General features: G+C 45.1%; 2 protein-coding genes across 2 annotated transcripts in view; both read left to right on the top strand.

The window, feature by feature from the left end:
- The window catches only part of LOC134395707 (zinc finger protein 239-like), a 3,445-nt gene extending 2,846 nt beyond the window's left edge, over window positions 1-599 (top strand). Inside the window, exon 3 of the mRNA XM_063121871.1 lies at window positions 540-599. Within this exon, the coding sequence (XP_062977941.1) occupies window positions 540-599 (60 nt within the window). The remainder of the gene's footprint in view (window positions 1-539) is intronic.
- A 3,634-nt stretch (window positions 600-4,233) lies between these two features.
- On the top strand, window positions 4,234-38,668 carry LOC134395706 (zinc finger protein 345-like). The gene is made up of 4 exons (XM_063121870.1): window positions 4,234-4,405; window positions 16,500-16,799; window positions 22,603-23,910; window positions 37,962-38,668. Exons 1-4 carry the CDS (start codon window positions 4,234-4,236, stop codon window positions 38,666-38,668), a joined length of 2,487 nt encoding a protein of 828 aa, XP_062977940.1.
- Window positions 38,669-54,652: the final 15,984 nt, after the last annotated feature.

Below are 54,652 nucleotides of genomic sequence, written 5' to 3'. Positions count from 1 at the left end.
AGCATCCATGGTCAGGTGGTGGTTTCTACAACAAAGGCGTGGAGAATGCGGATAGGGAGACATTTTTCTCCCCCTCTCATAATCCCATAACCCAAAGGGGTCATCTGATGAAGCTGATTGGTGGGAGATTCAGGACAGATCAAAGGAAGGACTTCTTTACACAGCGCAGAGTTAAGCGATGGAATTCACTACCAAGATGAGGTGATAGCTGGCTGATGATATTTTGGAAACCAAAAAGGAGGACAATACGGCCACCCTCAAGGAGACGTGCCCAGCCCCTGAGCTGGAACCATCTTGACATGATCGGCCCCCAAGGGGGTTTGGCCTTGGTCACATGTCTAATTCTACACTTCACAACAAAGATAAACCTGTTCAACCTAATTTGTTACTGTTAAAATCACTGAAATGAAGAACAAGTGAGACATTCAATGTGTCAGGAATTCACATTTATTTTTAGTTGCTGTACAAGTTTTAAGACTCTTCCTTCTGATGTGCCCAGGAATATTTTTCAGTGGATCTTATTGCTTTTGCCCTTTCAGTACGATGAACCAAACCAGGCTTTATTGAAAGCAAAAGAGGAATGTCTGCCATTGATCTGAATTCTTCGCAGCTGCAGTTAGCTCAACCACAGCTGCACTTTGCATTGTCCCAAGTCTCAGAAGAAAGGGCCTTTTTTTTTTTTTTCAGAATTCCCCCCCCTCCCATGTGCACAGGCTGTGCAAGATGGAGGTTGAGAGGTAATTAATAGAAAGCTGAGCAAGGGATGATTGGGCAAAGCCAGAATAGTTTCAAAGAGATGGCCATCACGTCAAAGTTTTCAAACTGATATATTTATATGTATACATCATTATGACGATGATGATGATGAGGATATCAAAATGTACAATTTAGAGTTGCCTTTCAGTTCAGATTATGGAAATATATGTAGGGGTTCTTTTAGCTTTTCCTAATCGCAGCTGCCAGAGTGTAAAGGAAAAAAGGTGTGAAGGAGAAGGCAAAACACACCCACACCCTTCTCTAACTCCCTAGGTGCTGGGTGGGTGTACTGGGTGAAACCCAGGTGGGCGCAAGACTGAGCAGCTGACTAAGGTAACATTCACGTTCGATGAAACAAGGGGAGACCACCTGGGAGCATGGGTGGAGTGCAGCCACTTGAAATAAAAAAGGGGGGCAGATACAGCCACGCACGTGCGGCACTCAAAATTAGGACTGCACTCACTCTTGGCCCAGACAGGAGCAGCCAGGGCAGCCGAATAAAACAAGCCGCCTGCACGGTGCAGCTGTCAGCTGGATAAGGGGGGTAGTATTTACTGTATGTTTTCATCTGTATGCTGCCCTGAGATCTTAATGATATAGGGCGGGATATAAAAGTTTTAAATAAATAAATAAATAAATAAATAAATAAATAAATAAATAAATAGTGTGGGCTGCGCTGGCTGAAGGCCTTGGTAGGAGCAAGCCCGGGCAAGCGGCATGTGCCACGTGCTGCATCTAAACAAAGAGATGGACTGGGCAGTCATCCCCATGTGCTTGCCACAGCTCAGAAAAAAGGGGGGCACCTTGGCAGGGGCAAGGCAACCTTTGTGCACTGCCTCCGGCTTCTTCTTCCTTCCCGTCTCCCTCTCCTTCGCCCATGGACTGTGGTGCTTGTCTCCTCCTCCTTCTCCTCTGCTGCTCCTCCGCCACTTCTCCTCCTCTGTCGCTTCTCTGCTGCTGCTACCAGTTCTCCTTCGGTCTCCTCCTCCTTCTCCTTTGCTGCTGCCAACAGTTCTCCTTTGGTCTCCTCCTTCTCCTTCGCTGCTGCTTCTCCTTCGCCACCGCTTCTCTTCCGCGTTCCACCGCCAGTGCTGCCACTGCCACTCCTCTGTCACCACCGGGAGCTGCTGCTGCTGCTTCCTCTTCTTCTTCTTCTTCTTCTTCTTCTTCTTCTTCTTCTTCTTCTTCTTCTTCTTCTTCTTCTTCTTCTTCTTCTTCTTCTTTTTCCTCCTCCACTCCATCACAGACTCACCCTCGGTGTTCATGAGCTCCTGTCCCTTGGCCTGGCTACAGCTGCTTCTGATGCCGATAGCCGGGTCTTTTCTGTTAGAGAGAGACCCGACTTTAAGAGAAAGACCCAGCTCTCTGGGTCTGACTGTTAGAGCAGTACGACAATGAAATCAGTTACCTACGGAGGTTGTGGGCTCTCCCACACTAGAGGCCTTCAAGAGGCAGATGGACAGCCATCTGTCAGGGATGCTTGAAGGTGGACTCCTTCATTGAGCAAGGGGTTGGGCTCGATGGCCTTATAGGTCTCTTCCAACTCTGCTATTCTATGATTCTTTGATTCTGTGGTGCATACGCGCCCCCACCCCACCGATCCCAGGAGTCTCAAATCTTGTGAGACATCCAGGATAAGATGGGTCTTGACGGAAATCTTGTGAGAGTTGAGGCTTCTCTTCTGGGGGTTTTGTTACTGTGTCCCAGGCTGTTGTGACATGGGTTGTCATGGTAATGGAAGGAGGGGAATAGAAGGGTGTGGCAGTTAGGAGAGGAGCAGGGGAGAGTGAAGAAGAAGAGGAGGCAGAAGAAAAAGGAAAGGAGGAAGGTTTTCAAGGCATTTGGAGAAGAGAAGGAAGAGAAGGAGATGCTGGACAGAATGGCTGTAAGGAGCAGGGAGTTGGGCAGACTGCCACGGTGAACAGCATTTCAGGAGCGGCCTAAGAAGTTTACCCTGGCAATGCGCAGGGCCCTGCAGGAACAGCTGGACAGTTGTTTAGGAGTTGAGATAGCGTTGTAATGGTTAAGTTGTTACACATAAATTCTTTAAGTATTGTAAAAAGAAGGGCTTCCGTGTTAGACTAAGTCCTGGTGCCTCACCCAGATTCCATACTTACGGTTACATTGTCAACGAGCGATGGCAGTCAGCCTGATTTCTCTGGAGATTTACTCAATAGAGTAAATCTCTGACCGGAGCACAAGCTCTGGGCTCCAGAACTTGACCAAAGTGGGCTTTCCCAGGGCTAACAATTTAGATGGCTTTATAAATCCTGAAGGAGAAGGCTATCAATGGCTACTAGTCCTAATGGCTATGTGCACCCTACAGTACCAGTAAGCCTGTGTGCCCCCTGCTTGTGGGTTTTGAAACCCATTTTTCAGGCTTCCCTCAACACCCCTGCAGGCTTCCTGCTGCCCACTGTGGCTCCGCTCACCTACTCTGCCTGGCTCCCTGTCATTCATGGAACATGAAAATGGCAGCAACAGATGGCCTTAACCTCGGCCAGTATCCAATCTGAGTCCTACACAGAGTAGCCCCATTAACAGTTATTTAAGCACAACTCACTTAAGTCTCATCCATGTCAATGGGTCAACTATGTGTCGGACTGACATTGGACACCCCCTTTGTTCTGAAGCAAGTCAAATGGCTGGCACGAAATTGTGTTCATGAAAAAACTAAAAACAGAGGAGCGTTCCCGGACCCACGCTCAGGCTTCCTTTCTAGTTCACTCTCCTGGGCTTCCTGTCACTCATGAAGATGGTGGCAGCACATAGTTAAATGATGGATCTCACTACCACAAGATGTAGTGATGGCCACCAATCTGGATGGCTTCGAAAGGCTATATACATCTGGCTTCGATAAATTACTGCAGGCAAAGGCTATCCATGGCTACTAGCCCTGATGGTTGTGTGCTGTCTCCAGTACTGGAGGCAATAAGCCTGTGTGCACCAGTTGCTGGGGAACATGGGAGGGAGGGTGCTGTTGCACCATATCCTGCTTGTTTAACCCTGGTCTACAGCTGGTTGGGCACTGTGTGAACAGAGTGTTGGACTAGATGGACCCTTGGCCTGATCCAGAAGGGCACTTCTTATGTTTTTATGAATAGCAGCCAAAGTTAGTCCCAGGTAGAGTAGACTCTTTCATTTCATTGTAGAAATGAAATCACACCTGCTGAAATTCTGTTTTATATACATCTGTAAAAGATACAGAAGCCCTGTCCTCCTTTTCATGTAATCACCCTACGAACGGACATGAAATCCATATTGATTCAACCAATAAAGTAGAAAATTCACTTAGGTTGAAAACTGCATAATTGTACAGAATGTGGAAAGAGGTTCACTCAAAGATTAGACCTTATTGTACATAAAGTGTACCATAGAATCGAGAAACGCTTTAAATGCAAAGAATGTGGGAAAAGCTTCAGTCAGAGAGTATACCTTACCAGACATCAGCAAATTCACACAGCAGAGAAACCCTATATGTGTAAGGAATGTGGGAAAAGCTTCAGTCAAAATGCAAGCCTAAGCAGACATAAACGAATTCACACCAGTGAGAAACCCTATAAATGTGAAGAATGTGGAAAGCGTTTCAGTCAAAGAGCAACCCTTAAGCAACATTACATGTGCCATACAGGGGAGAAACCTTATAAATGTGAAGATTGTGGAGAAGGCTACAATCGGAGCTCATCCCTTAAGACTTTGAAGTTCTGGGAAGGAAACTGAAGAACTTTGGGGCCCAGGTAGTTTTCTCATCCATCCTCCCGGTTCTTGGAAGAGGATTAGAAAGGGAAAGAAAAATACTCCGGATGAACGACTGTCTTCGAAGGTGGTGCCATCGTGAGAGTTTTGGATTCTGGGACCACGGGCTACGCTACTTGGAACATGGACTGCTGGCAAGGGATGGGTTGCACCTCACAAGGGCTGGAAAGAATGAGTTTGGCCACAGCATGAAGAACTTCATCAGGAGGGCTTTAAACTGAATCTTGCGGGGGTGGGAGATGTAAATTTTGAGGCAACAATGGATGAAGGCCAATGCACCACAGTACAGAGAACAGCTCCAACAGAGTCCCAAAATAGTGTCTGCAACAAGGTAGGAACAAAGCCAGACTATAAAACACATGGTCTTCGATGTCTATATACTAATGCCCAGAGCATGGGAAACAAACAGAATAACTTGAACTCTTATTACATTAAGGCAAATACGACTTGATAGGTATAACTGAAACTTGGTGGGATGACTCCCATGACTGGAATATAGCAATTGAAGGATATAACTTGTTCAAAAAGAACAGAAGAAATAGAAAGGGAGGTGGAGTTGCACTATATGTTAAAAATACCTATTCCTGCACAGAAATACAGGCGGATGAGATTGGGAGTCCTGTCGAGAGCGTCTGGATTAAAATAAATGGGGCTAGGAATAAAAAGAATATGATAATCGGAGTCTACTATCGACCACCCAATCAAGGAGAAGACGAGGATTAAACTTTTGAGAAACAAATTGCCAGTGTTTCAAGGAAGTGTGATGTAGTAGTGATGGGGGACTTCAATTACCCTGATATCTGTTGGGAGACCATTACTGCCAAAAGCGGCCCTTCCAAGAAATTCCTGACATGTATGGGTGATAACTTTCTCCTACAGAAAGTGGTGGAAGGAACTAGAGGATCAGCAATCCTTGACTTGTTATTGACCAATAGGGATGACTTAGTGGATAAAGTGGCAGTTACGGGAACTCTGGGGGAAAGTGACCACGTCATACTTGAATTCTTGATTATGAAGGCGACAAAAGTCGAGCGCAGCCATACACATACTCTGGATTTTAGGAAAGCTGATTTTAATAAACTCAGAACTATAATAAGTAAGGTCCCGTGGCAGGGGAGCCTAAAAAGAAAAGGAGTGCAGGATGGGTGGGAGTATTTAAAAAATGAAATTTTAAAGGCACAGTTACAAACAATTCCAACAAGGAGAAAAGATAGAAGACAACAGAGGAAACCAATGTGGCTCCACAAAAAGCTTATTGATGAACTGAAAACAAAAAGGGATACATATAGGAAGTGGAAGGAAGGCCAGGCTACAAAAGAAGAGTACAGACAAGTGGCGCAGAAGTGCCGAAATGGCGTCAGGAAGGCTAAAGCTGTGAATGAGCTGAGATTAGCGAGGGATGCTAAAAGCAATAAAAAGGCTTTCTTCAGATACGTGAGTAGTAAAAGACAGAGGAAAGAAATGATGGTTCAACTGCTTAATGAGGATGGCAAATTGATAACAGACGACAAAGAAAAGGCTGAAGTGCTCAATTCCTACTTTGCCTCGGTCTTCTCCCAAAAGCGGGTCTATGACCCCCCTGGAAAAAGTGAAGCAGAAGTTGAGGGGGCAGGATTGCAGTTTGAGATTGATAAAGAAATGGTCAAAGAACACCTAATTTCCTTGAATGAGTTCAAATCCCCAGGGCCCGATGAACTGCATCCAAGAGTAATGAAGGAGCTAGCGGAAGAACTCTCAGAACCTTTGTCTATTATCTTTGCAAAATCATGGAAGACGGGTGAGGTGCCGGACGACTGGAGGAGGGCTAACGTTGTCCATATCTTCAAAAAGGGCAAAAAGGAGGAACCTGGGAACTACAGACCAGTCAGTCTGACATCCATCCCTGGGAAAATTCTGGAGCAGATTATAAAGAAGTCAATCTGTAAACACCTTGAAATCAATGCAGTGATTACTAGAAGCCAACATGGATTTGTCAGGAACAAATCCTGTCAGACTAATTTGATCTCATTTTTTGATAGGATAACCTCCCTTGTGGACTGTGGGAATGCTGTGGATGTCATATATCTTGACTTCAGCAAAGCTTTTGACAAAGTACCACATGACATTCTGATTAACAAACTAGCTAAAAGTGGGCTAGATGGAACAACTATTAGGTGGATCCACAGCTGGCTACAGAATTGGACTCAAAGAGTACTTATCAATGGAACCTTCTCAAAATGGGGAGAGGCAACGAGTGGGGTGCCGCAGGGCTCAGTCCTGGGCCCAGTGCTCTTCAACATTTTTATTAATGATTTGGATGAGGAGGTGCAGGGAACGCTGATCAAATTTGCAGATGACACCAAATTGGGAGGGATAGCTAATACCCTGGAAGACAGAAACAAACTTCAAAGTGATCTTGATAGGGTGGAGTGCTGGGCTGAAAACAACAGAATGAAATTTAATAGGGATAAATGCCAAGTTCTACATTTAGGGAATAGAAACAAAATGCACAGTTACAAGATGGGGGACACTTGGCTCAGCAATACTACAAACGAGAAGGATCTTGGAATTGTTGTAGATCACAAGCTGAATATGAGCCAACAGTGCGATATGGCTGCAAGAAAGGCAAATGCTATTTTGGGCTGCATTAATAGAAGTATAGCTTCCAAATCAGGTGAGGTACTGGTTCCTCTCTATTCGGCCCTGGTTAGGCCTCATCTAGAGTATTGCGTCCAGTTCTGGGCTCCACAATTCAAGAAGGACGCAGACAAGCTGGAGCGTGTTCAGAAGAGGGCAACCGGGATGATCAGAGGTCTAGAAACAAAGCCCTATGAAGAGAGACTGAAAGAACTGGGCATGTTTAGCCTGGAGAAGAGAAGATTGAGGGGAGACATGATAGCACTCTTCAAATACTTCAAAGGTTGTCACACAGAGGAGGGCCGGGATCTCTTCTCGATCCTCCCAGAGTGCAGGACACGGAATAACGGGGTCAAGTTAAAGGAAGCCAGATTCCGGCTGGACATCAGGAAAAACTTCCTGACTGTTAGAGCAGTGCGACGGTGGAATCAGCTACCTAGGGAGGTTGTGGGCTCTCCCACACTAGAGGCATTCAAGAGGCAGCTGGACAACCATCTGTCAGGGATGCTTTAGGGTGGATTCCTGCATTGAGCAGGGGGTTGGACTCGATGGCCTTGTAGGCCCCTTCCAACTCTGCTATTCTATGATTCTATGGTTCTATGACTCATCAACGAATTCACACAGGCGAGAAACCCTTTCAATGCATAGAATGTGGAAAGGGCTTCAGAGAAAGCAACAACCTTAATGTGCACAAAAGAATCCATACTGGAAAGGAACCTTTTCAATGCACTTTGTGCACAAAAACATTCCGTTACAAGTCCCAACTTATTAAACATCAAAGCATTCATAAATAAGAGACTCTCTCGAATTGCTCAGGGTTTGAGAAAAGGTTGACTTGCATAGCAAACCTTACCATACATAACAAAGATATTCATAAACAGGAGGCCATAAATTGTACCCACTGTACTTCTGTTTTTGATATTGAGTCCTGCCTTCATGCACATGAGAACGGAAACACACTATCTCCTTGGAACATGGTAGATTGTTCAGATCTTCCACACACTTTACATGAAAGAATCCAAATACTTTCTCATCTGATCTACACAATATTAATTCGTTATCAGTTAGGACCATGTTTATGATGGTCTTTTGTATCTCGGAAGGAATTCCATGAGACAGGGTCTTTTGAGTGGATGTGATACATGAATCACCCAACCTCCATTTCATTGGCTATATTAATAGTACATTTTAGTGAGATTAAGCTGTTAATACCTTAATTGTACTTCCATTGTCTAAAGAAAATTTTATGGAAGTATATGCCTTATGAATGTGTAGAGATGCGTTTAGAGTTCGGAACTTACTGCAGTTTAGAGAATGCACAGAGGGAAGTCTCCATAGAAACACTTAATATATATATATATATATATATATATATATATATATATTCACTTGTACAGAAAACTTTATGGAACATCTTGGTGTCTGTTCAGGGGAATGTCACATAAATGCTCACACTGTACGGGTTGTTCGGATGATGAATCAAGCCCCCGTGAACTTGAGATTGTGCACAGGAGAGACATCCCATATGTGAAATGTGTTAAATTTCAGTCTCTGCAAACCCATTCTTTCTCATCAAAGAGGACACATCCCTGTTAAAAGCTTCAAATATAAAGAGTTGATCAGCTGGGATTTTGATTTGGGTGTTGTTGCTTTAACTCTTGGAAGGTATTTGCATGAAGCAGGGCCTTTTTAGTGGTAGCGGCATGTAGGATTCCCTCCCTCAGGCTAAATGGCTCATTGGCTGTTTTAGGCATTTTATGGGGGATGATTTTTACAGCTTAATATTCTATGTATGTGGTTCATTGATGGTATTAATTGCATGTTTTATCTGAATGTTTTTAGTATATTAATAGTACTGTATCATTTTATGAAATTTGGCTTTGGGAGAAATTTGAGAAAGTAACTCCCCACCCCCAGTGGAAGAAATGCCAGCCATCTTATTTTGACATGGCAGCGTTCCCATGGTAGCAGCCACACCCAGGAATGCTGAGATGGTGGTGAGAATTCTGAGAATTGGGCCAAGCGATAGAGATTTAAAAGGAAATGTTGGGGGATTTTGAACTTGCCCAGAGGAGAGAGGAAGAAGTGAAATGTTGGAATGGCTACTATTTTTTCTCCATTATAGAGTTGAACTGGAAACCTGCTAGAGTACCTGTTGCTGTTTTTTAGACTGCTTATGTAACTTTGAATTTGTTTCATTAGTAATAAAAGTGTGTTTGTATTTTATCTGTTATAATCTGTATTGCTCCTTTTAAACAAAAATGGTCACAGGTTGAACATTTGGACTACTGTTTTCCTCTGAGTGAGTTGGCCACATCAAACATTGTGAGATACTTGGCCTGGATAGTCCGTGGGTTAATGCTAAGCCTCTATAAGAAGCGCCTTCCCAACCTGGAACGAGTGATGTCATGGGCTGGCAATCCCCTGGTCACCGCATGAAAGGGGAAATGGGCAAAAGAATGTCCCCGCTCACCTTTTGGATCTTTCCACGCACACCTTTAACGAGCAATGGGCTAATGGAACAACCAGGGATAAAAGCATCTTGATAACCTTGCTGAAAAGCAACATCAGCTGGTGGACTGTCTTGTTAGCGCCTCTTTTCTCCTTAATAAAACTGGGTTAATTCCTGCAACTTGGCTAAAAGCCACTGTTATTCCAATATATAAAAAAGGATCCAAAGATGACCCATCCAACTATCGGCCTATTAGCCTCTTATCTGTAGTTGGTAAGGTCTCTGCCAGTTTCTTGGCCTTGAAACTAAAAACATGGATCCTTGATAACAATATCTTGGGAGAAGAACAGATTGGCTTTAAAGCAGGCTGCTCTACTCTTGACCATTGCCTGGTACTGGCTCACCTGGTTCATAAATATTCTACACCCAGTGGAGGCAAATTATTCACTGCTTTTATTGATCTCAAATCTGCCTTCGATTCAATATGCCGAGCCCATCTTTGGAGCAAACTGGAACAGCTTTCTATCGAAAGCAGGCTTCTGTTCCTGATTCAATCTCTGTATCATAAAACATCTGCCCAGGTTCGTTGCAGTAGACAATGACATCTCACAAATGAGATTGTCACTTCACTTGGTGTCAGACAAGGATGTGTTCTCGCCCCCATTTTGTTCAACCTTTATCTGGCAGACCTCCCTGCCTGCTTGGCGTCATTACCATCGCATGCTCCCAAGATAGGTTCAACAAAAGTTTTCGTTCTTCTCTATGCTGACGATGCCGTTTTGATCTCCCAGACTCGTCTGGGCCTCAAGAGACTACTAAATGGTTTTGCCAAATACTGCAAAGCTGAACAAACTATTGGTGCGTTATCCCGATTCTTCTTTGCGAAAGGTGGGAAATATCTACCAGCAGCCATCCGGGTTTACAAAGCTAAAATAGTGTCTCAGACTCTGTTTGGAGCTCCAATATGGTTTCCACACTTCAAAAGTTCTCTTGAAGGAGTGCAACATCTCTACCTCAGGCTTATATTCGGAGTCCCTAGATGTGTTTCCGGTGCTGCCCTCAACTTGGAGGCTGGACTAAGTACACTAAAATGCCAAGCTTGGATATTCACCATACATTACTGGCTCCGCTGCCACCTAACGCTCACTTCCAACTCCTTGGTTACCAAAGTCCTGTTAGAACCCTCCGAATCTCACTGGTCTAGGGCAGTGGTGAAAAAAGTAACCTCAATAGGGCTATCCCCTTTTTTCCTGCTATCTCTGGACTTGGACAGTGCTAAACAGATCACCAAACAGAGACTACTGGATATAGACCACCAAGAGCTCCGGGGAACTGCCTGGGGACCATGTTCCCCCCAATCATTGGGTCTCCCAGTCCCTTCTTGCAAAGACGGAATGCCTTACCTGGGTTGGTTAACCATTCCCAAATACAGGAAGGCATTCACCCTAGCAAGATTTAACGTCCTCCCCTCCAAGTTGCTGGAGGGCAGATATAAGAAAATTCCATCCAAAAACAGATACTGCCCATGTAATAACATCGAGGTGGAATCCATTCTGCATGTGCTCTTCCATTGCAATGTTTACCAACAGGCAAGGAAAGACCTATTATGTCCTACTATGCAACGTCTCCCTGGACGCTCCCCTGAGTCACTCCTGATTAGTCTACTTCAGGGTTCCAGTAAATCTACCACTGAGCAGGTAGCCAAATTCCTGAATTTGGCCATCCGCACCAGATCTCTTATGGATGTTGATTGTGCTTAAATCCACAGATTAGCAATTTTATTATCTATATATCCCTCCCTTTTTCACTATGCTAGGCCCCAATAACCAATTCTGTTCCCTTTTCAGAAACCAACAAATAACAATCTAGTATCTTTAGTGGTTTTGTAACACTCCCTTTTTTTATCCCTACTTTGTACTGTTTTATATAATGGTGTATCTTCTTGTTTTATATTGGTCTGTTGACTGTAAATAAAGAAATACAATACAAATACAGGCACTCTTGAATGAAATGGATTATCTTGATCCACTTCAATCGGGTTTCAGGCCTGGTTTTGGAACGAAAACTGCCTTGGTAGCCCTGTGGGATGACCTCTGTCGGGAGACAGACAGGGGGAGTGCAACTCTGTTGGTTCTCCTGGACCTCTCATCGGCCTTCGATATCATCGACCATGGTATCCTTCTGGATAGGTTGTCTGAGCTGGGAGTTGGAGGTACTGCATTGCAGTGGTTCCGCTCCTACTTGGATGGCCGATTCCAGAAGGTGGTGCTGGGGGATTATTGCTCTGTGCCGTGGCTCCTAAGCTATGGGGTTCCACAGGGCTCTATCTTATCCCCTATGCTGTTTAACCTATACATGAAGCCGCTGGGGGAGGTTAGCCGGAGATGTGGACTGAGGTGTCATCAATATGCGGATGATACCCAGCTCTACCTTTCCTTTTCATCAAACCGAGGTGAGGCAGTGACTGTTCTGAACCAGTGCCTGAGCACGGTAATGGACTGGATGAGGGCTAACAAACTGAGACTCAATCCAAACAAGACGGAGGTACTGTTAGCGGGTGGTTCATCTGTCCAGCGAGGGGATGTTTGCCCTGTCCTGGACGGTGTTGCACTCTCCCTAAAGGATCGGGTCCGTAGTTTGGGGGATGCTCTTGGATCCAGAACTGTCACTTGAGGCACAGTTGAACTCAGTAGCAAAGAGCACCTTTTATCAGCTTAGGTTGATATACCAACTACGCCCTTGTCTGGACAGATATAGCCTAGCTACAGTTATCCATGCTCTGATAACCTCTCGTTTGGATTACTGCAATGCGTTATATGTTGGGCTGCCTGCTTCAGCTGGTACAAAGCAGGGCAGCCCGTTTACTAACAGGGACTGGCCGGCGAGATCACATTACACCAGTCCTTTTACAACTTCATTGGCTGCCAGTCCAGGTCTGGGCCCGATTCAAAGTGCTGGTATTGACATTTAAATCCCTAAACGGCTTCGGGCCAGGTTATTTGAAGGAACGCCTCCTCCCATATGTACCTACCCGGACCTTAAGATCATCTACAGGGGCCCTTCTCCGTGAGCCCCTGCCAAAGGAAGTGAGGCAGGTGGCTACTAGGAGCAGGGCTTTCTCCGCTGTGGCACCCCGGTTGTGGAATGAGCTCCACAAAGAGGTCCACCTGGCGCCTACACTGTACTCCTTTCGTTGCCAGCTGAAGACCTTTTTATTCTCTCAGTATTTTAACACTTAATTTTAACATAAATTTAAATTTTACAGTTTTAACTCTGTATTTTAATTTTATATCAATTTTGCTTCGTGGTTTTTATCCTGGTTGTGTTTTTTATACTGTATTTTGTATTTGTGCTTTTAATCTGTTGGTTGTTTTATTATGGTTTTAATGTTTGTGAACCGCCCAGAGAGCTTCAGCTATTGGGCGGTATAAAAATGTAATAAATAAATAAATAAATAAATAAACATTTATTTAACCACGACTCACTTAAGTCTCATCCATGTCAATGGGTCTACTCTGTGCAGGATTGACATTGGACACCCCCTTTGTTTTGAAGCATGTCAAATGGCCAGCAAGAAATTATGTTATTAAAAAAAAACCCTAAAAATGGAGGAAAGTTCCCGGAACCACCCGCAGGCTTCCTTTCTAGTTCACTCTCCTGGGCTTCCTTTTGCTCACAAAGATGGTGGCAGCGCATAGTTAAATTATGGAATTCACTACCACAAGATGTCGTGAGGGCCACCAATCTGGATGTCTTCAAAAGAGGGTTGGATAAATTCCTGGAGGCAATAGCTATCCATGGCTACTAGCCCTGATGGTTGTGTGCTATCTCCAGTATTGGAGGCAATAAGGCTGTGTGCACCAGTTGCTGGGGAACATGGGTGGGAGGGTGCTGTTGCACCATGTTCTGCTTGTTCATCCCTGGCCAATGGCTGCTTGGACACTGTGTGAACAGAGTGCTGGATTAGATGGACCCTTGGTCTGATCCAGCAGGGCACTTCTGATGTTCTTATGGATAGCAGCCAAATTTAGTCCCAGGTAGAGTAGACCCTTCCATTTCACTGTAGAAATGACCAACACCTGGCCCCATTTAAATGAGCAAAGACATTGAGGTGAGAAGTGAGGATTGGAAGGAAGGAGGAAAACTATAAATCCCTCTTTGTATCCAGCAAGAACTCAGCCAACAACACAGTCTGAATATCCAGAAGAGAACTTCAGGGTTGGGCCTTTCCACCCAGGTTTGTTTATGTGGAATTTAACTCACTGGCTGCTCTGTTGCAGATGTTCTTCCTCACCTGGAGTGGTTGCTGCTTTGTTCCTGGTTGTGGCTCCGTCCTTGGCTGTAGACCTTCCTTGGCTTTTGGGGAGATATTGGTGAGTTCGAGGAAGATTGTGCCTCTCTTAAGTAAAACAAAGCAGTTAGGGAACTCCCTGGTTAGAAGGGAGGAAGATGACCAGCAAGGCAAGGAACTACAGGAGGAGTCACCGCTCCCATGGCAGCATGAGAGGTGAAAGGAACTTATCTTTTTCCCATGGCAGGATCTACACTACTGCTTTAAAACAGTTTATAACAGTAGTGGCAAGTGTTGGGGCCCAGGAAACACCCAATATAAAGTTTTCGAATAGTTTTCAAGGTGTCGTGTCCTGCTTGGAATAGGTCTGAGCCATGTTTGCAGACGTGTTAGGGGTGTTCCTTTCACCAGGTTCTTTAACAACAAAATGTAACAATTTCCTAAGTATTTTACTTACCTCTGTGTAAGTCCACGCAGCCCTAAGTTGGGTTAGAAACATGTCTGTTCAGGTGGGGGTGGGATTTAAGCTTTCCGCTCACTTATTATTTTACCAAAATTTCATCCCCCCCCCACATTGGGAGGACGGTTATTTATTTATTTATTTATTACATTTATATCCTGCCCTTTATTATTAAGATCTCAAAGTGGCGTACAGATAAACACATATAGTATAAAACAATAAATATGCACAGTTAAAAAAAATTAAATTAGGATAAAAATAAAGAACACATCTCTGATTGAATTGGGGCTGGGAGTGCTTACAGGGAGGACAGGTAGTCATCTTAGGGAACATCTGGCTTGGCCCTAAAGTGGAGCTTCATCCTGTTTCTTGAGAAGAGAAAGGAAAAGACTTGCTGGATTTTATACTAGGGAATGCAACCTTTAATTGATTAATCGTTAAGGGTTCAATCCTGTGCATGGCTGGCTGAGGAATGCTGGGAGGACACAGGGTTGCTATCTGACCTACAGCTTATGTCAAATCATTACGAATTTAGAATAAAAATCTGTAAATAACACTATGGAAGTGGTATATGGAATGTGTATTGCGCTCCAACAGTTATCATGAACCTACCCGTACACTGCGCTCAACATCTATGGTCCTCCTGCGAGTGCCTACTCTGAGGGAAGCTCGGAGGATGGCAGCAAGGGAGAGGGCCTTTTCAGTGGTGGCCCCCCAATTATGGATTGATCTCCCACATGAGGCTCACGTGGCGCCAATACAGTTTATCGTTTCGGCACCAGGTCAAGACCTTTCTCTTCTCCCAGGCATTTAACAACATATGCTAAGTTTGTTTGCTTTTTAATGGACTCCAGAACTGTTGTTGCCTAAAATGGATACTGTTTTATACTGTTGGTTTATATTTTTGATGTTTTTAAATTTAATACACTTTTTAATGTTCACTGTTTTTAACTTTTGTAAACTTCCCAGAAAGCTTTGGCTATGGGGTGGTATATAAAATAAATAAATAAATACAGTAAATATCAGTGCACTTCAATACCTGCTCTAGCCTTCAGACTATTTAAAAAGCTTTTGACCAGGGGTTCATCTGGGGATGAAATCCAGGGCTCTGCAACCCCAGCGTCCCTGAATCACATCAGGAGGAGCAGACGGTCAGGACAGAGGGAAGTAGGCCTGGTGCCAGCATCTAGGCCGGCACATGCAAGCTTAGGGTGCCCCATCAGGGTAGACTCTGGAATTCTTGCTTTTTTAAAAGGTTGTTCACATTAAGTGAGATTTTTCTGTTTTGTGTTTGTCTAAGGATTTTCAGTAATCTCACAAAGATACTTGGCCTCTCTTAGTGCCCCCAGGTCAAAGGCAGGAGCACTTTTCTCCACAGAACTCCATTCTCATAAGGTCTCTGAGGAGAAAATATCCTTCTTTGAGTTAATTTAGGGTGACCATATCTTTAACAGTTGTATAGAAAAGGGAAATTCAGCAGGTGTCATTTGTATCCCTGCAGCACCTGCTGAAATTCCCTCTTCATCACAATAGTGAAAGCTGCAGGAGCCCTGCTCTCTTTTGTATATGGTCATACTAGGCAGGGCTCCTGCAGCTTTAACAGTTGTGATGAAGAGGGAATTTCACCAGGACATCCATGCATACAAATGATACTTGCTGAAATTCCCTTTTATATATATCTGTTAAAGATACAGGAGCCCTGTCCTCCTTTTCATGTAATTACCCTACAAATGGAAATGAAATCCACATGGGTTAAACCAATAATGTAGAAAACGTTAAGAGAGAAATTAGAGATTTGGATTTGATAGTGATTGAGTAAGAAAAAACACAATATTGTCACATCTTTTTGCTGAGGAGAATACTGGAAGAACATTTTGTTTTTGTTTTTTTGCATTGCTTTGTTTGGTTTCTCTCTCTCTCTCTCTCTCTCTCTCTCTCTCTCTCTCTCTCTCTGTGTGTGTGTGTGTGTCTATATGTATTATGTGTTGCTCTGTAGTGTCTTACATTTATTGTTGTTTGGAAACAATCAAAAAGATTTTTTTTTAAAAAGGAGCCCTGTCGTCTTTTCCATAAGATCACCCTACTTTATTGAATCCCTTCCTGTTTTTCATCCCCCAGATTTCTCTAGTCTGGGGTATCAGTTCCTTGGGATTCTCTTGTTTCTCCAGCTGACGAAGAGTCGATGAACAGAGACAATGGGGAGGAAAATAAGGCAGAAGATCAAGGACAGGAGGGGCCACGAGAGTCATCGGACTTGGCAGTACGAGAGAACCTTTCTCCATGTGGGGGACTGGAAGCTGCCTCAGCAAGTTTGGAAAGAGCAGAAGATCGGCAGGAAACCCACCCAACGGAGGAAGTGGAAGGCCACAGTCAACCCGGAGTCAAAGCTATTCGCAGGAGGAAGAAGATGTCATCCCGTGTGGAGCTGCAACATCATTCTCAGAGGATTAATCCCCAAGAGCTGTTAGGTAAAGTTGCCTAATTTGACTTGTACTGACTTTTTCAAGTACATAGTACAGCACCCAAAATTGTCTCCAGCTATAATATAATATAATATAATATAATATAATATAATATAATACTACCAGCTTTATCTCTGCTGCTGGGGTTCTCTTACTTCTCCAGTAAATGGTCAATGATCAGAGAAGATGGGGAGAAATATAGGGTAGCACATCTAGAATTCTGTTGGAAGCACAACTGCCTCAGTTGAGTGTGAACGGCGGTGTGAAATAACTATGATGAGGTCTCCTAGAGTAGGCCATCTTTCAGCATTCCCGGATGAACCATCACAGAGATTCAGAGTATGCTGCTCATTCCCCAGGACTTCAACTGGTGGGTCGTGGCCCAAAAGTGGGTTATGAGGTCAGTCCAGATGGGTCATAGCAAAGCTGTTGCCGCCATGTTGGGCATGGAGGAAATTGTGAAAGTGGGTTCCATGTTGCAGGTTGGCAGTCCAAAGTGGGTCTTGGAGCTGGACCAGTTCAGGACCACTGGTTTAGATGAAAGAATTAGTGATGAGAACTAGGGGTGTGCACGGACCCCCCGCTCCGCTTCACTTGCAGATCCGCCATTTTTCGGATCGGGCCGCTCCGCCCCGCCCCCGCTCCGCCCACTTCTGCTCCGCTCCGCTCGGAGCTCCGGATCCGGATCCGGAGCTCCGTTTCCCCCCCCATAGGCTTGCATTGAAAGCTAAAAAATTATACAACTTTTTTTCTGTTCAAGTTAGAAACCTCATGTTTGGCACCATGACACCTCATGGGGGTATACACACGCACGCCAAGTTTCAAAGCAATCCCATCATCCCCTGATTTTTGGGGAATTTTTGAAAATCGGGCACCCCATTCACACCCCTTTCCATAGCTCCGTCAATTTGCACGTTAGAAACCTCAAACCCGCCACCATGAAAGCTTATCCAGGGATACATACGCACGCCGAGACTCAAGGCAGTCCCATCATCCCCTGATTTTTGGGGAATTTATGAAAATCCAACACCCCTTTCCATAGCTCCGTCAATTTTGCACGTTAAAAAAACCCCTCAAACTCACCACCATGAAAGCTTATCCAGGGATACATACGCACGCCGAGACTCAAGGCAGTCCCATCTTCCCCTGTTTTTTGGCGGGGCTTAAACCTGCAAAATTTGGAACTTCCAAAACTCCAAGTGAGCGCAGGAAGAACTTCTCCCCTGAGTCAAAGCCACACACACACAACATCCCTGCGAGGTGGGCAGGGGAGGAGGGAGGGAAGGCAGGCAGGCATGCAGCTGGCATTTCTGGGGGCATAAGGAAGTGAGCCAAGGATAAGCCAGTAATGCATATAAAATGGAATAAATCAATAAATAAACAAAGGAGGGGTGGAATTAAAAGCAGCAGTGTTGCTCAATAAACAGCAAGAAGAATTTTTTTAAAAAGGCTATATCTGTCTTTTACCAGCAATAGGGGGACGTGCCTGGGGGAGGGGGAAGCACCTGCCAGTTCAACTCAAGACAGCCATTGCTTCACCAACAGCTCTGAGATTAAGAAGTAAACGCTCACTTCAACTCATAACAGGCATCGCTCCACCACTAAAAAGTGAACATTCACTTCAACTCATGATAGGCATTGCTCCACCGTTTTACTCTCTTTGGAAGGCTCTAATGGCCTTCCAGTGCAGGAGAGAGTGGGGGCACGTCCACAATGAGATGCCCTAGGGGAGCTCATCCCCTTGCACCACATCTTATCAGTTGTTCCCCAAAGTTAGGGTGGGGAGCAGTGCTGTGTTTCTATCTCTTATTCTTGGCTTAGTATATGATTTCAGGTTGTGTTTGTGCATTTGGTGGGGCTACTGTGTTAAAAAACACGGGGAAAAGCCCGTTCAGATGAAGAAAGAGAAGTTTCCCAGAATCCCAAGTTACCTGTTTTGCCTATGCCCTCCTCTAACTTTGGGATCATCATGACCGGGAGCTGACTCTGCCCCTCAGCCCTTTGAAAAAGGTATTTTTCCCGCCGATTTTTTAAAAACTTCTAGCGCGCAACCTGTACGACGCAGAAAGTTGAGAGTAGTCTCAAAATGACCCCCATCCACGACTCTCTGTGCACAAGAATTTTCAGAACGATAGCTTAAACCCCCCCCCAGTTATCCCCGATTCTTTCCCTCAATGCAATCCTATGGGCGAAAAGCCGAAAACGCCGTTTGAGCCGCACGGTTGACCCGATTTTCAAAAAAATATAGCACGCGACCCACACAACGCAGAGAGGTGAGAGTGGTCTCAAAATGACCCCCATCCACGACTCTCTGAGCACAAGAATTTCCAGAACGATAGCTTCAAAAACAACCTAGTTATGCGTGATTATTTGCCGCAATGCAATCCTATGGCGAAATGTTTTCAAGATGGCGACCGGAGCGCTCCGCCTGAACTAGGAGCTCCGAAAAATGGTCGCTTCTCTTCGCCTTGCTTCTAGGGGTCCGCAGTCCGCTCCTACTCCGCCTCTGGGTAAGGCGGAGCAGGCCAATCCGCTACTGCTTCTACGCTCCTAATCGGAGCGGATCACACCCCTAATGAGAACACACAACGTTGAGGAGTTCTTTATGGACTATTTTGCCACAAAGTGGTGGGCAAGAGTCATAAAAACAAACAAAATCCCCAGCCACACTACATGCCAGGACTACAGTCTTGCAGGAGCATTTGGGACACAGGGACGAAGTGGGCAAAGGAAGAGGGAAACAAACAAGCCAGGATTGAGAGCACAAACCAGGATTTGTTCAGTTGCCTACCAGACACCCCTTTGACAGGGCTACAAACCATGGGACTTCATGGGCCTAGGCAGATGCATCCGGTGCTGGGACTGACCCCTGCCTGAGTGCTCTGGAGCCTTCCGAGAGCAGTCGGGCGCTAGTCTGCACTCACCTTGACCTTTCCCCTTCCCTCCTCCCAGCTGCATTAATGGCAGCAACCATTCCCACAGTGGTGGGAAATATGTTGTTGTGATGATGATGATGATGATGATGATGATGATGATGATGATGATTAGCATTATATACTGCCCCATAGTCCAATCTCTCTGGTCCAGAGTGGAGGGAGAAAATATGCAATTAATCCAGCCCTTGTGAAATTGCCTTTTTCTTTCCCACCCCCTGCACCAATGGAGTCCTTAAAGGCTTTTTTAAATGGCCCTTGAAGCTCCCCATTTGTGGTGGGGGAGGGGGAGAAATGCAATTTCCCCACGAATGAGGAAATTTCATATTATTTTTGCATTTATATTGCGCCTTTTTCCCTCCAAGGAGCCCAAGGCGGCATACTTAATCCTCCTCCATTTTATTCTCACAACAACAACCCTGCGAGGTGGGTTGGGCTGAGCGTCAGCGACTTGTCCAAACCATCCAGTAGGATCTCCGTACTCCCAGTCCAACACTTTAGCCACTACACCACACTGTCTGAAGTGTAGTGGTGGTGGCCACCACTAGAGTGGAGGGAAAAATCCACTATGTCCCCAACCAGTTGCTGGGGAACATGGGTGGGAGGGTGCTGTTGTACCATGTCCTGTCTTGTAGTCCCTGGCCAATGGCTGGTTGGTCACTGTGTAAACAGAGTGCTGAACTAGATGGAGCCTTGGTCTGATCCAGCAAGGCTTTTCTGATGTTCTTAACCTTAAGCACATTTATGCTCCCCTGCTCTAATAAGGGCCTCAAAGACCCTTATGTGGGAAAGGCAATTTCCCCACGAATGAGGAAATTTCATATTATTTTTGCATTTATATTGCGCCTTTTTCCCTCCAAGGAGCCCAAGGCGGCATACTTAATTTGCTGGGGAACATGGGTGGGAGGGTGCTGTTGTACCATGTCCTGTCTTGTTGGTCCCTGGCCAATGGCTGGTTGACCACTGTGTAAACAGAGTGCTGAACTAGATGGACCCTCGGTCTGATCCAGGAGGGCTTTTCGGATCTTCTTAACCTTAAGCACATTTATGCTCCCCTGCTCTAATAAGGGAAAGGCAATGCCTGTTTTCTAGGTCCTCCAGAAAGTGCGAAATTCTACAGGCGCAGCTGGAAATCATGTTTTGCTTCCTTGAAGGCTGTCTTCAGCAAGATTAGGAGGAATTTTAAGGCCCTGATCAGCATAGTGTGGGGAGGAGGCAAAGCATACTTTCCGGGACCCCCAGAAAGTGTGCAATTCCCCATCTGCACTAATGGCCCCAGAACAATGTTGTATCTAAACTAGGGTTGTGCACGGACCCCCCGCTCCGCTTCACTTCCAGATCCACGATTTGCAGATCGGGCTGCTCCGCCCTGCCCTCGCTCCGCCTATATCCACTGCGCTCCGCTTGGAGCTCCGTTTCCGGATTGGAGCTCCGTTTCCCCCCCCCCCCATAGGCTTGCATTAAGCTAAAAAAGTATACAACTTTTTTTCTGTTAAAGTTACAAACCTCACATTTGGCACCATGACACCTCATGGAGGTATACACATGCACGCCAAGACTCAAGGCAATCCCATCATCCCCTGATTTTTGGGGAATTTATGAAAACTGGGCACCCCATTCACACCCCTTTCTATAGCTCCGTCAATTTGCATGTTAAAAATCTCAAACTCACCACCATGAAAGCTTATCCAGGGATACATATGCACGCCAAGACTCAAGGCAGTCCCATCATCCCCTGATTTTTGGGGAATTTATGAAAACCGGGCACCCCATTCACACCCCTTTTGATAGCTCAGTCAATTTGCACGTTAAAAATCTCAAACTCGCCACCATGATAGCTTGTCCAGGGATACATACGCACGCTGAGACTTAAGGCAGTCCCATCATCCCCTGATTTTTGGGGAATTCATGAAAACCGGGCACCCCATTAACACCCCTTTCCATAGCTCCGTCAATTTTCACGTTAAAAATCTCAAATTCGCCACCATGAAAGCTTATCCAAGGGTGCACATGCATGCCAAGACTCAAGGCAGTCCCAGCGGCAGAGCCCGGTAAAGGACCAAGGGAGAGGGGGACCTTACCTGCCTCCGTCCGTGGTCCGTTACTGTCTTCAATTGAGCCCGCGGTTCCACCAGGAAGCCTGGGCCGCTTGCGGACGGAGGCAGGTAAGGGAGAGGAGGGTGGGGAGGGGGGTTACTGGGCCCTGCCGCCGTCGCCGCATGGGCGACAGCGGCAGGGCCCGGTAAACCCCACTTGCCTTTTCGGCAGAGCTCCGGATCAAGGCGAAGGATCTGCCTTCACCTCGATCCTCTTTGCCATGCTCCGCCAGCCCCCCAATCCTCTTCGCCTCCGCCTTAAGGGCAGGCAAAGACCCCTGCTCTGCTCCTGCTTCTCCGGTCTGATTAGAAGCAGAGCACATCCCTAATCTAAACCGTAAGTCTTCAGAATTTACTTTAATGTGTGGATTCTCGTTCTGTGTTGTAAAAGATTGATTGAATCAGGAAACAAAGATGTTGCTTTACCCGTCTGGCAGATGAGCAGACACCTGCTCCAGAGACCCTGTTTGGCCAGCTTCAAATGGAAACAGATTGGGAGGCAGGATTGAAAGAAAAGCTAACGGTGAATGGGGTGGGCCATTGTGGGGAAATTTGGCCATCGCACATCCGCTGGGCTTCCATTTGCCATCAGAGTTGGGGGCTTTCCCCAGAAATTCAGGATATTGGTCAGGTTTTTTTGTTTGTGTTTGCTTTTGTAAATTTACCTAAACAAGCAAAAACCTCATTCCTGCCAACAGATAACTTAAAACATGAGGTGTATTTACCCTATAATTTATCCCCCAGCTTCTAAACTCTGTTTTCTCTTATTGATTCCATCAGAGGATGTACAGGTGAGTGAGGATGAGGGAAAACAACATAGAGGACCACCACCAAGAAGAACTAGAAATGAAGAGGTCTGCAATCAGCCTCGAAAAAGGAAGCAGGCAGGAAACGGTGTGCAGGGAAGGAAGGATAAATCTGTTCCCTCTGTGAGTGGGGTCTCCCTTGAACCAGGGAAACAGAAAACAAAGAAACGCAGAAAGTGCCTTGATGCTCATTTGAGAATCCACACAAGGAAGGAACCCAGTCAAAGCTCAGAGCCTGTGAAAAGTGAACCTCTGAGGAAAAAATCGATGAAACATCCTAGGCTTGATGCCAGGGGAAAGACACATAAATGTTTGGTGTGCGGAAAGAGTTTCAGATCGGATTCAGTCCTCAAAATACATCAGCGAAGTCACTTAGGGGGAAAACTCCATAATTGTACAGAATGTGGAAAGAGGTTCACTCAAAGATTAGACCTTATCGTACATAAAGTGTACCATAGAATCGAGAAACGCTTTAAATGCAAAGAATGTGGGAAATGCTTCAGTCAGAAAGGAAACCTTACCAGACATCAACGAATTCACACAGGAGAGAAACCCTACATGTGTAAGGAATGTGGAAAAAGCTTCAATCAAAATACAAGCCTTAGAAGACATAAACAAATTCACACAGGGGAGAAACCGTATAAATGTGAACAATGTGGGAAAAGTTTCAACAACAAATCAAACTTTAGACGACATTGCATGTGCCATACAGAGGAGAAACCCTATAAATGTGAACAATGCAAAAAATGCTTCAACCGTAAATCACACCTTAAAAAACATCAGAAGTGTCATACAGGGGAGAAACCCTATAAATGTGAACAATGTGGAAAGAGTTTCAGTGAAAGATCAACCCTGAAGCAACATCGCAGGTGCCATACAGGGGAGAAACCCTATAAATGTGAACAATGTGGAAAGAGTTTCAGTGAAAGATCAACCCTGAAGCAACATCGCAGGTGCCATACAGGGGAGAAACCCTATAAATGTGAACAATGTGGAAAGAGTTTCAGTGAAAGATCAACCCTGAAGCAACATCGCAGGTGCCATACAGGGGAGAAACCATATAAATGTGAACAATGTGGAAAGTGTTTCAGTCAAAGATCAACTCTTAAGCAACATCGCATGTGCCATACAGGAGAGAAACCCTACAAATGTGAACAATGCGAAAAAAGCTTCAACCGTAAATCAGACCTTAAAAAACATCACAGGTGCCATACAGGGGAGAAACCCTATAAATGTGAAGAGTGTGGAAAAGACTTCAGTCAGAGCTCATCCCTTAAGAGACATCAAAAAACTCACTCAGGGAAGAAACATTTTTAGTGTAAAGAATGTGGAAAGACCTTCACTCTGATCTCATCCCTTAAGAGACATTGACGAATTCACACAGGTGAGAAACTCTTTCAATGCAAAGACTGTGGAAAGGGTATCAGTCACAGCAACAACCTTAATGTGCACAAAAAAATCCATACTGGAGAGAAACCTTTTCAATGCTCTTCATGCACAAAAGCATTCCCTCACAAGTCCCAACTTATTAACCATCAGAGAGTTCATAAATAGGAGAGTCTCTAGAATTGCTCAATGTGTGAGAAAAGGTTGACTTGTATAGCAAACCTTACCTTACATAACAAAGGTTTTCATAAACAGGTGGTCTTTTGCATCTCGGAAGGAATTCCATGTAACAGGGTCTTTTGAGTGGATGTGAAACATGGATCACTAACCTCCGTTTCATGTGCTTTATTGATAGTACATTTTAGTGAGATCACGCTTTTAATACCTTAATTGTACTTCCATATTCATAAGAAAATTTCATGGAAGGATATGCCTTATGAATGTGTAGAGATGCATTCAGAGTTCGGAACTTACTGCAATTTAGAGAATGCACACAGGGAAGTCTCCATATAAACACGTAAAAATATGTATTCAGTTGTACAGAAAACTTTATGGAACATCTTGGTATCCGTACAGAGGAAAACTCACATAAATGATCACACTGTAGGGGTTGTTTGGATGATGAATCAAGCCCCCGTGAACTTGAGATTGTGCACAGGAGAGACATCCCATATGTGGAATGTGGAAAGTTTCAGTCTCTGCAAACACATTCTTTCTCATCAAAGAGGACACATTCCTGTTAGAACCTTCAAATATAAAGCGTTGATGACCTGGGATTTTGATTTGGGTGTTGTTCCTTTACATCTTGGAAGGTATCTGCATGAAGCAGGGCCTTTTTAGTGGTGGCGGCATGTAGGATTCCCTCCCTCAGGATAAATGGCCCATTGGCTGTTTTAGGCATTTTATGGGGGATGATTTTTACAGCTTAATATTCTATGTATGTGGTTCATTGATGGTAATAATTGCATGTTTTATCTGAATGTTTTTAGTATATTAATAGTACTATATCATTTAATGAAATTTGGCTTTGGGAGAAATGCCAGCCATCTTGTTTTGACATGGCAGCGTTCCCATGGCAGCAGCCACACAAAGGAACGCTGAGATGGTGGTGAGAATTCTGAGAATTGGGCCAAGCTATAGTGGTTTAAATGGAAATGTTGGGGGATTTTGAACTTGCCCAGAGGAGAGAGGAAGAAGTGAAATGTCGGAACGGCTTCTGTTTTTTCTCTATTATGGAGTTGAACTGAAAATCTGATAGAGTACCTGCTGCTGTTTTTTAGACTGCTTATGTAACTTTTAATTTGTTTCATTAGGAATAAAACTGTTTGTATTTTATCTTTTATAGTCTTTGTTGCTCCTTTTAAACAAAAATGGTCACAGGTTGAAAATTTAGACTACAGTTTTCCTCTGAATGTGAGTTGGCCACATCAAACATTGGGAGACACTTGGACTGGATAGTCCGTGTGTTAAAGCTTAGCCTCTATAAGAAGCGCCTTCCCAACTTGGAACAAGTGATGCCATGGGCTGGTAATCCCCTGGTCACCGCATGGAAGGGGAAATGAGCGAAATAATGTCCCCGCTCACCTTTTGGCTCTTTCCACACACACCCTTAATGAACAATGAACTAATGGAACAACCAGGGATAAAAGCATCTTGCTAACCTAACTAGACTTTGACTCTGTTCAGATGACACATTAAGCCACGGTGGTTAAGTGTTTTGAGCTAAAAAAAACATAATGTATTCTATTAAAAAGTACACAAGAGCTTATTATTTTAAGAGCGCTGCTATTTCTTTTAAGCAATTGAGTTGCAGCCTCATGAGAGGGGCATGTGGGCTATGTACAAGTGCAGGATGTGCCCGGTTACAATGGAGAATGAGACAAGTTAATGGAGGAGGTCTATCAGGGCTCATTAGCTGTGATGGGGGAAAAGAGTATCCGTGGTCAAGTGGTGTTTTATACAACAAAGGGGTGGAGAATGCGGATAGGGAGACATGTTCCTCCCCCTCTCATAATCCCAGAACCCAAAGGGATCATCTGATGAAGCCGATTCATGGGGGATTCAGCACAGATGAAAGGAAAAACTTCTTTACACAGCACATAGTTAAACAATGGAATTCACTACCAAGATGAGGTGATGGCTAGGCTGACCATATTTTGGAAACCGAAAAAGGCGGGACAATATGGCCACCCTCAAGGAGACGTGCCCAGCCCCCAAGCTGGAACCATCGTGAGATGACCGGCCCCCAAAGGGGTGTGGCCTTAGTCACATGTCTAATTCTACACTTCACCAACAAGTGATTTATTATGGTTTTAGTTTTTGTGAACCACCCAGAGAGCTTCAGCTATTGGGCGTTATGAAAATGTATTAAAAAATAAATAAATAAGACAAACGTACTGAACATAATATGTTAATGTTAAAATAACTGAAATGAAGAACAAGTGAGACATTCAATATATCAGAAATTCACATTTATTTTTAGTTGCTGTACAAGTTTTGAGACTCTTCCTCCCACTGTGCCCAGGAATATTTTTCAGTGGATCTTATTGCTTTTGCCCTCTCAGGACGATGAACCAAAACAGGCTTCATTGAAAGCGAAAGAGGAATGTTTGCCATGAACCTGAATTCTTGGCAGCCGCAGTTAGCTCAACCACAGCTGCACTTTGCATCATCCCAAAAGTCTCAGAAGAAAGGGCCTTTTTTTGGTTTGTGTTTTAGAATTTATCCCCCATGTCTACAGGCTGTGCAAGATGGAGGCGAGAAGTAGTTAACAGAACAGTGAGCAAAGGATGAATGGGCACAGCCAGAATAGTTGCAAAGAGATGGCAATCCCTTCAAACTGATATATCTGTATTTTATATACACAGCATCATCATCAGTAACATCACATAATATACCTTTTAGAGTTGTCTTTCAGTTCAGATTATGAAAATGCATGTGGGGTTCTTTTAGCCTTTCCTAATCACAGCTGACAAAGCGGAAAGCAAAAAACAGGAGATTAGAAGAAGGAGAAAGCAAAAACCCCAAATAAAGTCCATCTCTTCCCCCCTCCACCAGGGCCCCTTGTGCTGCGTGGGTGCAAGACTGAACATCCGATTAAGGCCACACCCACATTGGATGAAAACAAGGGGAGACCACCTGGGAGCATGGGTGGAGTGCAGCCACTTGAAAAAATGGGGGTCCAGATACAGCCATGCACGTGTGGAGATGGAATACAGGGCTGCACTCACTGTTGGTCCAGACGGGAGCAGCCAGGGCAGCAGAATCAATCAAGCCGTGTGTGCAGTGTGGCTGCTGGCTGGACAAGGAGGGTAGTGTGGGCTGCGCTGGCTGAAGACCTGGGTGGCAGCAAGCTGAGGCAAGCCGTGTGTGGCATGCACCATAGTCTGAAAAGCAGATGCTGGAAGCCTGAGCAGGGAGCAAGTCCAGGCAAGCGGCATGTGCCGCGTGCTGCATCTAAACAAAGAGATGGACTGGGCAGTGAAATCCCCATGTTCGTGCCACAGCTCAGAAAAAAGGGGGGCACCCGGGCAGGGGCAAGGCAACCTTTGTGCACGGCCTCCGGCTTCTTCCCCCTCCCCCTCCCCATCTCCTTCGCCCATGGACTGTGGTGCTTGTCTCCTCCTCCTTCTCCTCTGCTGCTCCTCCGCCACTTCTTCTCCACCACTTCTCCTCCTCTGTCGCTTCTCTGCTGCTGCCACCAGTTCTCCTTGGGTCTCCTCCTCCTCCTTCGCTGCTGCTTCTCCTTCGCCACTGCTTCTCTTCCGCGTTCCACCGCTGCTTCTCTGTCACCGCTGGGAGCGCCTTCTTCTTCTTCTTCTTCTTCTTCTTCTTCTTCTTCTTCTTCTTCTTCTTCTTCTTCTTCTTCTTCTACTTCTACTTCTACTTCCTCCTCCTCCTCCTCCTCCACTCCATCACAGACTCACCATCCCTGTGCAAGAGCTCCTGTCCCTTGGCCCGGCTACAGCTGCTGCTGCTACTGATAGCTGGGTCCTTTCTGTTTGGTTCGTCCACAACCCCCACCCCAACTTTCCCAGGAGTCTCAAATCTTGTGAGACATCCAGGGAAAGTTGGGCCACAACGGAAGTCTCGTGAGAGTTGAGGCTTCTCTTCCGGGGGTTTTGATGCTGTGTCCCAGGCTGTTGTGACATGGGTTGTTATGGTAATGGAAGGAGGGGAATAGAAGGGTGTGGCAGTTAGGAGAGGAGCAGGGGAGAGAGAAGGAGAAGACGAGGAGGGAGAAAAAGGAAAAGAAGATTTTAGAGGGATTTGGGGGAGATAAGGAAGAGAAGGCGATGCTGGACAGAATGGCTGTAAGGAGCAGGGAGTTGGGCAGACTGCCATGGTGAACAGCATTTCAGGAGTGGCCTAAGAAGTTTACCTGGGCAATGCGCAGGGCCCTGCAGGAATGGCTGGACAGTTATTTAGGAGTTGAGATAGCTCAGGGACTCACAGTGTGTTATTGGTTATTAGGGCTGTGCTCCACTTCGCTTCGGTTTGTAGAAGTGATAGCAGAGTAGCCTGATTCACTTCTGACAGAGGCGGAGACAGATAGGGTCTGGGAGGCTGCAGATCGAAGCAAAGCAGTTCGCCTCTATCCGGAGCTCCAGACGCAGGTAAGTGGGTGGGGAGGGGAACTCAAACTGTCCGTGTGGCGCTGGTGATGGAGCCAGGTAAGTGGGCAGGGGGGAAGGGGGGCTTACCTTTGTCTGTTGTGGGCTTCAATTGAGGCCCTGGCTTCAAGCCAGAAGAGGCTGCGGCCTCCTCTTCCGGCCTGAAATCAGGGCCTCAATTGAAGCCCGCAATGGACCGCGACGGACACAAGTAAGGGGGCAGGTGGAATTTGGCTTATTGGCCCCCATTTTGTCCCCCCTTCCCCATTTACCTACCTCCACCATCCACCACAGAGGCAAGTAAGTAGGGAATGGGGGAGCAAAATCTCGATCCCCCCACTCCAGATCTCACGCCGCAGAGAGGAGCAGGGGAAGGGTGGATTGACCCAAAGCAGTTCGGGCCCGGTCCAGAAATTCCAGATTAGGCCAAGAAGTGGTTCAGGGGGTCCATGCACAGTTACTACTAATTAATTCTTAAGTTTTGTGAAAAGAAGGGCTTCCATGCTTGACTAAGTCCTGGTGCCTTGCCCGGATTCTTTACTTACTGTTACATTTTCTTCTGAACTGGCTGAGGAGACAGGGAGTAATGGCAGTCAGCCTGATTTCTCCGAAGATTTACTCAATAGAGTGAATCTGTTACCGGAGCCAAAGTTCTGGGCTCCAGAACTTGATCAAACTGGGTTTTTAATTTCCTCCTCTAATTTTTGTTTGTTTTTCCTCTTGTTGTCTTCTTAAATTACATGTTTCACGGATAAATATACCTCTTACCACTGCTTTCATTGTATCCCATAAAATTGCTTGAGAACTTTCCCCGTTATCATTAATCTCCCATGTCTCCCATAATTCCTTTTTTATCTTTTCCACTATCTTATCATATTTTAATATTTTGGTGTTCATCCTCCAACTTTTTGCTTCTTTATAATCTTTTCTAACTCTGAACTCCATATTTACTAATGCATGGTCTGTTACCCTAATAACTCCCACCTCTGTATTTTTAAGTCTGGAGATTAAACCCTTTGATACAAAAATATAATCTATCCTGGAGAAGGTCTTAAAAACTGACGAATAAAAGGTATATTTTCTGTCTTCTCCTTTCAGCCAACGCCACACATCCTTCAATTCATTTTCATCTATCCATTTTTTTAAACCTGTAATGTTATTTCTTCTTTCCCTGATAGTGGGATTTGATTTATCTTGCCTTTTATCCAAAACCATATTAAAATTTCCAGCTATTATTAAATGTCCTCTGTGGATATCCTTCATCTCTCTAGAAATGTCTTTATAAAACTCGATTTGCTTCTCATTTGGGGCATAAATGTTGACCAATGTGTAATATTCCCCCACCATTTGCCCCTGAATTATAAGGAATCTACCTTTTACATCCCTTTTAATCTGTAATACATTAAATCCACATTTATCTGATATTAAAATAGCATCTCATATGTCACTGCCTATCTTAACTTAAGTTCATTCTTTCCATCTTTTATTTGATGTGTTTCCTGTAAGAAAATAATGTCCGCTTTATCCTTATTTAGCATCATTTCTATCCTCTTCCTTTTCACTACTGCCCCCAATCCTTTAACATTCAGTGTTGATAACTTGATGTTCTTATCCATATTCTGTCTGTGTTTGTCTTCTTTGTTGATCCCTTTTGTGCCCACCCACATAAACACATTACTTAAACTTAATAAAACAAAAATTCCCTCCAACCATAACCCCACCCTCCTCTTCCTCCCTTCCCCCTCTTTTTTTCTACCCCCTCTCTTCCCCCAGGGCTTATTCACCCCAGCCACGGTTGATCCCAACCATAAGGGGGGGGAATGGATCCCTCAGTCCCGATGCAGTGACCCCTTCCTCCCTCGGTTATGCTTATATCATCACCTCCTCTCCCTCTGGTTTAAAACCCATCCTTATTTACTTCTGACTTAGTCCTGGCTGATCTTCCTCCAGTTGACTTGGTCTTGGCCTTTCTTCATCCTTCTCCAGCCCCAATTCTCATAGTTTGGACATCCCTTGTTCCAGCAATGTTATTTTTTCCTGCTTCCCCTTCCAAAAAAATCTCAGGAACACAGAATATCCCCACGAATATGTAATTCCCTCGCACTTAAGCACTGCTATACATTATCTGACACTCCTCCTCCACGCGATGGTCTCAGGACATAGATCATTGAAGACTTGTATTGGAGCATCTTGGTAGGTCAGCGTTGACTGGGTTTTCCCAGGGCTACCAATTGAGATGGTTTTAAAAGGGAGGTGGATTAAATCCTGAAGGAGAAGGCTATCAATGGCTATGAGTTCTAATGGCTATGTGCACCCTACATTACCAGTAAGCCTGTGTGCCCCAGTTGCTGGGGAATATGGGTGGGAGGGTGCTATTGCACCGTGTCCTGCTTGTGGGTTTTGAACCCCATTTTTCAGGCTTTACTCTACACCCCTGCAAGCACCCTGCTGCCCACTGTGGCTCCCCTCATCCACTCTGCCTGGCTCCCTGTCGTTCACGGTACATAAAGATGGCAGCAATAGAAGGCCTTCACCTTGGCCAGTATCCAATCTGAATCATACATAGAGAAGCCGCATTAACGTTTATTTAACCACGACTCACTTAAGTCTAATCCATGTCAATGGGTCTACTCTGTGCAGGATTGACATTGTATACCCTCTTTGTTTTGAAGCATCTCAAATGGCCGGCAAGAAATTGTGTTCATAAAAAAAACCCTAAAAATGGAGGAGTGTTCCCTGACCCACCCACAGGCTTCGTTTCAAGTTCACTCTCCTGGGCTTCCTTTTGCTCACAAAGATGGTGGCAGTGCATAGTTAAATTATGGAATTCACTACCACAAGATGTTGTGATGGCCACCAATCTGGATGGCTTCAAAAGAGGGTTGGATAAATTCCTGAAGGCAAAGGTTATCAATAGCTACTAGCCCTGAAGGTTGTGTGCTATCTCCAGTATTGGAGGCAATAAGCCTGTGTGCCCCATTTGCTGGGGAACATGGGTGAGAGAGTGCTGTTGCATCATGTCCTGCTTGTATATCCCTTGCAATGGCTGCTTGGCCACTGTGTGAACAGAGTGCTGGACTAGACGGACACTTGGTCTGACCCAGCAGGGCACTTCTTGCATTCTTATGGAGAGCTGCCAAAGTTAGTCCCAGGTAGAGTAGACCCTTCCATTTCACTGCAGAAATGACCAACACCTGGGCCCATTTAAATGAGCAAAGACATTGAGGTGAGAAGTGAGGATTGGAAGGAAGGAGGAAAACTATAAATCCCTCTTTGTTTCCAGCAAGAACTCAGCCAACAACACAGTCTGAATATCCAGAAGAGAACTTCAGGGTTGGGCCTTTCCACCCAGGTTTGTTTATTTGGAATTTAACTCACTGGCTGCTCTGTTGCAGATGTTCTTCCTCACCTGTGGTGGTTGCTGCTTTGTTCCTGGTTGTGGCTCCGTCCTTGGCTGTAGACCTTCCTTGGCTTTTGGGGAGATATTGGTGAGTTCAAGGAAGATTGTGCCTCTCTTAAGTAAAACAAAGCAGAGTTAGGGAACTCCCTGGTTAGAAGGGAGGAAGATGACCAGCAAGGCAAGGAACTACAGGAGGAGTCACCACTTCCATGGCAGGATGAGAGGTGAAAGGAACTTATTTTTCCCATGGCAGGATCTACACTACTGCTTTAAAACAGTAGTGGCAACTGTTGGGGCCCAGGAAACACTCCATATACAGTTTTCTAACAGTTTTCAAAGTGTTGTATCCTGCTTGGTATAGATCTGGCCCATGTTTGCAGATGTGTTAGGGGTGTTCCTTTCACCAGGTTCTTTAAGAGAAAATGAAACCATTTCCTAAGTATTTTACATACCTCTGTGTACGTCCACACAGCCCTAGGTTGGGTTAGAAACATGGGCATTTGAAACGGGGTGGGATTTAAGCTTTCCCCTCACTTATTATTTTACCAAAAATTAATCCCCCCAACATTGGGAGGACAATTATTTATTTATTTAAAACATTTATATCCCCCCTTTATCATTAAGGTTGTACAGTACAAAACAATAAATATGCATTGTTAACAACAAATTAAATTATGATAAAAATAAGGAACACATCTCTAATTGAATTGGGGCTGTGAGTGCTTACAGGGAGGTCAGGTACTGTAGTTATCTTAGGGAACATCTGGCTTGGCCCTAAAGTGGAGGTTCATCCTGTTTCCTGAGAAGAGAAAGGAAAAGACTTGCTGGATTTTATACTAGGGAATGCAACCTTTAATTGATTAATCGTTAAGGGTTCAATCCTGTGCATGGCTGGCTGCGGAATGCTGGGAGGACTTTTTTTCTGTCTAAAAGTGAAAAGGATTGCTATCTGACGTACAGCTTATGTCGAATCATTACGAAGGTAGAATATAAAGGCGGAAATAACACTATGAAAGTGGTATATGGAATGTGTATTGCAGCCCAACAGTTATCATGAATCCACCCGTACACTGCGCTCAACATCTAAGGTCCTCCTGTGAGTGCCTACTCTGAGGGAAGCTTGGAGGATGGCAGCAAGGGAGAGGGCCTTTTCAGTGGTGGCCCCCCAATTGTAGAATGATCTCCCAGATGAGGCTCACCTGATGCCAACTTTGTTTATCTTTTTGGCACCAGGTCAAGACATTTCTTTTCTCCCAGGCACTTAACAGCACTTAACTACATATGCTAAGTTTGTTTGTTTTTTAATGGACCACAGAATTGTTGTTGTCTAAAATGGATACTGTTTCATACTGTTGGTTTTATATTCTTGATGTTTTAAAATTTTATATACTTTTTAATGTTCACTGTTTTTAACTTTTGTAAACTGCCCAGAGAGCTTTGGCTATTTGGCAGTATATAAATTTAATAAATAAATAAATAAATAAATACAGTAAATATCAGTGCGCTTCAATACGTTCTCTAGCCTTCAGACTATTTAAAAAGCTTTTGACCAGTGGTTCATCTAGGGATGAAATCCAGGGCTCTGCAACCCCAGCGTCCCTGAATCACACCAGGAGGAGCAGAGGGTCAGGACAGAGGGAAGTAGGCCTGGTGCCAGCATCTAGGCCGGCACATGCAGGCTTAGGGTGACCCATCAGGGTAGTCTCTGGAATTCTTGCTTTTTTAAAAGGTTGTTCGCATTAAGTGAGATTTTTCTGTTCTGTGTTTGTCTAAGGATTTTCAGTAATCTCACATAGATACTTGGCCTCTCTTAGTGCCCCCTGTTTGATGGCAGGAGCACTTTTCTCCACAGAACTCCATTCTCATAAGGTCTCTGAGGAGACAATATCCTTCTTGAGTTAATTTAGGGTGACCATATCTTTAACAGTCGTATAGAAAAGGGAAATTCAGCAGTTGTCATTTGTATACCTGCAGCACCTGCTGAAATTCCCTCGTCATCACAATACTGAAAGCTGCAGTAGCCCTTCCCTCTTTTGTATCTAGTCATACTCGGCAGAGCTCCTGCAGCTTTAACTGTTGTGATGAAGAGGGAATTTTACCAAGAGCTGCATGCAAACAAATAACACCTGCTGAAATTCCCTTTTATATACATCTATTAAAGATACAGGAGCCCTGTCCCCCTTTTCATGTAATCACCCTACAAATGGAAATGAAATCCACATTGATTTAACCAATAATGTAGAAAATGTAAAGAGAGAAATTAGAGATTTGGATTTGATAGTGATAGAGTAAGAAAAAAACATAATATTGTCACATACTTTTGATGGGGAGAATACTAGAAGAACCTTTTTTTGTGTGTGTTTTTCTGTGTGTGTTTTTCTGTGTGTGTTTTTCTGTGTGTGTTTTTTTGCATTGCTTTGTTTGGTTTGTGTGTGTGTGTGTGTGTGTGCGCGCGTGCGCCTATATGTATTATATTTTGCTCCGTAGTGTCTTTCATTCATTGGTGTTTGGAAAAATAAAATAATTTTTTTTTTAAAAAAGGAGCCCTGTCCTCTTTTCCATATGGTCACCCTAGTTAATTGACTCCCTCCCCTTTTTTTCATCTCCCACATTTCTCTAGTCCAGGGTGTCAGTTCCTTGGGATTCTCTTGTTTCTCCAGCTAACGAAGAGTAGATGAACAGAGACGATGGGGAGGAAAAGAAGGCAGAAGAACAAGGACTGGAGGGGCCACGAGAGTCATCGGTGTCGGGAGTACGAGAGAACCTTTCCCCATGTGGGGGACTGGAAGCTGCCTCAGCAAGTTTGGAAAGAGCAGAAGGTCGGCAGGAAATCCACCCAATGGAGGAAGTGGAAGGTCAGAGTCAACCCAGAGTCAGAGCTACTCGCAGGAGGAAGAAGATGTTATCCCGTGTGGAGCTGCAACATCATTCTCAGAGGATTAATCCCCAAGAGTTGTTAGGTAAAGTTGCCTAATTTGACTTCCACTGACTTTTTCAAATACATAGCAGAGCACCCCAAATTGTCTCCAGATATAATATAATATGACCTATTATACTACTACCAGCTTTATCTCTGCTGCTGGGGTTCTCTTACTTCTCCAGTAAATAGTCGATGATAAGAGAAGATGGGGAGAAATACAGGGTAGCAGATCTAGAATTCTGTTGGAAGCACAACTGCCTCAGTTGAGTGTGAACGGCGGTGTGAAATAGCTGAAATGAGGTCTCCCAGAGTAGGTCATCCTTCAGCGTTCCCGGATGAACCATCACAGGGAGTCAGAGTATGCTGCTCATTCCCTAGGAGTTGGTTTCCAGGAAGGAGTAGCCGCCAGGAACTCCATGTGAAGAGAAAAGTACTTTAGATGAGTGGTCTTCAACTGGTGGGTCGTGACCCATATGTGGGTTATGAGGTCAGTCCAGATGGGTCAAAGCAAAGGTGTTGCCGCCATGTTGGGCATGGAGGAAATTGTGAAAGTTGGTTCCATGTTGCAGGTTGGGAGTCCAAGGTGGGTCTTGGAGCTGGACCAGTTCAGGACCACTGGTTTAGATGAAATAATTAGTGATGAGAACACACAACGTTGAGGAGATCTTCATGGACTATTTTGCGAGGCTACAAAGTGGTGGGCAAGAGTCATAAAAACAAACAAAATCCCCAGCCACTCTACATGCCAGGATTACAGTCTTGCAGGAGCATTTGGGACACAGGGACGAAGTGGGCAAAGGAAGAGGGAAACAAGCCAGGATTGAGAGCACAAACCAGGATTTGTTCAGTTGTCTACCAGACAACTCTTGGATAGGGCTACAAACCATGGGACTTCTTGGGCCCAGGCAGATGCATCCGGTGCTGGGACTGACCCCTGCCTGAGTGCTCTGGAGCTTTCCGAGAGCAGTCGGGCGCCAGTCTGCCCTGACCTTGGCCTTTCCCCTTCCCCCCTCCCAGCGGCATTAATGGCAGCCACCATTCACACAGTGGGGGGAAATATGCTTCTGCTGCTGCTGCTATTGTTGTTGTTGTTGTTGTTGTTGTTGTTGTTGTTATTATTATTATTATTATTATCTACATTTATATACTGCCCCATAGTCCAAGCTCTCTGGTCCAGAGTGGAGGGAGAAAATATGCGATTAATCCAGACTTTGTTAAATTGCCTTTTTCTTTCCCACCCCCTGCACCAATGGAGCCCTTAAAGGAGTTATTAAATGGTCCTTGAAACTCCCCATTGGTGGGGGAAGCTAAGAAATGCAATTCCCCAAGACTGGGGAAATCTCATTTTATTTTTGCATTTATATTGTGCCTTTTTCACTACAAGGAACCCAAGGCAGCATACTTAATCCTCCTCCATTTTATCCTCACAACAACAACCCTGTGAGGTGGGTTGGGCTGAGTGAATGTGACTTGCCCAAAATCACCCAGTAGGATCTCCGGACTCCCAGTCCAACACTTTAGCCACTACACCACACTGGCTGTAGTGTAGTGGTTGTGGCCACCACTAGAGTGGAGGGAAAAATCCGCTACGTCCCCAACCAGTTGATGGGGAACATGGGTGGGATGGTGCTGTTGTACCATGTCCTGTCTTGTTGGTAAATGGCCAATGGCTGGTTGGCCACTGTGTAAACAGAGTGCTTAACTAGATGGACCCTTGGTCTGATCCAGCATGGCTCTTCTTATGTTCTTAACCTTGGGGAAATCGCGTTTATGCCCGCATGCTAACTGTTGGTCGCTGCCCTTGTATTTTGTACATAGCCCCTAAAATATTAAATTAGTTTTAATTACCTCAAAGACCTGGTTAAAGTGTCAGGAAAAGGCAGTGCCTGCTTTCCAGGGCCTCCAGAAACTGTGCAATTATCCTGGCACACCCGGAAATCACGTTTTGCTGCCTTAAAGGCCATCTTCATGCACAATGAAGAGGACCTTTAAGGCTCTGATCAGCATAGTCGGGGAAGGAGGCAAAGCATACGTTCGGGACCTACAGAAAGAGTGCAATTCCCCATCTGCACTAATGGCCCCAGAACAATGTTGTATCTAAACCCTGAGGCTTTGGAATTTACTTTAATGTGTGGATTCTGATTCTGTGCTGTAAAAGATTGATTGAATCAGATACAAAGATGTTGCTTTACCTGTCTGGCAGATGAGCAGACACTGGCTCCAGAGACCCTGTGTGGCCAACTTCAAATGGAAACAGATTGGGAGGCAGCATTGAAAGAAAAGCTAACAGTGAATGGGGTGGGCCATTGTGGGGAAATCTGGCCTTCGCACATCCGCTGGGCTTCAATTTGCAATCTGAGTTGGGGGCTTTCCCCAGAAATTCAGGATATCGGTCAGGTATTTTTTGTTCTTTTTGCTTGGGTAAATTTACCTAAACAAACAAAAACCTCATTCCTGCCAACAGATCACTTAAAAAATGAAGTGCATTTACCCTATAAGTTATCCCCCAGCTTCTCAACTCTGTTTTCTCTTATTGATTCCATCAGAGTATGTACAGGAGATCGAGGATGAGGGAAAACCACATAGAGGACCTCCACCAAGAAGAACTAGAAATTGCGAGGTCTGCAATCAGCCTCAAAAAAGGAAGCAGTCAGGAAACGGTACGCAGGGAAGGAAGGATAAATCTGTTCCCTCTGTGAGTGGGGTCTCCCTTGAACCAGGAAAGCAGAAAACAAAGAGACCCAGAAAGTGCCTTGATGCTCATTTGGGAATCCACATTGGGAAGGAATCCAGCCAAAGCTCAGAGCCCGTGAAAAGTGACCTTCTGTGCAAAAAAATAATGAAACACCCAAGGCTTGATGCCAGGGGAAAGACGCATAAATGTTTGGTGTGTGGAAAGAGTTTCAGATGGCATTCAGGCCTTAAAATACATCAGCGAATTCACTTAGGGGGAAAACTGCATAATTGTACAGAATGTGGAAAGAGATTCACTCAAAGATTAGACCTTATCATACATAAAGTGTACCATAGAATCGAGAAACCCTTTAAATGCAAAGAATGTGGGAAAAGCTTCAGTCAGAAAGGATACCTTACCAGACATCAACGAATTCACACAGGAGAGAAACCCTACATGTGTAAGGAATGTGGGAAAAGCTTCAGTCAAAATGCAAGCCTTAGAAGACATAAACGAATTCACACAGGGGAGAAACCCTATAAATGTGAAGAATGTGGAAGGAGTTTCAGTGAAAGATCAACCCTTAAGCAACATCGCATGTGCCATACAGGTGAGAAACCCTATAAATGTGAACAATGTGGAAAGTGTTTCAGTCAAAGATCAAGCCTTAATCGACATCGCATGTGCCATGCAGGGGAGAAACCCTATAAATGTAAACAATGCGAAAAAAGCTTCAATCGTAAATCAGACCTTAAAAATCATCACAGGTGCCATACAGGGGAGAAACCCTATAAATGTGAAGAATGCGAAAAAAGCTTCAACCGTAAATCACACCTTAAACAACATCGCATGTGCCATACAGGGGAGAAACCCTATAAATGTGAACAATGCGAAAAAAGCTTCAATCGTAAATCAGACCTTAAAATTCATTGCATGTGCCATACAGGGGAGAAACCCTATAAATGTGAAGAGTGTGGAAAAGACTTCAATCGGAGCTCATCCCTTAACAGACATCAAAAAACTCATTCAGGGAAGAAACATTTTTAGTGTAAAGAATGTGGAAATACCTTCAGCCTGATCTCATCCCTTAAGAGACATTGATGAATTCACACAGGCGAGAAACCCTTTCAATGCAAAGACTGTGGAAAGGGCATCAGTCAAAGCAGCAACCTTAATGTGCACAAAAGAATCCATACTGGAGAAAAACCTTTTCAATGCTCTTCATGCACAAAAACATTCCGTCACAAGTCCCAACTTATTAACCATCAGAGCATTCATAAACAGGAGACTCTCTAGAATTGCTCAGGGTGTGAGAAAAGGTTGACTTGTATAGTAAACCTTACCGTACATAAGAAAGGTTTTCATAAACTGGAGTTCTTTTGCATCTTGGAAGGAATTCCATGAAACAGGGTCTTTTGAGTGATTGTGATACATGGAACACCCAACCTCCGTTTCATGTGCTTTATTAATAGTACATTTTAGTGAGATTAAGCTTTTAATACCTTAATTGTACTTCCATATTCTTAAGAAAATTTCATGGAAGGATATGCCTTATGAATGTGTAGAGATGCGTTTAGAGTTTGGAACTTACTGCAGTTCAGAGAATGCACACAGGGAAGTCTCCATATAAACACGTAAAAATATTTATTCACTCGTACAGAAAACTTTACGGAATATATTGGTATCCGTACAGAGGAAAAGTCACATAAATGCTCACACTATAGGGGTTGTTTGGATGATGAATCAAGCCCCTGTGAACTTAAGATTGTGCACATGAGAGACATCCCATATGTGGAATTTGGTAAGTTTCAGTCTCTGCAAATACATTCTTTCTCATCAAAAAGGACACATTCCTGTTAGAACCTTCAAATATACAGAGTGGGGTGTTGTTTCTTTAAATCTTGGAAGGTATCTGCATGAATCAGGGCCTTTTTAGTGTTGGTGGCATGTAGGATTCCCTCCCTCAGGCTAAATGGCTCATTGGCTGTTTTAGGCATTTTATGGAGGATGATTTTTACAGCTTAATATTCTATGTATGTGGTTCATTGATGGTATTAATTGCATGTTTTATCTGAATGTTTTTAGTATATTAATAGTACTGTATCATTTTATGAAACTTGGCTTTGGGATAAACTTGAGAAAATAACTCCCCGCCCCCAAGCTGGAGAAATGCCAGCCATCTTGTTTTGACATGGCAGCGTTCCCGTGGCAGCAGCCACACCAAGGAATGCTGAGATGGTGGTGAGAATTCTGAGAACTGGGCCAAGCTATAGAGGTTTAAATGGAAATGTTCGGGATTTTGAACTCACCCAGAGGAGAGAGGAAGAAGCGAAATGTTGGAACGGCTTCTGTTTTTTCTCCATTATGGAGTTGAACTGGAAACCTGGTAGAGTACCTGTTGCTGTTTTTTAGACAGCTTATGAAACTTCTAATTTGTTTGATTAGTAATAAAAGTTTGTTTGTATTTTATCTGTTATAGTCTTTATTGCTCCTTTTAAACAAAAATGGTCACAGGTTGAAAATTTAGACTACAGTTTCCCACAGTGTAAGTTGGCCACGTCAAATGTTGTGAGACACTTGGCCTGGATAGTCCATGTGTTAAAGCTTAGCCTCTACAAGAAGCCACTTCCCAACCTGGAACGAGGGATGCCATGGGCTGGGAACTCCCTGGAACTCCCACATGGAAGGGGAAACGGGCAAAATAAAGTCCCCACTCACCTTTTGGCTCTTTCCACACACACCCTGAATGAGCAGTGGGCTAATGGAACAACCAAGGATAAAAGCATCTTGCTAACATAACTAGACTTTACTCTGTTCAGATGACACATTAAGCCACAGTAGTTAAGCGTTTTGAGCTAATAAAAACGTGATGTATTCTATTAAAAGGTCCACACAAGAGCTTATTATTTTAAGAGTGCTGCTATTTCTTTTAAGCAATGGAATTGCAGCCACATCAGGGCTTCCACTAGGGTAAGTCAGTCATAACAACGTCAGAACTGTCATACTGGATCAGACCAAAGTTCTATCTAGTCCAGCACTCAGTTCACACAGTAGCTGAACAGCTGTTGACCATGGACCCACAAAGCAGGACATGCTGCAAATGTACCCACACACCCATGTTCCCCAGCAACTGGGGTATCTAGGCATGCTGACTCCGACACTGGAGGTAGCATATAGCCATCAGGACTAGGGACCATTGATAGCCTTTTCCACCTGGACCCACCTGCAGGCTTACTGCTGCCCGTTGTAGCTCCCCACACCTGCTCTGTCCGACTCCCCATTGAAGATGGCAGCAGCAGGAGGCCCTCTCTCGAGCAGACCCATTGAAATGAATGAGACTCATGATTTCCATGGGTCTGGTTATGCAGTTAGCAAGAAATTGTGTTCATGAAAAACAAAAACTTTGAGGGGCTGGGCACCAGGGGCACATGTGTGGTGTACAAGTGCAGGATGTGCTCGCTTACAATGGAGAATGAGGCAAATTAATGGAGGAGGTGGAGGAGGAAGAGGAGGAGGAGGAGAGGTCTATTAGCTGTGACTGGGGGAGAAGAGTATCCATGGTCAAGTGGTGGTTTATACAACAAAGGAGTGGAGAATGCGGATAGGGAAACATTTTTCTCCCCTTCTCTTAATCCCAGAACCCAAAGGGATCATCTGATGAAGCTGATTCATGGGAGATTCAGGACAGATCGAAGGAAGGACTTCTTTACACAGTACAGAGTTAAACAATGGAATTCACTACGAAGATGAGGTGATGGCTAGGCTGATGATACTTTGGGAACCAAAAAGGAGGACAATATGGCCACCCTCAAGGAGACGTGCCCAGCCCCCAAGATGGAACCATCTTGACATGATCGGCCCCCAAGGGGATGTGGCCTTGTTCACATGTCTAATTCTACACTTCACAACAAGATAAACCTGCTGTTCATAATACGCTAATGTTAAAATCGCTGAAATGAAGAACAATGAGACATTCAGTGTATCAGGAATTCACATTTACTTTTAGTTGCTGTACTAGTTTTAAGACTCTTCCTCCTAATGTGCCCAGGAATATTTTTCAGTGGATCTTATTGCTTTTGCCCTTTCAGTACGATGAACCAAACCAGGCTTTATTGAAAGCAGAAGAGGAATGTTTGCCATGAACCTGAATTCTTGGCAGCCGCAGTTAGCTCAACCACAGCTGCACTTTGCATCGTCCCAAAAGTCTCAGAAGAAAGAGCCTTTTTTTGGTTTGGTTTTTTAGAATTTATCTATGTCCACAGGCTGTGAAAGATGGAGGTGAGAAGTAGTTAAGAGAACGGTGAGCAAAGGATGAATGGGCACAGCCAGAACAGTTGCAAAGAGATGGCAATCCCTTCAAGCTGATATATCTTTATTTTATATACACATCATCATCATGAACAGCATCACAAAATAAACCTTTTAGAACTGTCTTTCAGTTCAGATTATGAAAATATATGTAGGGGTTCTTTTAGCCTTTCCTAATCACAGCTGACAAAGTGTAAAGGAAAAAAAGGAGATTAGAAGAAGGAGAAGGCAAAACCCCCAAATAAAATCCGTCTCTTTCCCCGTCCTCCAGGGCCTCTTGTGCTGGGAGGGCACAAGACTGAGCATCCAACTAAGGCCACACCCATGTTGGATGAAAACAAGGGGAGACCACCTGGGAGCATGGGTGGAGTGCAGCCACTTGAAAAAATGGGGGGCACATACAGCCACGCACGTGTGGAGCTGGAATACAGGGCTGCACTCACTGTTGGCCCAGACAGGAGCAGCCAGGGCAGCTGAATCAATCAAGCCACGTGCGGAGTGTGGCTTCCGGCTGGACAGGGAGGGTAGTGTGGGCTGCGCTGGCTGAAGGCCTGAGCAGGGAGCAAGCCCAGGCAAGCGGCATGTGCCACATGCTGCATCTAAGCAAAGAGATGAACTGGGCAGTCAAATCCCCATGTGCGTTCCACAGCTCAAAAAAAGGAGGGCACACTGACTCGCCCAGCCTCCTCCTCCTCCTCCTCCTCCTCCTCCCCACAACCTCCTTTGCCCATGGACTGTGGTGCTTGTCTCCTCCTCCTTCTCCACTGCTGGTTCCCTGCCTCTGCAGCTGCTTCTGCGTCCTCCTCCTCTACTGCTGCTCCACCAGTTCTCCCCCTCTGTCGCTTCTCTGCTGCTGCCAGGAGCGTTCACGGACCCACCCGGAGACTTCCTTTGTAGTTCACTCCCCCAAGCTTCTTGTTGCTCGCAAAGATGGTGGCAGCGTATTGTTCAATTATGGAATTCACTACCAGAAGATGTAGTGATGGCCACCAATGTGAATGGCTTCAAAAGGAGGTTGGATAAATTCCTGGAGGAAAAGGCTATCCATGGCTACTAGCCCTGATGGTTGTGTGCTCTCTCCAGTATTGGAGGCAATAACCCTGTGTGCACCAGTTGCTGGGGAACATGGGCGGGAGGGTGCTGTTGCACCATGTCCGGCTTGTTCATCCCTGGCCGATGGCTGGTTGGCCACTGTGTGAACAGAGTGCTGGACTAGATGGACCCTTGGTCTGATCCAGCAGGGCACTTCTTATGGAGAGCTGCCAAAGTTAGTCCCAGGTACAGTAGACTCTTCCATTTCACTGCAGAAATGACCAACACCTGGCCCCATATAAATGAGCAAAGACATTGAGGTGAGAAGTGAGAATTGGCAGGAAGCAGGAAAACTATAAATCCCTCTTTGTATCCAGCAAGAACTCAGCCAACAACCCAGTCTGAATATTAAGAAGACAACTTCAGGGTTGGGCCTCTCCACCCAGATTTGTTTATTTGGAATTTCACTCACTGGCTGCTCTGTTGCGGATGTTCTTCCTCACCTGGGGTGGTTGCTGCTTTGTTCCTGGTTGTGGCTCCGTCCTTGGCTGTAGACCTTCCTTGGCTTTTGGGGAGATATTGGTGAGTTCAAGGAAGATTGTGTCTCTCTTATGTAAAACAAAGCAGGGAATTCCCTGGTTAGAAGGGAGGAAGATGACCAGCAAGGCAAGGAACTACAGGAGGAGTCACCACTCCCATGGCAGCATGAGAGGTGAAAGGAGCTTATTTTTTCCATGGCAGGATCTACACTACTGCTTTAAAACAGTAGTGGCAACTGTTGGGGCTCAGGAAACACACCATATATAGTTTTCAAACCATTTTCAAAGTTTTGTATCCTGCTTGGTATAGGTCTGGCCCACATCTGCAGATGTGTTAGGGGTGTTCCTTTCACCAGGTTCTTTAAAAACAAACTGAAACTATCTCCTAAGTATTTTACTTACCCCTGTGTAAGCCCATGCAGCCCTCAGTTGGGTTAGAAACATGGCTGTTTAGGAAGGGGTTGGATTTAAGCTTTCCCTTCACTTATTATTTTACCCTACAAATGGAAATGAAATCCACATGGGTTCAACCAGTAATGTAGAAAATGTTAAAAGAGTAATTAACAATTTGGATTTGATAGTGATAGAGTAAGAAAAAAAACCAGTATTGTCACATACCTTTGTTGGGGATAATATTGGAAAACATTTTATTTTTGTGTGTTTTTTCCATTTTTTCTGTTTTGTTTCTCTTTGCTTTGTTTGGTTTCTGCACGTTTGTGTGTGTGTCTGTGTCTGTCTGCCTATATGTATTATATTTTGCTCTGTAGTGTCTTTCATTTATTGGTGTTTGGAACAATAAAAAAATATTTTTTAAAAAGGAGCCCTCTCCTCTTTTCCGTAACGTCATCCTAGCTAATTGACTCCCTCCCCTGGTTTTCATCTCCCACATTTCTCTAGTCCAGGGTATCAGTTCCTTGGGATTCTCTTGTTTCTCCAGCTGATGAAGAGTAGATGAACAGAGACGATGGGGAGGAAAATAAGGCAGAAGAACAAGGACAGGAGGGGCCACGAGAGTCATCGGTGTCGGGAGAACCAGAGAATCTTTCCCCATGTGGGGGACTGGAAGCTGCCTCAGCAACTTTGGAAAGAGCAGAAGGTCGGCAGGAAATCCACCCATTGGAGGAACCGGAAGGCCACAGTCATCCCGGAGTCAAAGCTATTCGCAGGAGGAAGATGTTATCCCGTGTGGAGCTGGAACATCATTCTCAGAGGGTTAATCCCCGAGAGCTGTCAGGTAAAGTTGCCTAACTTGACTTCTACTGACTTCTTCAAATACATAGTACAGCACCCTAAATTGTCTCCAACTATAATAATATAATATAATATAATATAATATAATATAATATAATATAAAATAATATAATACTTCCAGCTTTATCTCTGCTGCTGGGGTTCTCTTCCTTCTCCAGAAAATTGTCTATGGTAAGAGACGATGGGGATAAATATAGGGTATCACATCTAGAATTCTGTTGGAAGCACAACTGCCTCAGTTGAGTGTGAGCGGTGCTGAGAAATAGCTGCGATGAGGTCTCCTAGAGTAGGTCATCCTTCAGCGATCCCGGATGAACCATCACAGGGAGTCAGAGTATGCTGCTCATTCCCTAGGGTCATAGAATCATAGAATAGCAGAGTTGGAACCTACAAGGCCATCGAGTCCAACCCCCTGCTCAATGCAGGAATCCACCCTAAAGCATCCCTGACAGATGGTTTTCCAGCTGCCTCTTGAAGGCCTCGAGTGTGGGAGAGCCCACAACCTCCCTGGGTAACTAATTCCATTGTCGTACTGCTCTAACTGTCAGCAAGTTTTTCCAGATGTCCAACTGTAATCTGGCTTCCTGTAACTTGAGCCTGTTATTCTGTGTCCTGCACTTTGAGAGGATCGAAAAGAGCTTCTTCTTCCTGGTGTTGGTTTCCAGGAACGAGCAGTGGCCAGGAACGCAATGTGAGGAAAAAATTAGTTTAGATGAGTGGTCTTCAACTCCTGGGTCGTGACCCAAAAGCGGGTTATGAGATCAGTCCAGATGGGTCATAGCAAAGCTGTTGCCGCCATGTTGGGCATGGAGGAAATTGTGAAAGTTGGTTCCATGTAGCATGTTGGGAGTCCAAGGTGGGTCTTGGAGCTGGACCAGTTCAGGACCTCTGGTTTAGGTGAAAGAATTAGTGATGAGAACACAGACCATTGAAGAGATCTTCATGGACTATTTTGCCAGGCTACAAAGTGGTGGGCAAGAGTCATAAAAACAAACAAAATCCCCAGCCACTCTACATGCCAGGACTACAGTCTTGCAGGCGCATTTGGGACACAGGGACGAAGTGGGCAAATGAAGAGGGAAACAAACAAGACAGGATTGAGAACACAAACCAGGGTTTGTTCAGTTGTCTACCAGACAACCCTTGGATAGGGCTACAAACCAGGGGCCTTCATGGGCCCAGGAAGAAACATCCGGTGCTGGGACTGACCCCTGCCTGAGTGTTCTGGAGCCTTCTGAGAGCAGTCGGGCGCCAGTCTGCCCTGACCTTGACCTTTCCCCTTCCCTCCTCCCAGCTGCATTAATGGCAGCCACCATTCCCACAGTGGGAGAAAATATGCTATTATTATTATTTATTACATTTATATACTGCCCCATAGATGAAGCTCTGTGGTCCAGAGTCAAGGGAGAAAATATGCAATTAATCCAGCCTTGGTGAAATGGCTTTTTTCTTCCCTACCCCCTGCACCAATGGAGCCCTTGAAGACTTTATTAAAAGGTCCTTGAAGCTCCCCATTGGTGGGGGAAGGGGAGAAATGCAATTTCCCCAAGACTGGGGAAATCTCATATTATTTTTGCATTTATATTGCGCATTTTTCCCTCCCAGGAACCCAAGGTGGCATAGTTAATCCTCCTCTCCATTTCGTCCTCACAACAACAACCCTGCGAGGTGGGTTGGGCTAAGTGTCTGTGACTTGCCCAAAAACACCCAGTAGGATCTCTGGACTCCCAGTCCAACACTTTAGCCGCTACACCACACTGGCTGGAGTGTAGTGGTGGTGGCCACCACTAGAGTAGAGGGGAAAATCAGCTATGTCCCCATCCAGTTGTTGGGGAACATGGGTTGGGGGCTTCTGTTGTACCATGTCCTGTCTTGTTGGTAACTGGCCGATGGCTGCTTGGCCACTGTGTAAACAGAGTGCTGGACTAGATGGTCCCTCGGTCTGATCCAGCATGGCTCTTCTTATGTTCTTAACCTTGGGGAAATCTTTTTTATGCTCTCATGCTCCAATCAGGGCCTCAAAGACCCGGTTAATGTGTCAGGGAAGGGCAATGTCTGCTTTCCAGGGCCTCCACAAAGTGCACAATTCTCCTGGCACAACTGGAAATCACGTTTTGCTGCCTTAAAGGCTGTCTTCATGCACAATGAGGAGGACCTTTAAGGCCCTGATCAGCATAGTGTGGGGAGGAGGCAAAGCATAGTTTCAGGAACCTCCAGAAAGTGCGCAATTCCCCATCTGCACTAATGGCCCCAGAACAATGTTGTATCTAAACCCGAAGGCTTCGGAATTTACTTTAATGTGTGGATTCTGACTCTGTGCTGTAAAAGATTGATTGAATCAGGAAACAAAGATGTTGCTTTACCCGTCTGGCAGATGAGCAGACACCGGCTCCAGAGACCCTGTGTGGCCAGCTTCAAATGCAAACAGATTGGGAGGCAGCATTGAAAGAAAAGCTAACGGTGAATGGGGTGGGCCGTTGTGGGGAAATCTGGCCATCGCACATCCGCTGGGCTTCCATTTGCCATCAGAGTTAATTCAGGATATTGGTCAGGTTTTTTTGTTCATGTTTGCTTGGGTAAATTTACCTAAACAAACAAAAACCTCATTCCTGCCAACAGATAACTTAAAACATGAGGTGTATTTACCCTATAATTTATCCCCCACCTTCTCAACTCTGTTTTCTCTTATTGATTCCATCAGAGGATGCACAGGTGAGTGAGGATGAGGGAAAACAACAGAGAGGACCACCACCAAGAAGAATTAGAAGTGAGGAGGTCTGCAATCAGCCTCGAAAAAGGAAGCAGTCAGGAAACAGAACGCAGGGAAGGAAGGATGAATCTGTTCCCTCTGTGAGTGGTGTCTCCCTTGAACCAGGAACACAGAAAAAGAGACCCAGAAAGTGCCTTGATGCTCATTTGAGAATCCACACAGGGGAGGAACCCAGCCAAACCTCAGAGCCTGTGAAAAGTGACCCTCTGAGGAAAAAATCGATGAAACATCCAAGGCTTGATGTCCAGGGAAAGACGCATAAATGTTTGGTGTGTGGAAAGAGTTTCAGACGGGATTCAGGCCTTAAAATACATCAGCGAATTCACTTAGGGGGGAAACTGCATAATTGTACAGAATGTGGAAAGAGGTTCACTCGAAGATTAGACCTTATTGTACATAAAGTGTACCATAGAATCGAGAAATGCTTTAAATGCAAAGAATGTGGGAAAAGCTTCAGTCAAAATGAAAGCCTTAGAAGACATCAACAAATTCACACAGGGGAGAAACCCTATAAATGTGAACAATGTGGAAAAAGTTTCAACAACAAATCAAACTTTAGCCGACATCGCAGGTGGCATACAGGGGAGAAATCCTATAATTGTGAACAATGCGAAAAAAGCTTCAACCGTAAATCAAACCTTAAACAACATCGCATGTGCCATACAGGGGAGAAACCCTATAAATGTGAAGAGTGTGGAAAGTGTTTCAGTCGAAGATCAACCCTTAGGAGACATCAAAAAACTCACTCAGGGAAGAAAGATTTTTAGTGTAAAGTATGTGGAAAGACCTTCACTCTGATCTCATCACTTAAGAGACATTAACGAATTCACAAAGGCGACAAACCTTTTCAATGCAAAGAATGTGGAAAGGACATCAGTCATAGCAACAACCTTAATGTGCACAAAATAATCCATACTGGAGCGAAACCATTTCAATGCTCCTCATGCACAAAAGCATTCCCTCACAAGACCAACTTATTAAACAAAGCAATTATAAACAGGAGACTTCCTAGAATTGCTCAGGGTGTGAGAAAAGGTTGACTTGTATAGCAAACCTTACCGTACATATCAAAAGTTTTCATAAACAGGAGGCCGTAAAAATGCACCCACTGTACTTCTAATTTTGTTGTTGAGTCCAGTCTTCATGAACATGAAAACGCACACACTCTATCTCCTTGGAACGTGGTAGAATGTTCAGATGTTCCACACACATTACATGAAAGAATCAAATGCTTTCTCATCTGATCTTTGCAATACTAGTTTGTTATCAGTTAGAACCATGTTTATGGTGGTGTTTTGCATCTCGGAAGGAATTCCATGAAACGGTCTTTTGAGAGGATGTGATACACGGCTATATTAATAGTACTTTTTACTGAGATTAAAGCTTTTAATACCTTAATTGTACTTCCATTGTCTTAAGAAAATTTCATGGAAGGATATGCCTTATGAATGTGTAGAGATGCGTTCAGTGTTCGGAACTTACTGCAGTTTAGAGAATGCACACAGGGAAGTCTCCATATAAACACGTAAAAATATATATTCACTTTTATAGAAAACCTTACAGAACATTTTGGAGTCCGTACAGGGTAACTGTGACATAAGTGCTCTCACTGTAGGGGTAGTTTGGGTGATGAATCAAGCCCCCGTGAACTTGAGATCGTGCACAGGAGAGACATCCCATATGTGGAATGTGTTAAATTTCAGTCTCTGCAAACACATTCTTTCTCATCAAAGAGGACACATCCCTATTAGAACCTCCAACTATAAAGAGTTTATCAGCTGTGATTTTGATTTGGGTATTGTTTCTTTAAATCTTGGAAGGTATCTGCATGAAGCAGGGCCTTTTTAGTGTTGGTGGCATTTAGGATTCCCTCCCTCAGGCTAAATGGCTCATTGGCTGTTTAAGGCATTTTATGGGGGATGATTTTTACAGCTTAATATTCTATGTATGTGGTTCATTCTTGGTATTATTGCATGTTTTATCTGAATGTTTTTAGTATATTAATAGTACTGTATCATTTTATGAAATTTGGCTTTGGGAGAAATTTCAGAAAATAACTCCCCCCCCCCAAGCTGGAGAAATGCCAGCCATCTTGTTTTGACATGGCAGCGTTCCCGTGGCAGCAGCCACACCAAGGAATGCTGAGATGGTGGTGAAAATTCTGAGAATTGGGCCAAGCTATAGAGGTTTAAATGGAAACGTTCGGGATTTTGAACTCACCCAGAGGAGAGAGGAAGGAGCAAAATGTTGGAACGGCTTCTGTTTTTTCCCCATTATGGAGTTGAACTGGAAACCTGGTAGAGTACCTGTTGCTGTTTTTTTAGACAGGCTATGAAAGTTTTAATTCATTTCATTAGTAATAAAACTGTGTATTTTATCTGTTATAGTCTTTATTGCTCCTTTTAAACAAAAATGGTCACAGGTTGAACATTTAGAGTACAGTTTCCCGCAGTGTGAGTTGGCCACATCAAACATTGTGAGACACTTGGCCTGGATAGTCCATGTGTTAAAGCTAAGCCTCTATAAGAAGCGCCTCCCCAACCTGGAACAAGTGATGCCATGGGCTGGCAACCCCCTGGTCACCACATGGAAGGGGAAACGGGCAAAATAAAGTCCCCACTCACCTTTTGGCTCTTTCCACACCCCCTGAATGAGGAATGGGCTAATGGAACAACCAGGGGTAAAAGCATCTTGCTAACCTAACTAGACTTTGACTCTGTTCAGATGACACATTAAGCCACAGTGGTTAAGCGTTTTGAGCTAACAAAAACGTGATGTATTCTATTAAAAGGTCCACACGAGAGGTTATTATTTTAAGAGTGCTGCTATTTCTTTTAAGCAACTGAATTGCAGCCTCATGAAAGGGGGAAGTGGGCTGTGTACAAGTGCAGGATGTGCTCGGTTACAATAGAGAATGAGACAAATTAATGGAGGAGGTCTATCAGGGCTTATTAGCTGTGAGAGGGGAAAAGAGTATCCATGGCCAGGTGGTGGTTTATACAACAAAGCAGTGGAGAATCCTGATAGGGAGACATTTTTCTCCCCCTCTCATAATCCCAGAACCCAAAGGGATCATCTGATGAAGCCGATTCATGGGGGATTCAGCACAGATGAAAGGAGCGACTTCTTTACACAGCACAAAGTTAAACAATGGAATTCACTATCAAGATGTGGTGATGGCTAGGCTGAACAAATTTTGGAAACCGAAAAGTGGGACAATATGGCCACCCTCAAGGAGACGTGCCCAGCCCCCAAGCTGGAACCATCTTGAGATGACCGGTCTCCAAGGGTGTGTGGCCTTAGTCACATGTCTAATTCTACACTTCACCAACCAGTGATTTATTATGGTTTTAATTTTTGTCAACCGCTCAGAGAGCTTCGGCTATTGGGCGGATTTTTTTTTAGTAAATAACTAAATAAATAAATAAGACAAATGTACTGAACATAATATGTTAACGATAAAATAACTGAAATGAAGAACAAGTGAGACATTCGATGTATCAAGAATTCACATTTATTTTAGTTGTTGTACAAGTTTTAAGACTCTTCCTCTCACTGTGCCCAGGAATATTTTTCAGTGGATCTTATTGCTTTTGCCCTCTCAGTACGATGAACTTAACCAGGCTTTATTGAAAGCAAAAGAGGAATGTTTGCCATGAACCTGAATTCTCGGCAGCCGCAGTTAGCTCAACCCCAGCTGCACTTTGCATTGTCCCAAAAGTCTCAGAAGAAAGGGCCTTTTTTTGGTTTGTGTTTTAGAATTTATCCCCAATGTCCACAGGCTGTGCAAGATGGAGGCGAGAAGTAGTTAACAGAACGGTGAGCAAAGGATGAATGGGCACAGCCAGAATAGTTGCAAATAGTTAGCCTTTCCTAATCACAGCTGACAAAGTGTAAAGTGTAAAGGAAAAAAAGGAGATTCGAAGAAGGAGAAGGCAAAACCCCCAAATAAAATCCATCTCTCCCCCCCCCCCCCACAAGGGCCTCTTTGCTGCGTGGGCGCAAGACTGAGCATCCGAATAAGGCCACACCCACGTTGGATGAAAACAAGGGGAGACCACCTGGGAGCATAGGTGGAGTGCAGCCAATTGAAAAAAAGGGGGGCAGATACAGCCACGCATGTGTGGCGCTGGAAACAAGGCCTGCACTCACTGCTGGCCAAGATGGGAGCAGCCAGGGCAGACAAATAAATTGAGCTGTGTGTGCAGTGCGTCTGCTGGCTGGACAAGGAGGGTAGTGTGGGCTGCGCTAGCTGAAGGCCTGGGTAGGAGCAAGCTGAGGCAAGCCATGTGTGGCATTCACCATGGTTGGAAGAGCGGGTGCTGCAGGCCTGAGCAGGGAGCAAGCCCGGACAAGCAGCATGTGCCACGTGCTGCATCTAAACAAAGCGATGGACTGGGCTGCGTTCCACAACTCAGAAAAAATGGGGGCACCCAGGCAGGGGCAAGGCAACCTTTGTGCACTGCCCCCGGCTCCTCCTTCTCCTCCTCCTCCTCCTCCTCCTCCTCCTCCTCCTCCTCCTCCTCCTCCTCCTCCTCCTTTGCCCATGGACTGTGGTGCTTGTCTCCTCCTCCTCCTCCTCTACTACTACTCCGCCACTTCTCCTCCCCTGTCGCTTCTCTGCTGCTGCCACCAGTTCTCCTTGGGTCTCCTCCTTTGCTGCTGCTTCTCCTTTGCCACCGCTTCTCTTCCGCGTTCCACCACCAGTGCTGCCACAACCGCTCCTCTATCACCACCGGGAGCAGCAGCTTCTTCCTCTTCTTCTTTCTCCTCCTCCTCCACTCCATCGCAGACTCGCCATCCCTGTGCAAGAGCTCCTGTCCCTTGGCCTGGCCACAGCTGCTGCTGCTGCCGATAGCCGTGTCTTTTCTGTTTGGTGCGTACGTAGCCCCCACCCCCCCTTTCCCAGGACTCTCAAATCTTGTGAGACATCCAGGATAAGATGGGTCTTGAGAGTTGAGACGTCACTTCTTGGGTTTTCGATGCTGTGTCCCAGGCTGTTGTGACATGGGTTGTCATGGTAATGGAAGGAGGGGAATAGAAGGGTGTGGCAGTTAGAAGAGGAGCAGAGGAGAGTGAAAGAGAAGAGGAGGAGGAGGAAAGAGGAAAGGAGGAAGGTTTTCAAGGGGTTTGGGGAAGACTAGGAAGAGAAGGCGATGCTGGACAGAATGGCTGTAAGGAGCAGGGAGTTGGGCAGCCTGCTACGGTGAACAGCATTTCAGGAGCGGCCTAAGAAGTTTAACCAGGCAACGCGTAGGGTCCTGCAGGAACGGCTGGACAGTTGTTTAGGAGTTGAAATAACTCAGGGACTCACAGTGTAGAAGCGATAGTGGAGCAGCCTGATTTGCCTCTGACAACGGTGAAGATGGATCGGGTCGGGGGGGCTGCGAATAGAGGGGAAGCGGTTCACCTCAATCCAAACCTCCGGATGCAGGTAAGTGGGGGGGAGGGGGACTCACCTGGTGCCACTGCCGCAGTCCATTTACCGACAGTGATGGATCCAGATAAGGGGGTAGGGGGAAGGTGGGCTTACCTGTGACCATCAGGGGTTCAACCGTGGCCTCCTCTTCCGGCTTGAAGCCAGGGACACATTTGAAGCCTGCGATGGACCATGACGGACACAGGTAAGGGGGCAGAGGGGAGTTTGGCTTACCTGGCTCTGCCGCTGTTGTCCATGCAGTTCCAGAAGTTCCAGATCTGGCCACGAAGCGGTTCGGGGGGCCCATGCACAGCCCTAATGGTTAGGTTGTTACTAATAAATTCTTAAGTTTTGTGAAAAGAAGGGCTTCTGTGTTTGACTAACTCCTGGTGCTTTACCCAGATTCCTTACTTACCGTTACATTGTCTTCTGAGCTGGCTCAGGGGACAGGGAGCGATGGCAGTCAGCCTGATTTCTCCGAAGTTTTACTCAATAGAGTAAATCTGTGAGCGGAGCCCAAGTTCTCGGCTCCAGGACTTGATCAAACAGGGTTTTTCCAGGGCCAGCAATTTAGATTAGGGGTGTGCACGGACCCCCCGCTCCGCTTCACTTGCAGATCTGCCATTTTCCGGATCGGGCCGCTCCGCCCCCGCTCCGCCCACTTCCGCTCCGCTCCGCCCGGAGCTCCGGATCCGGATCCGGAGCTCCGTTTCCCCCCCCCATAGGCTTGCATTGAAAGCTAAAAAATTATACAACTTTTTTTCTGTTCAAGTTAGAAACCTCATGTTTGGCACCATGACACCTCATGGGGATATACACACGCATGCCAAGTTTCAAAGCAATCCCATCATCCCCTGATTTTTGGCGAATTTTTGAAAATCGGGCACCCCACACACAACATCCCTGCGAGGTGGGCAGGGGAGGAGGGAGGGAAGGCAGGCAGGCATGCAGCTGGCATTTCTGGGGGCATAAGGAAGTGAGCCAAGGATAAGCCAGTAATGCATATAAAATGGAATAAATCAATAAATAAACAAAAGAGGGGTGGAATTAAAAGCAGCAGTGTTGCTCAATAAACAGCAAGAAGAATTTTTTAAAAAAGGCTATATCTGTCTTTTACCAGCAATAGGGGGACGTGCCCGGGGGAGGGGGAAGTAGCTGCCAGTTCAAGACAGCCACCGACAGCTCTGAGAAGAAGTAAAACGCTCACTTCAACTCATAACAGGCATTGCTCCACCACTGAGAAGTAAACGCTCACTTCAACTCATAATAGGCATTGCTCCACCATTTTACTCTCTTTGGAAGGCTCTAATGGCCTTCCAGTGCAGGAGAGAGTGGGGGCACGTCCACGATGAGATGCCCTAGGGGAGCTCATCCCCTTGCACCACATCTATTCAGTTGTTCACCAAGGTTAGGGTGGGGAGCAGTGCTGTGTTTCTATCTCTTATTCTTGGCTTAGTATATGATTTCAGGTTGTGTTTGTGCATTTGGTAGGACTACTGTTTTAAAAAACACTGGGAAAAGCCTGTTCAGATGAAGAAAGAGAAGTTTCCCAGAATCCCAAGTTACCCGTTTTGCCTATCCCCTCCTCCAACTTTGGGATCATGTGATCATGACCGGGAGCTGACTCTGCCCCTCAGCCCTTTGAAAAAGGTATTTTTCCCGCCGATTTTTAAAAAACTTCTAGCGCGCGACCCGGACAACGCAAAAAGTTG

Source organism: Elgaria multicarinata, chromosome 3, assembly GCF_023053635.1.
Source record: "Elgaria multicarinata webbii isolate HBS135686 ecotype San Diego chromosome 3, rElgMul1.1.pri, whole genome shotgun sequence".
Lineage (NCBI taxonomy): Eukaryota > Metazoa > Chordata > Lepidosauria > Squamata > Anguidae > Elgaria > Elgaria multicarinata.
The sequence above is the reverse complement of the archived record's forward strand: the minus strand, read 5'-3'. Positions and strand labels throughout refer to the sequence as shown.

Excerpts from the sequence above, each read along its gene's own strand:
- LOC134395706 (XM_063121870.1), top strand. The coding sequence starts at position 4,234 with ATGTGTAAGGAATGTGGGAAAAGCTTCAGTCAAAATGCAAGCCTAAGC. Across the intron at positions 4,406-16,499 it reads AGGGGAGAAACCTTATAAAT|CTGACGAAGAGTCGATGAAC; the intron begins GTGAAGATTGTG and ends TTGTTTCTCCAG. Across the intron at positions 23,911-37,961 it reads GAGCTCATCCCTTAAGAGAC|ATAAAGTGTACCATAGAATC; the intron begins ATCAAAAAACTC and ends ACCTTATCATAC.